Source organism: Pleurodeles waltl, chromosome 3_1 (assembly GCF_031143425.1).
Source record: "Pleurodeles waltl isolate 20211129_DDA chromosome 3_1, aPleWal1.hap1.20221129, whole genome shotgun sequence".
In the NCBI taxonomy this organism is placed as follows: domain Eukaryota; kingdom Metazoa; phylum Chordata; class Amphibia; order Caudata; family Salamandridae; genus Pleurodeles; species Pleurodeles waltl.
Window position 1 is genome coordinate 1076754234 of NC_090440.1, and position 72089 is coordinate 1076826322.

Genomic DNA, 72089 nt, shown 5'->3' on the forward strand with positions numbered 1-72089 from the left:
CAAAACTAGACACCTAGGGGAATCCAGGATGGTGCGACTTGTGGGGCTCTTACCAGGTTCTGTTACCCAGAATCATTTGGAAACCTCAAAATCTGGCAAAAAACACTTCTCCCTCACATTTTAGTGATAGAAAGTTCAGAAATCTGAGAGGAGCCACAAATTTCCTTCCACCCAGCGTTCCCCCAGGTCTCTCGATAAAAAATGTACCTCACTTGTGTGGGTAAACCTAGAGCCCGTGTTAGGAATCGCCCGGAAACACAACGTGGACTCATCAAAATGATCTATTACAAGGCTACCTGTTTCTGCGGGGGTGCACCTGCGTTTTTGGTCCAAGGTGTGGAGGTCATCTAGGGAGACCAATCAAACCCAGACATTTTTTAAAACTAGACACCCAGGAGTCTAGGGAGGTGTGGCTTGCGTGGATCCCCCTACATTTCTTACCCCGACTCCTCTGCAAACCTCCAATATAGCTAAAAAAATCTAATTTTCAATACATTTCTTTGTAGGATCACTGTGCCAGTACAAATTTCCTACCACCCAATATTCTCCTCGGTCTGCCGATAAAAATGATACATCACTTGTGTGGGTGGCCCAGGTGCCTGCAGCAGGAAAAGGCCAAAAACTTGTAGAAATTGAGGGAATAGCACAGCAAATTAATATGCACAATTGTTTTTATATACATTTTTAGGCTGACTCTGCTTTGGGGACCCACACAGTGAGGTTTATTTTACTTGGGAGACTCAGGGGAACGGTGGGTGGTAGGAAATGTGTGCCGGTGCAGTGACCCTACAAAGAAAAGTGAGGAAAATATGCTTTTTTAAGATATGCAGGGAGTCTGGGTAAGACGATTTGAGGAATCCACGCAATCCACACCTCCCTGGAGCAGTGTCTAGTTTTCAAAAATGTCTGGGTTTGGTAGGTTGCCATAGATGACCGCTGCACCCGGGACCAAACATGGAGGCCCTCCCTGGAAAAACAGGTAGTTTTGCAATGAATCATTTTAATGTGTCCTCGTCCTTCTGTGATGTTCCAAACACACAAAATGTGAACAGAAACCCACTTAGGTTATGTTAAAAAGACCCCTCACCCACCAACCAAGTTGGTGGCATGCTTCACCATCAAGGTCCCACCCGATAAAACCTAGCATGTCGCTGGTGTGCTTCAACGCCTGATTACAGTGGAGCAGTTTTTTTTCATTTTTACCACACATACTGGTTGGATTTGGCACGAAGGTGAGTGATGGTTCAGTAGATCAAATTTTATTAACAATAGATTTCACAAAAATGAAATGCACTGTTAATAACTGAAAGGCCAGAAAACTGAACCAATGACTCACAGCTTGTGAGCTGTAAAGCTGCAATAAGGCACCAACTGCTTCACATTCCATTCACACACCTTTCATACATGACATGTACAAGACCATTCATGCTGCCAGCTTTGGGCCCAGCAAATTACAACACTCGCATCAACAGGCAGCGCCATTCAAGGGCCCATCACTTTCATATGCCCACATGCCCGACACAGCAATCACACTAGCTGATGGGTGTAGGAAATTACCATCTTGCCTGGCATGTTACCCCCATTTTTACTTGTGTGTCAGTTTGTTTTTGACTGTCTTACTGGGATCCTGCTTGCTAGAACCCCAGTGCTCATAGTTTGTGGCCTAAATGTGTTCCCTGTGTGGTGCCTAAGTATGCCACTGAAGCTCTGCTATCCAGAACCTCAGTGCTTATGCTCTCTCTGCTTTTAAAATTGTCACTGCAGGCTAGTGACCATTTTTCACCAGTTCTGATTGGCACACTGGAACACCCTTATAATTCCCAGGTATATGGTACCTAGGTGCGCAGGGTATTGGGGTTCCAGAAGAACCCTATGGGCTGCAGCATTTCTTTTGCCACCCATAGGGAGCTCAGACAATCTTACACAGGACTGCCACTGCAGCCTGAGTTAAATAACGTCCATGTTATTTCCCAGCCATTTTACACTGCACTTAATGAACTTATAAGTCACCTATATGTCTAACCCTCACTAAGTGAAGGTTAGGTGCAAATTTACTAAGTGTGAGGGCATCCTGGCACTATCCTAGGTGCCCCCACATAGTTTAGGACAATTTCACCAGACTTTGTGAGTGCGGGGACACCATTACATGTGTGCACTACATATAGGTCAATACCTATATGTAGCTTCACAATGGTAACTCCGAATATGGCCATGTGACATGTCTAAGATCATGGAAATGTCCCCCCATGCCAAATCTGGTATTGGGGTGCCAATCCCATGCATCCCCGGGGCTCCAGCATGGACCCCGGGTACTGCCAAACTAGCTGTCTGGGGTTTTCATTGCAGCTACCACTGCTGCCAACCCACAGACAGGCTTCTGCCCTCCTGGGGTCTGGACAGCCCAGTCCCAGGAAGGCAGAACAAAGGATTTCCTCTGAGAGAGGGTGTTACACCCTCTCCCTTTGGAAATAGGTGTTAAGGGCCTGAGAGGAGTAGGCTCTCCTGGCCTCTGGGAATGCTTTGAAGGGCACAGATGGTGCCCTCCTTGCATAAACCAGTCTACACCGGTTCAGGGATCTCCAGCCCCTGCTCTGGTGTGAAACTGGACAAAGGAAAGGGGACTGACCACTCCCCTATCCATCACCACCCCAGGAGTGGTGCCCAGAGCTCCTCCAGTATGTCTCAGACCTCTGCCAGCTTGAATTTAGAGGTGTGAGGGCACAAAGGAGGCCTCTGAGTGGCCAGTGCCAGCAGGTGACGTCAGAGACCCCTCCTGATAGGTGCTTACCTGGTTAGGTGGCCAATCCTCCTGTGAGGGCTATTTAGGGTCTCTCCTGTGGGCTTCTCTTCAGATAACGAATGCAAGAGTTCACCAGAGTTCCTCTGCATCACCCTTGTCGACTTCTGCCAAGGATCGACCGCTGGCTGCTCCAGGACGCCTGCAAAACCACAACAAAGTAGCAAGAAGACTACCAGCAACATTGCAGCGCCAAATCCTGGCGGCTTTCTCAACTGTTTCCTGGTGGTGCATGCTCTGAGGGCTTTCTGCCTTCACCCTGCACTGGAAGCCAAGAAGGAATCTCCCATGGGTCGACGGAATCTTCCCCCTGCTAACGCAGGCACCAATCATCGGCATCACCCGTCCACTGGGTCCCCTCTCATCTCGAGGAGCGTGGTCCCTGCAACAAAGGAGCTGCATCCAAATGACCCCGACAGTTCAGTAGTTCTTCTGTCCAAATTTGGTGGAGGTACATCCTTGCCTCCGCACACCAGACAGTAATCCTGTGTACTGCATGAACTGCAGCTGCTAGGGCTTCTGTGCATGTTTGCAAGGAATCCTTTGTGCACAGCATAGCCCAAGTCCCCAGCACTCCGTCCTGCATTGCACAACTCGCTGAGTTGACCACCAGCTTCGTGGGACCCTTCTTTGTAGTGTTGAGAAGACCGCCGTGCTCAGATTTCTTGAACGCCTGTTCAAGTGCTTCTTTGGGCCTGGGCAGGACCCATTTTCTTCATCCGTGACCTTTGCAGCTAGGAAGGATTGTTTGTGGTCTTTTTGCGTGGAAACATCTCTGCATCCTCCAGCATGCCGTGAGACATCTTCTGTGAAAAGGAGAAGTTCCTGGCATCTTCCGTTGTTGCAGAATCTTCAGCTTCTTCCACCCGGAGGCAGCCATTTTGCACCTTCATCCGGAGTTTAGTGGGCTCCTGCCCCCCCTGGACACTTTCATGACTCTTGGACTTGGTCCCCTTCCTTTGCAGGTCCTCAGGTCCAGGAATCCGTCTTCAGTGCTTTGCAGTCAGTTGTTGTCTTTGCAGAATCTCCTATCACGACTTTAGTGTGTTTCTGGGGAAGTAGGGTAACTTTACTCCTACTTTTCAGGGTCTTGGGGTATCTTGGACACCCTTAGTGTTTTCTTACACTCCCAGCGACCCTCTACACACTACACTAGGCCTGGGGTCCCTAAGTGGTTTGCATTCCACTTTCTTAGTATATGGTTTGTGTTGCCCCTAGGCCTATTGCATCCTATTGTATTCTACAGTGTTTGCACTACTTTCCTAACTGTTTACTTTCCTGATTCTGGTTTGTATGTATATTTTGTGTATTTTACTTACCTCCTAAGGGAGTATATCCTCTGAGATATTTTTGGCACATTGTCACTAAAATTATGTACCTTTATGTTTAGTAACTCTGAGTATTGTGATTCTTATGATATAGTGCTATATGATATAAGTGATATAGTAGGAGCTTTGCATGTCTCCTAGTTCAGCCTAAGCTGCTCTGCTGTAGCTACCTCTATCAGCCTAAGCTGCTAGAACAATACTAATCTACTAATAATGGATAACTGGACCTGGCACAAGGTGTAAGTATCATCAGGTACCCACTATAAGCCAGGCCAGCCTCCTACAGTGGGAGTGTGTGGTGGCGTTCGGCTAGCAGTGTGTTTCAGTGGCCAACAGCAAGTCACTTTTTACACTGCCAGCCAAGCACCACTCCATGCACACTGCCAACCAAGCGCCACTCAACACACACTGCCCTCCAAGCGCCACTCCACGCACATCGCCAGCCAAGCGCCACTCCACGCATACTGCCAGCCAATCGCCACTCCATGCACACCGCCAACCAAGCGCCACTCCACATACGCTGCCAGCCAAGCGCCACTCCATGCACGCCTCCATCACTTTTTTTGTTTTTTAAACATGAAAAGAAAACACTAACTAATTATAAAGAAGCACAAAACTACAAAGACAATAGCTCTAACTAAATACATCACAATAATATCAACCGTGAAACTGAACATATGAAAATATAAAACAGGCAGTTTACGGTCAAAGTAGTTCCCAATAAATGTTTTGACTGTGGTAACTCCTGAAACAGCCACCCACACACAGCCCAGGCTTTGAAGGGCAATTGGGGCAGTACATGCGAGTCTCCCTACGGATACCTCTTGAGCACAGACTCTATGGCCCATATTTATACTTTTTTAGCGCAGCATTTGCGCCGCTTTTTTACCCAAATTCGGCGCAAACTTACAAAATACTATTGTATTTTGTAAGTTTGCGCCGAATTTGCCTCAAAAAGCAGCGCAAATGCGGTGCTATATTTCTTAGCGGGAAAGTATTTTTTGGGAGTGGGAGGAATGTGCTCAGCAAAGTGGCGATCTTTCAATCTAGCCACATCCTCTACCACTGCTTCTCTAGGAACACTTGCCTGCTCCACCACAACAAGGATTGCTACTACAGACTCCTGAAATTTCACAAATGCCATCCTTGACTCGGGAGAACTATTCTTGAACACAAAAAAAGAATTAAACGTTGCAAATAGGAAAGGTGAATTGCTAACTTTTTATACCAAACGTCTGACTTATGAACAGCAGTATAAGGTTCCAACCTCTGATCAACTCTATCTACACCTCCCATGTGCTTATTATAATCTAAAAAGCACACAGGTTTGCGAACTTCGGCAACCTAAACCCAAACAGTCTCCGGGGAAGTACTCTCATCATGGATAGTAATTAGCATGTAGACATCGCTCCTGTCTCTCAATTTCAGAGATAGCAGCTCATCATTCCTCAAGGCACTTCACTGTCTCCTCTCAAGTTTTTTTTACAGAAAAGCTCCCTTGGATAGCATTTCTGGTTAGAACAGATTATACCACAATCAACAGAGTCCACTCTAAACAATTCCTTGAACAACTGCACTCCAGTGTAGAAGTTATCTATGTATAAATGGTGACCTTTGTTAAACAGTCGTCTACCAAGTTCCCACACAATTTTGTCACTAACTCCAAAAGTGGGTGGACAACCAGGGGGGTCAATACTGGAATCCCTTCCAGTGTAAACCCAGAAATCATAAACATATCCTGTACTACTTTCAGACAGTATATACATTTTTAATCCATACAGTGCCCTCTTGCTAGGAATGTACTCTCTAAAAACCAAACAGCCCTTGAACAGGACCAAAGACTCTTCCACAGCTAATTCTTTGCCTGAAACATTGGCCTCTGAAAACCGATCTACAAAATGATCAAGGACAGGCCTAATATTAAAAAGGCGGTCTGAATCAGGATGATCTTGTGGCAAGGCTAAAGCATTGTCAACAAAATGCAGCATCCAAAGAAGAAGCAAATACTGATTACGACTAATTGTTGCAGGAAATATAGCCATTGCCATCAAGAGACTAGTAGACCAATAAGAAGCCAGCGGCTTCCTTATCAACCCCATCAAAAAAGTCAAACACAAGAACTTTTTAATTTCTTCCAAATTTGTGGGACTCCACTGGGTAGCACTAGAGTGTGGCATAAGTCTGGCAGTGTTGTCCCTTAAATACTGCTCTGCATACAAATTAGTCTGCTCAACAATCTCTTCCAATAATACATAGTCCATAAACAACTGAAAGAAATTGACAGGCAAAAAGTTTTCTGTATTCAGGCACTAATTTATACTTTTTGGTGCAAAACTACACTAATGTAGTTTTACACCAAAAAGTTTAGCACCGGCTTGCATCATATCTGTGCACCAGTCGGGCACCATATTTATGGAATGGTGCAAACCGGTGCAAAGGGTAGACTAGAGTAAAAAAAAAATGACGTTAGTTAGGTGGGCCTGGCGGTATGGAAAAAGGGGGTTTTGCACCAAAAAATGTTAGGCAGGTTAGAGTAAAAAAAAAATGTCTCTAGCCTGCCTAGAGTCATTTTCTGATGAACAACCATCCATACCACATGACTCCTGTCTTAGAAAAGGAGTCATGCCCACCACCCCAATGGGTCCCCCGGGCATGTCCATTGCACCCAGTGCCATGTAAGGGGGGGGATTTCATTGCCCCCGATAGCACTTAAAAAAAAAAAAAATACCGGTTCTTACCAATACTTACCTGGGATGGGGACCCACATCCTCCGCTATCCCTCCAGTGTGGGTGGGGGTGTCCCTGGGGACTGGGGAGGGCACCTGTGGGCTTATTCCATGGTGTTCCACCATGGAAATATGCCTACAGGTCCCCTAACGCCTGCCCTGACCCAGGCATTAAAAAGTAAGCTTTGCACCATTTTCTGACCCCTCCTCCCTTCCGTGCGTGATGTTAGAACAGGTGGATGAATATGGCGCTAAGGCCATAGAGTAATTTTTTGCATGGGAAGGCGTACTTTGCATCTCATTGACGCGAAATAGGTTTCTACGTCCAAAAAATGACTTCAACTCCATAAACATTGAGTTAGTTTTGCACTGAATTTGTGTAAAAAGAAATTACGCAAATTTGATGCAAAACAAGTATAAATATGCCCTTCAGTCTACACCCCAGGAGACCATTAGAGGCAGGCAACTTTGGCTGCTCCATGTTTGGGGCAACCCAGAGTTCAGGTCTTCCAATGGGAAACATTTCAGCCACAGGCTGCTGCACTATTGGAACATCAGTGTCCTCCTCTAAAACAGGCCCTTCATCTGCACTGAGAGTGGCTTCATCAATAGAAGAGTCCTCTCTGTCAGAAAATTCACTGCCAGAATCTCTCACTTCCTCCTCTGCCTCAGATGTAGAGTCAGTCTCATAATCATGATCATAAGACGACTTAAAAAGCATACTAACAACCTGCTGAGTGGTCATCGTGCAGCTAGCCATGATCCTTCCTACAAAAAGTAACTGGACCAAGGCACCATCAACAACCAGCACTGTGTAAGATAAATAATAAACAAAGGCCCTCATTACAACCCTAGCGGTTGGTGTATAAGTGGCGGTAATACCGCCAACAGGCCGCCAGAAATTACCGCCAAATTATGACCATGGACGTGTTATCTCTGATAGACAGCCAATGTACCACACCGACCGTCAGGGCGGAAAAAACAGTCACTACGGCGGTACCAGCCAGAAGGTAGTCAATGTTCCGCCTACCATATCATGACCTAGGAAACCGCCACCTTTTCCGGGGCCGTACCAACGACATGAAAACTTATGACAGAAACAGAGCACAGAAGTGAAAGGACTCACCATTGGAGACACAGGGAACAACCACGCCGCCATGGAGCCCGAGCTGTATGTCTTCCCCACGGTCTTCTAGGTGCTGCTCCACCACGAACACCAACGACGGCGAAGACGACAATGGTGAGTACAGCCGTCTCGCACACAAAGGAGGGAGGGTGGAAAACAACAGAGACACATACATGCACAACACACACACCCCCAACACCAACACACAATCAGCTGCATTACTAAAACATTTTTACCCCATACCTTGGATGAGTAATGCAAGGACAAATCGTTTTAGAAAAAGTGAATGAGCAACACATCAAGATAAATAAGTGAGGCAAGATAATAGATATATACATATGTACATAAAAAGGGACACAGCCCAGTCCACAATGTACGTTGTCCAAATGGCCACAGGCCAAATTCCAAGGCCACACATGGCACCTGCCTCAACATGGAGAGAGCACTGCAGGGGCATCAGTTTGGAAATAGGCATGCATCTCAGGGGGACAGGAGACGGGGGAGGGGCACCTCAGCCAGGCAATGGAACAAGACCACTGGCTCCTGAGGGGGCAACATGCCCTGTGCTTGGTCCTGGGGAGTGCAAGGCCACAGTCTCTCAAGTGGGTGACTTGCCCACATGCTCTGGAGGGGGCAACATGCGCTGTGCTTGGTCCTGGGGAGTGCAAGGCCACAGTCTTTCAAGTGGGTGACTTCCCCACATGCTCTGGAGGGGGCAACATGCCCTGTGCATGGTCCTGGGGAGTGCAAGGCCACAGTCTCTCAAGTGATTGTCTTACCCACTGGTTCTGGAGGGGGCATTGCACCCTCAGGACATGTGCCCTGGATCCATTTCCACCATGAGTGGGTGTGGTGAAGACTGGGCCCATGGACTGGGTGGCTAAGGTGCTTGGCTGGGTTCTTCCCACCCTGGCCAGATGTGCAGAATGGGGTGAGGGGTAGGGAAGAGGTCAATGGTGGATAGGAACAGTATTTTAGGGACACTGGGGCGGGAAGAGGGAGAAGGTTTAGGAGTGGAGGAAGAGGGAGTGGTTGTTGGAGGTGTCTGTCTGCTGAATTTGGGTGCAGGTGCATGGGCTGGATGCCGTTGTGAGGTGGATGGCTGTTGGGTGTCTGAGTGCTTGCATTTGGGTAACTTGGGGGGGGCAGACACAGTCGGAGCGGGCACAGGGGACGTGTGCATGGATGTTGTGGAGGTGTCTGTCAGTGATGAGTGTGTTCTGCTAGGTGTGATGGTGATGCTGGTAGTGGATGATGGTGTAGTGTATGCAGGTGTGCGTGTAGACAGAATTCGGAGGGAGGTGGAGGAGGAGGGGGGCAGTGGGAATTGTGGATGTAGGTGTGTCTGCATCTGGATGGTGTTTCTGTGAGTGCCTGTGGGATAAAGTGTGGTGCTTGTGTTTGCCTGTGCCATTCTTGTGTGTTGTCTTGTGTGCATGCTTGTCTGCCTGTGTGCTTGGGATAGTTTAGGGTTGAGGAGAATGGGATTGGGAAGAGGAAGTTGGAGGGGGGGGGTAGAAACAGGGACAATGACTGCCATCAGAGAGGAGACCAGAGCCTGGATCAATGTCTGTTGGGCCGCCAAGCTGGTGTGAATGCCCTCCAGGAATGCATTAGTCTGTTGCATCTGGGCTGCCAGCCCCTGGATGGCATTCACAATGGTTGACTGCCCTACAGAGATGGATCTCAGGAGGTCAATAGCCTCCTCACTCATGGCAACAGGGCTCACTGGGGCAGGGCCTGAGGTGCCTGGGGCGAAGGAGATGTCCACACTCCTGGGTGAGTGGGCACGGGCAACTCGCTGAGGGGCTGCTGGGAGGGCGGTGCTGGTACAGGGTGGTGGCTGTACCTGCAGCTGGGGTGGTCACAGAGGTGTCCGTCATCACCAGGGAGCTCCCATCAGAGGAGGTATCTGTGTCAGAACTGTCCCCTCCAGTCTCCACCATGGTGCTCCCCTCACCCTCTGTCCCACTGGTGCCCTCACCGTCGGTGGACTCTGCTTCCTGGGTCCTGTGGGATGTAGCTCCCTCCATCCCTGGTGCCTCTACTCCTCCGCCAGATGATGCTAATGCACATAATGGCAGGGACACACAACAAGAAGTGGGGGGGAGAGACAAAGGATACACTTGATCAATGGCTGCACCAACTCCACGGTTGGCGTACACAGTACCGTCACACACAGGGGACAACCCTTCACACTATGCATTTCACTACCAGTGATATTGCTAGCCACTAAGGCATGGGGAGGGGAACAGACCAGCAAATGAAGCACACCTGGGACCCACGCAGCCCTGACCAGTAGTTGATGTCTAAGAACTAGGTAGCAGGACTATCCTTTCAGAACCCTAGCCACCAGGGGACCTACGCTGCAATGTCAGGCCTGGCCTAGGGGCACCCACTGACACACATCCACCACCCGCATACCACCCCACCAGGCATTATTAGTAATGATGGGCACTGTACTCACCCCCTTGTGGCTGCTGTGATATCCTCAAGTGCCCATCTAGCTCTGGATAGGCCACCGCCAGTATGCAGGCCATCAGGGGGATCAGGGTTCGACAGGCACCCCTTCCTCTTTGGGAGGCCATCCCCAGCTGGGCCTCCGTGTCCCGGGTCCTGACACCATTTCTGGTGCTCTGCCTGCCGTAGACCCTCAGGGTCCGCACGTCCTTTGAGATGGCATGCCATATACCTTTCTTTTGATGGGCGCTGACCTGCAGAATAAATACAACCAGGAAAATAGTATTAGTCAGACAGTCCTGCCTGTTACATTTATGGCCCAATATACCCCTTCACATCACCATTTTCACACACATGGCCCAGCACACAACCAATACGCCACCCAGAGGACATCCACCCACCCCCTTACACGAGGCCTTCACACACACCACTCCATGCATTCATGCCACATGCATCGTGCCCACAGTGTACTCAACTATTGGTCTGGAGGCCCATACAGCAGTCCGTACTGGGGTAGGACCCCATCCACCAGTCTCTCCAACTCCGCCGAAGTGAAGGCAGGGGCCCTTTCCCCAGTCACACCTGCCATGGTAGGTTCCAGTAGCACATGCAGTGTAGGTCCTCTCCTGTTGAAGATCAGGTAGCAAATGAGGAATCTGATATAAAATGCAGTCACGTCTTCGGCGGTGCATACTGTCACCGCCGGCATAGATCACAATTCACCACTGTAACCCATAGGGCCCAATTATAACCAATCAGGAGTTACATGGCGTTTCCCGACCGCCTCCCTCAACGGCGCAGAACGTCAGCGGAATTACCTCACTTTCACCTGTCCCCCCACACAGGACAGGCAGACATCATTTTAGGGGTGAGGGCAAGCCCTGGATAATTGCTGCGTCATTGTTTAAATCTGGACATACTGGACAATTCACACTGACCCATTACAAGTTAACAGCATGCAATGTTCTGTTATAGCCCCATTGTTCAGTTTGTGACCAGGTCCTCACTCTTTTGCCCTATAAGTTGCTACTGCTGCAGATGAATAGAAGATGGAGACATACCCCCTTGTACAGACCCATAATACTCACCTATAGACTTGACAGGGCCACAATCACTGAGCTGTGTGCTCAATTGGAGCCTGACCTTATATCTACGATTCGTAACCCTACTGGGATCCCCCCTCTTGTACAAGTTCTATCTGTGCTCTGGTTCTTTCCAAGTGACAGTGGGCTTGGAATCAGGAATGTCACAGCTAATGTTCTCAATAGTGCTGATTAAACACATGTGCAGCTACATTGTATTTCCCCAGGTGGAAGATTTGGCCACAGTGAATGCCGAGTTCTATGAAATGGGACATATCCCCAACATAATAGGGGTGATTGATGGAACACATATTGCATTTGTCCCCCCCCCCTCAAAATGAACAGGTGTTCAGAAATTGGAAGAGTTTCCACTCTATGAATGTACAGATGGTGTGCCTTGCAGACGAGTACATCTCCCACGTCAATGCTAAGTATCCTGGATCAGTGCATGATGCCTTTGTCCTGAGGTATAGCAGCATCCCAAATGTGATGGCCCAACTACGGAGGCACAGGGCATGGCTAATAGGTGAGCCCTGGTCCTCACTCAGTATATGTTGGTGTATGGTGTGAGCCATATGGGATAGTGTGTGGCTAAATCTTGTCCCTCAATATTTGCAGGTGACTCTGTTTACCCCAACCTATTGTGGCTGCTGACCCCTGTGAGGAATACCAGGACAAGGGTAGAAGAGCACTACAATGAGGCACAAGTGTGAACCAGAAGGATTATAGAGCGGACCTTTGGCCTCTTGAAGGCCAGGTTCAGGTGCCTCCATCTAGTAGGTGGATTTCTGTGCTACTCACCAAAGAAGGTCTGCCAGATAATGATGGCATGCTGCATGTTGCACGACCTTGCCCTGAGAGGCCATGTGCTTTTTCTGCAGGAGGAGGAGGCTGGAGATGCCCATGTAGCAGCAGTGGACCCTGTGGATAGTGAGGATAGGAGACAGAGGATGAGGATGAGGACAACAGAACAGCAGTCATCAGACAATACTTCCAATGACACACAGGTAAGACAGTGTTACTTCACATTTCATTGTAATTATTTTTAATTTATGTGGCACTGGCATGCTGTTATTTCCCACTTCTATGCCCACTTACTGTACCCTTTGGCAATTCATTTTACAGATGTTGGTGCCTCACAATAGTTCCTGGTGTGATCACTGCAGACACTGCAGCCAGCTACAGGTCATTAACATATGCTTATTTACTGTACAGTTGGATTGCAATGTTTGAACCTGGTTAAATGAATACATATTTGAAAAACTTGGCATACACCATACGTCCATCTTACCAAGGGAGTTTATTGAAGTTCTAAGAAAATTAGGGGCAAGTGCAATGGGATGGGGTGATCATGGAGGAAAGTCCAGGGTATTGTCTCAGTCTATTTGTAGCACAGATGCATTGTCCAAGGGGACATGGGAAGGGGAGCAATGGCAGTTCAAGGTGGACAGGGTGACTGTGTGGGACACAAGGGTGACAATCAGGAAAGTCTCATTTCCTAGCGGGGGTCTTGGCAAGTGTCTATAGCTTCAGTCTGGATCGCAGGGAACGGTTGTGGGGTGGTTCTCCTTCTGCAGGGGAGGGGTGCTGGTGGCCTGTTGGTGCTGTGGCAGTGGTATGGTACGCTAGGTGGATGCTGTGGTGGTGTTTCCTGATGGGGGAGTCTCTGTGGTGGTGTGTGACTGCACCTGAGTAACCGGCTGTCCAGAGGTCCCTGATGGGCCAGGTTGGTCATCCAGATCCTGAAGACCAGAGTTAATGTCATCACTGTGGGCCTCTTCTGTGGGGGAACTCGATATTGCTGGTACCTCCTCTCTGCTGACATTGGCTGGGATACCTGTGGGGATGTAAATTATGTGTTATGGTTTCTGTGTCTGACACACTGTGCATCCGTAGCTTGCCCTCTTTGGTTGGATTTGCCCTGACAGCTTTCATATTTGTACGTTGGTATGTGGTGGGATAGCTGATTCTCTCTAGTGTGCATGCTTTAGTGATAGGTCCATGCAGGGCTGTAAGTGGTGTCCTTGCATTGGTATGGCATGCAGGGCTTGGCATTGGGATGAGTGAGATGTGATGATGGGGGGTGGGGGACTTTGTGATGTGCTGGGAGTGAGGGTGAGGTTATGTGATGGCATGCAGGTAGGAGGGTAGTAGTAGTATAGAGTTGACTTACTGACTTACCAGAGTCCAGTCCTCCTCCTACTCCAGCCAGGCCCTCAGGATGTGCGATTGCCAAGACTTGCTCCTCCCATGTTGTTAGTTGTGGGGGAGGACGTGGGGGTCCACCACTGTCCTCTGTACAGCGAGCTGCAATGGAACATACCTTTCCCCGTAGGTCGTTCCACCTCTTTCTGATATCATTCCTAGTTCTTGGGTGCTGTCCCACGGCGTTGACCCTGTCCACAATTCTTTGCCCTAGCTCCATCTTCCAAGCTATCGATATCTGCTGCACCTGTGCTCCAAATAGCTGTGGCTCTACCCTGATGATTTCCTCCACCATGACCCTTAGCTCCTCCTCTAAGTATTGTGGGTGTCTTTGTGGTGCCATGGGTGTTGTGTGAGGTATGTAGGTGAGGGTGTACAGGGTGATGTGTTGGCGTGTGTGATGTGGGGTGCGTGGGTGGTGTATAGGTGTAGGTAGTGTGTGGCTCTGGTTTTGTCTGTGTCTTGGTGTCTGTCTCATGTCAATGGTGTGTAGTTGTAAAGGGTTGTGGGTAATGTGGTTGTGTGTTTTATAGTGGTGTGGGTGTGGTGTGTGTATGGGTGTCAGGTGTGTGTTGTTTGAATTGTCCAATATGTTTTGTTTGAGTGTGTATATTTTGAGCGCAGCAGTATGTACCGCCAATGGTCTACTGCCATTTAATGTCCACTGTGGTGATTTGTGGGTCATAATGTGATGGGCGTTGTTCTGTTGGCGTAACGGTGTGGGTTTTGATACCACCACTTTATCACTGACCTTTGGTGTGGCGGTATTGTGTCTGTGGCTGAATTGTAATGCATTGGTGTGTGTTAGTCATATTATGGTGGACTGATATCCGCTGCGGCAATAATAAGCGTGACGGTAAGTGGGATTTACGGCCAATGTCATAAATGATGCCAAAGTGTGGCTTTATCACAAAGAGTTATGTACTCAAAAAGTATACCACTCACTTGCCTGAAAAATCTATGCTCACCAGCAACCACTCAGCACAGACACATTAATCACCAATGATATCCAACTAAAAAGAAAAAAGAAAAGAATATTAGGCATAAGACAACACAAACACCACCGTGCACAAATCTAAGGACAATTTCACACACAATCATGCATTTAGTACACCACTTACAAAAATGTTATTCCTGCATGGCAACAATACTCTTTTGGAGTAAATGTTTTTTCTTGCCTAAAACATGCAACTATGTAAACTGCAGATCAACCACTGCCAAAACTGCAAGGAGTCACAGCAAAGGAAGCAAAAGCTTTGAACTAGAACAAAAAGGAGAAATAAACCGTTATTATTACCAATGTAAATACTTTGCCAGTTGAAAAACACCATGCCACCAACCATTTAGAAATTTCCCCTGGTGTCTAGTGGTTTCTGCCCCTCCCCCCCGGGGCAGATGGGTCTAAATAACTAAGCCCATCTGCCTGTAAGGACGGCAGAAATGACCAACAGTCAAGTGCCCCCTTTGGGGAGCAACCCTTGCCCAAGGGACAGCCCCCCACAAAAAAAAAAAATCCCTGGTGTCTTTGTGGCTTCTGCCCACTTTGGGGACAGATGAGCCTAACAAAATAGGGGGGCAGGAATAGCCATTAGTACTGTGCCCTCATGGGGAGCGACCCTTGCCCAAGAGCCCGCCCCCTTCAAACAATAAACACACACACAGGCGATCCCTGGTGCCTAAGTGGCTTCAGCCCCCCCTGGGGGCAGACTGAGCTAAAAAAATAGCCCGATCTGCCCCCAAGGGGGCAGAAAAGGCCTACAGTTCTGTGCCCCCTTTGGGGGCAACCCTTGCCCAAGGGGTACCTTCCACACACAAAAAAATCAAAACTGAAACAAAAGTAAAACAAAACAAAACTAAAACAATACCTGGTGTCTTATTGGCTTCTGCCCCCGTTGAGGGCAGATGGGCCTAATAAAATAGGCTGATCTGCTCCCAAGGGGGGCAGAAATGGCCATTAGTATTGTGCCCCCATGAGGAGCAACCATTGGCTAAGGGGCCACTCCAAAGTACTAAAATAAACAAAAAAAGAAAATCCCTGGTGTCTAGTGGGCATTCCTGCTGCCCGATCATGGTGTGATCGGGCAGCAGGAATGCTGAAAGAGACATCGAGGGAAAGGAAAACCATTTCCTTTCACCCGATTCTTCTTTTTTTTAGGAGAACTCACCTGTTTCTCCAAGACGCGCTGGAAGCAAATGGCTTCCAGTGCGACCGGCACCCTCTGATGCAATCGCACCCTGACGTCATGAGATGGGGGGTCGGGGTGGAAGGGGAAGTGATTCCACTCCCATCCCTTCCATGGGCAGTGGGGGGGGGGCTTATAGGGGAAGCACCCATGCTCCAGTGCCAGGACGTAATGGCTATGTCCTCGTCACAGGAGCACTGTGCCGCAGGACGTAACCATTACGTCCGCGGCACACAAGCAGTTAAAGGACGCATTTTTTTCACTGAAGGGCAAAGCCTACCGGTGTCGTTAATGTCCTGCTCAACAGCTAAAAGAAATTAACAAACCTTATTCCTTTCCTAAAGCATCAATCAAGAGGTAATTCAACCATCTGTCCTAATAATATTAACATTTATCTATACTGCTCTTGAAACTTTACTCCTGCTGCCTCAAAGCACAGGATACAGCTGTGTTACTGGTACTCAATTTAACAAACTCGAAAAAAATGAAGGGTCAGTTGACTGTGACAGGTTTTAAACTCGCAGACTTCAAATCACTGCAGATGTCAACAACACGCGTTTAACTTACTGAATAATATAGCCTATTGCTTGAAGTTCCAAACTCAGAGTGTCCTGTAAATTACTAAGGGCCTGATTCACAAAGGTAAATTTAAACTTTTGTCTCAGTATATGTTTTGGTATTCACAAACTCTTATTTAATAGTGAATTTTGGGCAGAGAACATCGCGCATAAAAAGAGAGGCATGTTGTATCTTTTTATGTCTGAAGTTCTCTGCATCGACTCATAAACTTAATATTAAAGCAGAATTTGTGAATTCCAAAACTGTTTACGTTCGTGAATCAGGCCCTAAGCATTGTTATATATATAATATGCCCAAACTTACTTCAGGAAGTCCCACTTTGAGCTTCCAAAATTGCAGTCATGTTGAGTACATCTAGGGAACAGTATGTTTACTCAGATGTGGCAAGATGTATGCCCATAGTTTTTCTTCAGTGGCACCCAGCACCCACATAATTCTACCACACAGGAGCTGAATGTGACCTTCAAGCATTAGTATAAAGATATTCTTGTGTAGGGTAAGTAGGCTGAGCCAGCTCTGAAGAAAGAATTTCCAGACCGACCCAGCGCTAGGTATGGGCATCATGGAGCCAGGAATAGTGGATGTAAACTTGCTTTATTACTGTAATTACTTCACTGCTCTTGCGCTTTTTTCACCCAGCCTGTTGGAAAAGGGGTTTGGTTGGAAGTCAGGTTACCCCCTGTCCAAGCAAGGACCTTCTCTCTAGTCAGGGTAAAGGAGAATCACACTCATTTAACCCCTGCTCACCCCCATCGTAGCTTGGCATGAGCAGGCAGGCTTAACTTCAGAAGCAATGTGTAAAGTATTTGTACCAACACACATAGTAATACAGTGAAAACTCTACAAAATGACACAACACAGGTTTAGAAAAATAAATAAAACGTATCTACATAAACAATACCAAAACAACAAAAATCCCACAAGTCAAGAAATGAATTTTCAAAAGCATAAGAGTCTTAACCCTTAGAAAACAATGAAAATGCTGTTGCTACGCAAAGTACCTGGTTAGCATAAAAAATAAAGCCATACGGGCGAGCGTGTGTCGGAAAAGGGTAGTGATGCGTCGAATCCTTACTCGCAAGTGAGCCTGTGTGTCGTGTCCTTCTCTGGTCGGGTTGGTGCTGTGTTGTTTTTCTCACTCGCAAGAAAGCGATTCGTCCATTTCTGACGCGCAGAGTCAGGTTGACTTGGATGCCCAGGGACGATGCGTGGAAAATCCGGACGCACGGTGCTGGAAAACCACGCTGCATGGGGTTTGCATCGTTTTACGCCTCCGTAAGCGGATGTTGGTTGTTGTTTCTCCAGCTATGTGGGTCGATCTCGCAGCTGCGATGCAGGTGGAGCGTTGATTTCAGCTGCGAAGCAGGCGGCAAGTCGTTTATCAGCTGCATTGTGGAAGATGCCTCGTTCACTTCCCTGCACAGCGTTCTGTGGGTGGATTTTCAGTTCTTATCTGACAGCTTAACCTCTCAAGGGCCTAGGGATTGGATAGAGCACCACTTGACAGGGCAGGAGTCTCATCAGGGAGTCCAGGCGCTAGCAGGGGAAGTCATTGATGGCCCTGAGACTTCAACAACAGGAGGCAAGCTCAGTTCAAGTCCTTGGAGATGCTTCTCAAGCAGGAATGCACAACAAAGTCCAGTCTTTGTCCCCTTTCACAGGCAGAAGCAGCAGCACACAGTCTAAAAACAACCATTACGAAAAGATGTTTTTTTAAATTGTGAGTTCAGATACCCTGTAGTCCATATTGTTTTCCGCTCCTAAAGGGAATCTGTACAATAACATTTAAAGGCAGCCCCCCTGTTAACCTATGAGAGAGATAGGCCTTGCACAGTGAAAACCGAATTTGGCAGTTGTTAACCCTGACAGCCTTAGGGTGGTCACCTCTAACTTTTTGCCTGCCTCCCTTCATTTTTTTAGATACTGTTTTTGCTGGTTTTAAGACTCTGCAAACTTTACCACTGTTACCCAGTGCTAAAGTGCATATGCTCTCTCCCTTTAAACATGATAACATCGGATCATACCCAATTGGATTATTTAATTTACTTATAAGTCCCTAGTAAAGTGCACTATATGTGCCCAGGTCCTGTAGATTTAATGCCTGCAGCACTGATTGTGCCACCCACTTCAGTAGCTCCTTAACCTTGTCCCCTTTTTCTACATATACCTCACCCCTATGGTATGCCCTAGGTAACCCATAGGACATTTGCTGTGTAGGCAAAAGGCAGGACATATACCTGTGTAGTTTACATGTTCTGTTAGTGTAAAACTCCTAAATTCGTTTTTACACTGCTGTGAGGCCTTCATATGCTAACATTGGGGCTACCCTCATATACTGTTTGAGTGATAGCTGCTGATCTGAAAGGAGTAGGAAGGTTATATTTAGTATGGCCAGAATGGTGATACAAAATCCTTCTGACTGGTGAAGTTGGATTTAATATTACCATTTTAGAAATGTCACTTTTAGAAAGTGAGCGTTTGCAATCCACGTCTGGCGTGGGTTCAGTGGACAGCTCCCTTGTGCATTCACTCAGACACACCCCAAACACAGGATACTCAGCCTCACTTGCATATATCTGCATTTTGAATGGGTCTTCCTGGGCTGGGAGGGTGGATGGCCTGACACTTGCATGTGAAAGACAGTAGCCTGCCCTCACACAAGGGACTGCCAACCACCCTACTGGGACCCTGACAGACAGGATTGAACTGAAAGGGGACCTTGTGCACTTCTAAGCCACTCTCTGAAGTCTCCCCCACTTCAAAGGCACATTTGGGTATTTAAACAGGGCCTCTGCCCCTACCAACTCAGACACTTCAGAACTGCCTGGCTGCCCAAAGGACTCACCTGACTGCTTTCTGTGAAGAATTGCTGCCTTACTTTTGCCCTGCTGCCTTGCTGCTCTCTGGCTGTGGTGAGAAGTGCTCTCCAAGGGCTTGGAGAGAGTTTGCCTCCTGTTCGCTGAAGTCTCAGGACCAAAGAGACTTCATCTCTACAAGAAGGACTCCTTGAGCGGTGAAAATTGACCCACTGCCTGCCAGAAATGACGCACAGCCTACACGTGGTGAAAAATTCACCCCACGCCGGACAGGAGCGACGCAGCCCGACTTTGCAATGAGAAGATCGACGCAGCTCCAGCGTAGTGACTGGAAATTTGACACACAGCCCACTAGATCGACGCACAGCCAAGCCGGAACGACGTAGCCCAACTTCCAGAGAGGAATCAACGCAGCACCTGCCATGCAGTAGAAATTTTCACTCTAAGCCCACTAGATCAATGCAGCCCCTTTGAGTTCGTCTTGTCAGCGCTGGAAATCCACTCATTGTCCCCGGGGTGTCTGAAAAACCTGAGACCTGAAGAGGATCCACGACTGAGCGCCGGAAATCAATGTACAGACGTCCCTGCATGAAAACTATACGACGCATCGCCATGTGCGGCCCGAGAAATCGACGCACACCTCCCTGTTTTCCATGCATATCCTCCTCTGTGGTTCTTTGCAGGGATTTTGAACGCAAACCAGGTACTTTGTGCTCAGAAGAGACATTTATTGTTTTTAAAAGACTGAAGACACAACATATGCTTATTTCATTTTAATAGTTTTGACCTGCATCTTATCAGATAAATATTATATATTTTTCTAAACACTGTGTGGTGTATTTTTATGGCGTTCTACTGTGTTATTGCATGATTTATTGCACGTGTACTTTACACATTGTCTTCTACGTTAGGCCTGATTGCTCAGTGCCAAGCTACCAGAGGGTGGGCACAGGATAATTTGGATTGTGTGTGACTTATCCTGACTAGAGTGAGGGTCCTTACTTGGACAGGGGGTAACCTGACTGCCAATCAAAGACGCCATTTCTAACAGCAGTATTCCATTGTTAGGAAATAGAAAACACATTAGTATATGTCCTACATTAAACATACACTGCACCCTACACCTGGGGCTTCCTAGGGCCTACCTTAGGGGTGCCATACATGTATGAAAAGGGAAGGTTTAGGCCTGGCAAGTGGGTAATCTTGCCAAGTCAAATTGACAGTTTAAAACTGCACACACAGATACTGCAGTGGCAGGTCTGAGCCATGTTTACAAGGTTACTCATGTGGGTGGCACAACCAGTGCTGCAGGCACACTAGTAGAATATGATTTACAGGCCCTGGGCACCTCTAATGCACTGTACTAGAGACTCACTAGTAAATCAAATATGCCAATCATGGAAAGCCAATGACATATACATTTTACAGAGGAGCACTTGCACTTTAGCACTGGATAGCATTAGTAAAGTGCCCAGAATAAATAAAGCGGCAAAAACAGAGTCCAGCACACATCAACAACCTAGGAAACAGAGGCAAGAAGTTAGGAGAGACCACGCCAAGGATGTCAAGTCTAACACAGCCTATGTTACTCTTTTTGGCCACTATGTCAGCCCAACCATTCCGCTTCGGTAGAGAGAGGGGTGGCGAAATCTCTCTCTCCCCAGAGACTACATTATGGTTTTGTCCAAGCCAAGGCAATACTACATTCATCCCCAATGTAGGATAACAACAAAAACCCAAACAAACGTCTCCCAATTCAAACAAAATAGCAATTAACACGTTGATACACAAAGGAAAACCCAGAATAAGGCTGGGACGTTTCTGGATGGCACCAAGGAAGGAAAACTCCTGCTAGTTTGTCATGAAATCAGCTTCCCACTTGAAAAGGCCCGGATTGGACTTTAGATTTTATAGCCCTGTTCCAAATCTTACTGACAGTAGCTTTTGGATTCCACTTTACAAAGGCATCTCCTCTGCTGGATCCTGGGTCGTACCAGCTGTTAAAAGGGAAGGCCCAATTGGTGTTGGCTTTTCTGACACAACACCGCTCCCTTGTGAGTGCCCCGCTCACATAGGAGACTCAGGTGGAGGAGCAGCATCTTCTTCGTTGCTCAGAAATCCATTGCTCAGGGGGCTACCTACTCCATCATCAGAGGGTGAAAATGGGGAGAACTGCTTTGATTGGGACACATTCATTGTGACACTCTCACCACTCCTCTCAGCCGTCACCATGGTCCCTTTAAAAGCAGTCACTGTCCACAGTTCAGCCTCGAAAGGTAACCGGAACTCTCCCCCTGGGTGGCGGTCTTTAACATGTGCAGTGTCACCCACACAAATGGTGCTCTTTCGGGCCCTCCTTCTCCGGAAAGCATAACTGTTGTTGCGAGACCTTGATTGATTGGGAGGAATTGCCTGGGTGACCCACAGAGAGTGATGTGAGATGCCATCTCTTACTGCTCTCCCAAAACATAGTTGGCTCTGGGTGACCCCATTGGAGGCATGAGGTGTAAGCTGGTATTCGCTGAGAAAAGTGTACAGGGCACACTCTATGTTCTGTGCTTCAGCTGTGGTGGTGCAGATCATTTTTGACAATGTCTTTACAAACCTCTCCACTTCTCTATTCACCTGGGACCACCTGGGCATGACCCGCCAATGTTTAGTGTTCTGGGACTTCAGAAATTTGGACCACTCATGGCTATTAAATGGAGATCAGCTGTCTGTGCAGACCTCACTGAAAAGGCTGTGTGTGGCCATTATCTTCTCTACCTTTGGGATGACCACCAATGGTGACTTAGACAGTACAGTCTCCACTTCTAGATATTGGGAGTATTCGTCCAGTACTATTAACAAGTGAAATCCATCAGGAACACTCCCAAAGTCAGCACTGACTCTCTGCTAAGGAATTGTGGGGCCACCTTCAGTGCTGACCGGTGCTGGTGGGTCAAGCATTCCACATGCTTGACAGACAAGACACTCTTTAACCACGTTTTCTACTAGTTGGTCCAAACCTGGGAACCAGACCTTGCTCAGAAGCCTGTTCTTTAATTTCATGATTCCCTGGTGGGCCCTATGTGCCAACAAGACAGCCCGTTATCTCAGGCAGGTGGGCAGCACAAGACAGGGGCCTTGCAGCAGACAACCTTCTTCGCTCACAGAGAGCTTGTGGCATATGTTATAAAGGGCTTTCACCGTGGCTTTGACCTCTGAGGTATGGAAGGCCGTAGGGGGCTATAGAGTGCACCAGTTGTGGTATCTTCATGTACTGGGGATCTCATCTCTATCTGTAGAATGTTATTGTGCAAAGGAATGTTGGAATCTTGTGGGGATTCTGGAAGCGGGTCAGGACTGGAAGAGAGGAGGAAGAAAGAGGGAGGTGTTGTGAGCTGTTTATTGTGGATGAGATATTTACTTTGGACTGAATAAAATCCCATTAAAACTATCTTCTTTGGATGATATCTTCACATTGGCGACGAGGATGGGATACATTTGGTGAAATTATCTCAACACAGACACTGGAATTCCTATATTGAACACAGAACTGGAGCTACTATGTTGGATGATTTTATTTTGATCCTGTAGTGTGGTTAGTTTTACGTATTCATTGCGCTTTAGCTTCAGGCATTAGGCCTTTGTGCACTTTGCCCTGAATATATTTTATTCATTTGCTGACAGCTTAGAGCCTCTGTGCACTTTGCTCTACATGCTTTTTATTAGGCTTCGTACTGTTATTTTTCAAATAGCCAGTTCTACGGTGTTGTTTTTTATTCATATCACACTGTTTTGCCTACTTCAGCACTGGAGTTCTCCATAACATATTTACTCTGTGCTTCAGTCAAGGATACAGTCTGGTACATTGCCGATAGACATGGTAGGAGTTTAGACTTGGCATTCCTGCGTAGGGACATTTTGTGATCACGATGACATGTTAGTTATAAAATCACTTCCTTGTCCCAATACACGCAAGAGGGAGATTCCGACCAGGGAACCACAACTAGACGTTGACTGCCTCGTTGCAGATGCTGAACCAAGATCACAGGTCTTTGCTCAGGTATGAGGGCTGATGTCTCCACAGTGATTCTAATAGGCAAGCTAGAAGCTTAACATGCTGTGCTCTAAATAGAACAAGCAGAGGGAGAGTAGAAACTGTTAGACAATATGATAGCTTTGTTCTTATGTTTTACTCTCCTGGTGACTATTTCAATCCTACTGTGTTGTATCGTTCTGGTTATTGCGGCTCACGCCTTAATATCTAAAATACAGTCGTTTTATTAAAACATTATATACAACTTATACTGTCTTTGTCATTTGTATATGAGATCGTATTGTAAATGAGAGAGTTGGTTTGGATCTGAGTAACCACGACTTCCCTGAGAAGTTCCAAAGATGTCATGCGCTCGGCTGCCAAATCATTCCTTCCTCATGGGAAAAATGAGGCACTGCTCGTTAGCCAGAGCAAAAGCCGGATTTAGAGTGACAGAGTTCTTTACACGTGGGTCAGACTCAGTCCCCCACACCGTTATAGATCCTGCCGCCTAGAAATCCAGTAGTCTCATTTAGAATAATGAGAGCCCACGCGACATGGCGCCGCCAACGTTTGGTCTGGCTCTAATGATTAGGTCCGACTGACTCTCTTGGTCTCATATATAGTTTGACTCCTCGGTTCCGTATACGGAGACGTCCGTGGGGCTGAGGGTTTCCGCCGCCACGGCATAGGAGCTTCCTATTGCTTAGTGGTTGGTTGTTCAAGCTTGAACTCTGAAAGGAAAACCCCGATATTGGTGTGCCTTCTCTGACCTGGAGCTATTTTTTATAAATGACGAATCCTAATGTAGTGAATATAGCGATCAATATGCGTCACCCGCTCACAGGACATCTGTTAACACATGGACTGACAGTCCAGGGGGGTCCAGTCACTTTTGTGGTGGACGCCCATGCAGCCTATAGAACGGAACTTTTTTATTCTTGGGTCGGATTTCCAGCAGTGGATGGGGGAACAAATACTTTTCACGAATACACTGTTGCGAGTTTCCCTGGACAATACAGGGCTTACGCTTATTTAGAAATACCTCTATCTTATCAAGAACACCATAATTGGCTTGATGGCGCCCTCCCACACACAGTTGCACAAGTTAGGTTAGGTCCACTGAGTAATGATGGTCCTACCTGGCCTTTATTGGCTACGTATACACCTCATCCTGCGGTTGCTCAAATGGCAGTGGTTGAAGTTCGTCGTTTATATGCAGACTTAACGGCTACATATAGACGATTAGTTCAGTTTGTAATGCAGACACTAAATACAAACGCAGCGCGTGCTGCTCCAGCGCACCCACAGGCAGTAGTTCCGGGTATTAATCTGGCCACTGTACATTCAGTTATGGGTAAGGTACCAGCTAAACGAGAGGAGACTCCATTTTGGCTGGCGCAGAAAATTAATACGCTGGAAGCAGTATTTCCCCATACGGGACCTCAGGGTAAACATAGAATTTTGATGATGTGTTTGCCGTACAGGATGGTTCCTCCGCTGGACCTTTGTAATACCTGGGGCACGGTGTTGGCCGCGCTCTACACTACGGCACACGGTACACCGACATTAGCTAATTTACCGGACGTGCTTAAACAAATTCAAGATGAATATGGGGCTGCCCTGCTTTAGATTTGGGCATGCAGTTGCTGCGCAATTTTGCCACAGTTTCTTCTATTATTTTGAGTAATCTCAAAGGAGAGGCAGTAGCACTATCGGTGCGAATGCGTCTTCGGGATGTTCCGCTGCTTAATCAGGAGCGGGAACTTCCGAGAATAATAGCGGAAACATATTGGTCGAGATAGCCTAGGTGCTAGACCACAGAAACCCCAGTTACAGGGTAAAAATAATAAAGATAATGCTAAACAGCAACAACCTGAGGGTTCAAAAAAGCGCTGGGATAAGAAACAGCAAACACCTAAAAAAGATGGTGGGCAGTCTCCGCAACCAGAGACCCCACAGAATAAGTATAATCTCCGGAATAGGGATACTTTGAAGACACCTGATAGATATCAATATACTGATACACGCCAATCTCGTTCCTTTCAGGACTCCTCGGAAAAGAGAAGTGAGAGAGGTGGGCGGTCAGAGCGGAGGACAGAGTACGTGAAACCGAGACAGGATTCACAACGCTCGGCGGAGGTTTCTATTAAACAAGAAGAGAAACCGCTGCAACAAAAACAGCAATTTAAGAAAAAGAAAGTGGCAGCAGTCTCAGTTAGACATGTCGCTCAAGAAGAGAGTTCTCTTGACGAACAAGACATGGGCATTAGCACTGTTAGACAGCGCGGCAGAGGTCACAATACTTCGCCTGAGTCTTCTAGAGCATCTGGAGGTGAAAGCAACTGATGACTTCATACAAGTCGAGACGGCGAACATGCAAGTCTCTGATCCTGATAGAGTATATGAAGTGACTCTACAATTAGAAGGGGACATTGACCGTATTATAAACGCCATTTTTTGGGACCATGTGGTAAAATCATATGATGTTCTGTTGGCCGAACAGGATTGGCCACCTGACTTTGTTCGTGACTGTCCGGTTGGGGAGGAGGTTATTACACCTTACTTCTCACCACTTGTTCCGAGAGAACTAGCGGAATCCTATAGTAAATCATGGGCTCTAGCACAGGCTCCCGCCCTGTATAGAAATAACGTGGGGTGGGATAGACAATCACCTTATCATGTCATTCCGATAAAGGGCGAACCTCAGCCACAACCGCAGTATCCTATTAAATTTGAAGCAAGGGCATTGGTTAGGAAAATTCTTACACAATTGGAGTACCAGGGTGTAATTGAGCCCTGTGTCTCACCGATGAATAATCCCTTATTTCCGGTTGCTAAACCGGACCATTCATATAGGATAGTAGTGGATTATAGACATTTGAATAGTCATACACGCACATATGCAATACAGAATTCACATAGCGCAGCGCTTATGAATAATATAGTGCGTAAAAAATACAAAACTACATTATATATCTCAAATGGATTTTTCTGCCAGAATATAGCGCCCAAAAGTCGGGACTATACCAGTTTCAGTGCGTTTGGCTCTCAGAAAAAATTTTGTCGTTTGCCTCAGGGGTATAAGAATAGCCCGGGACTGTTTTCGGCTCGTGTAACTGAAATGCTGCACGAGTTCGACCCTGAAGCGTTATCATATGTTGATGACATATATCTGACAGACGACGAGATTCTGCAACATCTAAGGCTTGTATCGCGCATTGTTGTGGGGTTTGCTGATATAGGCTATAAGTTTAATTTTAAGAAATCAAAGATTGCCTTCCTCAGCATCATTTTCCTGGGATATGAGTTGTCGAATGAGGGCAAGAGCTTAGCGCCACATTTTTTGGAGAAATGTGCTTTATTGCAGCCTCCTAATACGGTTCGGAAGCTCCAGTCATTGTTGGGGTTTCTGAATTTTGGCAGAACTTACATTCCTGAATATGCTACGCGTATAAAACCCTTATACGAATTGATTCGCCCGAATTTTTCGAGTAAATTTTGGACGATTGAGCATACACACTTACTACGAGAGTTACAGACTGATCTCTTAGCAGTTAAACACTTACACACACGGGACAATAAGACACATTTAGTCATCAGGGTGATACCTGGGGCTGTTGGGTTTACGTATGTCACCTTTAATGAGGGTGAGACAGTCCCGATTGCATACAAGTCCCACTTGTATTCTGCTGCAGAACAACGATTTGCACAGACTGAGAAAATACTCACTGCAGTACAGATGGCTGTGATTAAAGAAAGACCCCTTGCCCAGGGCCAACGCATTATTGTCGTTTCCCCGATTCCGGCCTTAGAGGCTGTTACAAAAGCGAGTGTTCCTAATTCGAAAGCTTTACACCCGCGATGGATACAATGGGCTACGTCTTTGACAGCCACTGATGCAGATTATGTATTTGACCCTAACCTGCAGACTCAAGAATTTCTTCAATATGAGATGGAATACCCTGTTCCTGCTGGTACGTTGCCTATTGACCAATATCAAGTGGTCATGTATACCGATGGCTCTGCGCAACCAGCGGTTGGGACTAAACAACAGTATTCTGCTGCATGTGCGGTGGTGAGCGGCACTATGGAGGGGGAAGTGTTCTGCCCCCGACATACTTATACTAAAACCTTGGGAGATTGCACGGCACAGCTGGCTGAGCTCAAAGCTCTATTGTTAGCGTTGGAGCACGCGGATCCGGCGATTTTAACCTTGCTGGTCTGTGACTCCTACTACTGTGTACAGTCTTTCAATGAATATCTACACTATTGGAAGATGAATGGGTTCAGAGATTCTAAAGGCAATACCATTAAACATAAAATATTGTGGGGTAAGGTTGCGGATCTGAAGGAAACGCTTCCTAACGTGCATGTTGTGCATACACTTGGACACCAGCGCGTTGGAATACACGTTGCTGGGAATACTTTGGCTGATGTGGCCGCAGTGACTCGTTCAAGTTCCAAACCAGACACAGAAATTTCGGCTGCCATAAAGGCTACGGTTGATGGCATGCCCTTTCCTAAAGGATTTTCTTCAAAATATAGTTACTGCTTGAATGGTGCGCTGAATGCTCCTGTTACAATTCCAGGCATTGGTGTACGTGAAATTCCCAATAAAATTGAGAGACCTCGATTAATTTCTGCAGCACATGAGGGGGTGGCTTCTGCACATGCTGGTGTGGCTGCCACGATTTCACTTTAACAGGCTCGTTACTGGTGGCCTGGTCTCTATAAAGAGACGAAGCAATATGTCCTTTGTTGTGATGTTTGGCAACAAATTAAAGCATCGTCGGCAAAACGCCCGCAGCAGACGCCCCTTCTGATTTCAAATAAACCTTTACAGTGTGTGTACTTGGATCATTGTGGTCCGCTGACACCAGATAGTGCATACTAATATATATTGGTTGTTGTAGATTCGTGCTCCAGATTTGTGTGGGTATGGCCACAACGCTCGGCTGACGCTCGAACTGTTATTAAAGATTTGCGCATCTTTGTCGATACATTTGCAGTTGCGGCTTTTCATTTGGACCAGGGCCCTGCTTTTGCCTCTAAGGCATTCAGGGACACCATGGCTCCGTTGGGGGTCCAACTCCAATTCTCGTCTCCATTTCATCTAGAGGGAAATTCTGTTGTGGAGCGTTTAAATCGTGATTTAAAGCAATCCTTAACAGCCAGGGTTATAGGTACGGGTTGTGGTTGGCTAGCATACCTATATGGAGGACAGAGAGCACTTAATAACTTGCCTAGAAGGTCACTGGGGGGTCGTACTTCATATGAGTGCCTGTTTGGAACACAAATGTATGTTCCTGATCTCGATGGTCCTGGTGTGGAGGCGGCAGATACGCCCTTTGACATAAATGATCGTGTCACTGTTTTGCAGGATTTACAACAATTCTGTGAAGATAACTCTTCTGTCAGTGCTACCTCCTCAGGAATTAAGAATGAGCCAGTAACACCTACTGGTTGGACACCCAGGATTGGGGATCTAGTGCGTGAAAAGGTCGCAGTTAAAAAAGAATTTGGTCCTTCTTATCGAGCACCTGTCCCTGTGTTGGGGGTAAGCGGCACGAGAACTGTGATTTTACAGCTGCTGCGAGGGGCCAGAGGAAATCGCTTTGTTTCCATTGATAATATCAAGTTACAACATGTGGCCGATTCTGCACAGCAGACCAAGAGGGACACCCAGTAGTTCCGGAATCCCTCTCACTACTGGGGAAGAAGTCCCGCTGCAGGTGATTTTCACCGACACTGTTTCCTCTCCGAGCTTGGGGAGGGTGGATGATTATCTTGCGATTGTTCCACCGACGGCGATTAATATGGAATCTTTTGATCAAATTGCTGTACGTTCTTCTGATGTTTCTGAACATGTGGTTTATAGCGTACCACGGCGAGAGCCTCCATCTGCTTCTTTGTTCACAGTTGCACCTTTTGCTAGAACTGCTTCTGGCTGCTTCAACGATGCTGATAATGATGTGTCCGGCTCCTCGTCCTCGATGTCTTCTGTCCACGGTCCACGACGGCTGCTGGGTTGGCTTAAACGCACATATTTTGTTTTCCCTTGGAACTATTTTTGGCTGTTTTTGGCCGTGATGACTTTATTATTGTGGTTGGGATTTGTGGTTACTTTTTTTCTGATAATACATGGTCATTTTCTTCCTGATCGATCTGACATTGAGCACGTGGAGACTGTGTTAAAACCGCATTTTTCGTCTCATATGGTTTGAAGAGACTTGTCCACAGTAAACATTTCTGCTATACCAATTCCGGATGGGATTGTGTGGGATAAAGTAATGTTTGATATATATGGTCCCACTGAATTGATTCAAATACCGTATGTCCTCAAGTTATCAATGAATGATATTGTTATACCTGGCATTGTTTCTGATGATTGCGATTTTAGATATTGTTTATATTTGGGGCATCCTTTTATATTATTGGAACCACTTGCTACCGACCAGGGGAGGGTGTAGTGTGGTTAGTTTTACGTATTCATTGCGCTTTAGCTTCAGGCTTTAGGCCTTTGTGCACTTTGCCCTGAATATATTTTATTCATTTGCTGACAGCTTAGAGCCTCTATGCACTTTGCTCTACATGCTTTTTATTAGGCTTCGTACTGCTATTTTTCAAATAGCCAGTTCTACGGTGTTGGTTTTTATTCATATCACACTGTTTTGCCTACTTCAGCACTGGAGTTCTCCATAACATATTTACTCTGTGCTTCAGTCAAGGATACAGTCTGGTACATTGCCGATAGACTTGGTAGGAGTTTAGACTTGGCATTCCTGCGTAGGGACATTTTGTGATCATGATGACATGTTAGTTATAAAATCACTTCCTTGTCCCAATACACGCAAGAGGGAGATTCCGACCAGGGAACCACAACTAGACGCTGACTGCCTCGTTGCAGATGCTGAACCAAGATCACAGGTCTTTGCTCAGGTATGAGGGCTGATGTCTCCACAGTGATTCTAATAGGCAAGCTAGAAGCTTAACATGCTGTGCTCTAAATAGAACAAGCAGAGGGAGAGTAGAAACTGTTAGACAATATGATAGCTTTGTTCTTATGTTTTACTCTCTTGGTGACTATTTCAATCCTACTGTGTTGTATCGTTCTGGTTATTGCGGCTCACGCCTTAATATCTAAAATACAGTCGTTTTATTAAAACATTATATAAAACTTATACTGTCTTTGTCATTTGTATATGAGATCATATTGTAAATGAGAGAGTTGGTTTGGATCTGAGTAACCACGACTTCCCTGAGAAGTTCCAAAGATGTCATGCGCTCGGCTGCCAAATCATTCCTTCCTCATGGGAAAAATGAGGCACTGCTAGTTAGCCGGAGCAAAAGCCGGATTTAGGGTGACAGAGTTCCTTACACGTGGGTCAGATTCAGTCCCCCACACCGTTATAGATCCTGCCGCCTAGACATCCAGTAGTCTCATTTAGAATAATGAGAGCCCACGCGACAATCCAACAATCGAAATAACAAGGTATGTGGCAAAAATAGGAGGTCCTGCAAGGATATATATATATATATATATATATATATACTTCGATCTATGGATTGACTGCCTTAAGCCCTGTCTCTGTTTGTTTTAAAAAAATAAAAAAATAAAAAGAAAACGGGGAGTTAATAACAGAGTTGTACATTCTGAATCTATGGCTTAACTGACTATGGGTCATATTTTTTTTTTGTGGATTGCGTACAGTTTCATCTCGTCAGAAATATTTTAAGGATCTTGATTTACTGCTGAGAGTTGCCGTTTAACGCCGGTGTATTTTTGAATGTTCTACTCACCGCGTGAGCCCGGCACGCGTTGTTTTCAAGTGTCAGGTTTCGGTGTTTACACGCGAGCGCTCGCGCTTCCTCTGAAGCTTTGTTTTTCACCTTGAGCGCTCGCTGGTTCTTCAAAGTAAACAAACGCGGTAGTTCGTGTTTGTTTTGTAGACCTGGGAATATTCAGCTCACTGGATTCAGATCGCCTCCTGGATTTTCTGTGTGCTCGCTTTGTGAACGATCTTTAACATTATCTTAGACTGTGTAAACACAAAGATACTATTACGTGTATTGAATACATCTTCATGAAACAAGACGAACTCACCGTGGAAAATAGCCTTTTCGTTTTGTGTATCACAACGAGGACTCAAATGTACAAAATATCTGTTTGTATTTAAGGCTGAATTTGGTGTATGCCTATTTACAAGAAAGTGAAGGAATTGGACATTTAAAAAAATAAAAAAATAAAAAATATATATATATTTTTACATTTTTATCCAAACATGCAGAACATACCACCTCCTCCTTTTTTCTTAACTGTACCTGGAGACGCCCCTATAATTTGGTCGAAGTGGAAGAAATCATTTCTTCATTATACAAGAGTATGTGGTTCTACTTTATCTAATGAAAGGAAAGTCTCACTCCTCATGCTTTGTTTGGGATGTGAGGGCTTAGAAGTCTTTGAGACGTTACCTGAACCAGAGGATGAAGGGGCAGAATTAAATGAATTTGAACTTTGCATAAAGAAACTGGATCTTCATTATCTTCCCAAAATTAGTACAATTTTGGAACGTTACCATTTTGGAATGAGGGAACAAGGACAGAATGAATCTATAGAGGAATATATAACAGCCTTGAGGAAATTAGCTGCAACTTGCAAATTTGGAGTAACCCTTGAAGAACGCATAAGGGATCACTTCATGTTGAAGTGCTCCAGTGACAAAATTAGGCAAGAACTTTGGAGTAAAGATGATCCTACTCTTCATGAAGTGATAACGATTGCTAAAGGTGTTGAGCACACGTTGGCGTGTGTTGGTGAATTAGAGAAAAATAAGTATCCTTTTGTGAACAAAATTAGTCCGAAAAGTGATTCACAAAAGAACAATGTTTTAGAGTTTGATGGAAAGAAGGATGAACTAAAGTTATCACAAATTCAGAAATCTAAGTTTAAAGATACAAAGGCGGTCATTCCGACCCTGGCGGTCATGGACCGCCAGGGCCGGGGACCGCGGGAGCACCGCCAACAGGCTGGCGGTGCTCCCAAGGGCATTCTGACCGCGGCGGTACAGCCGCGGTCAGAAACAGAAAACCGGCGGTGTACCGCTGGTTTTCCGCTGCCCTGGGGAATCCTCGCGCCGCCATGGGGATTCCGACCCCCATACCGCCATCCTGTTCCTGGCGGTTTTGGCCGCCAGGAACAGGATGGCGGTATGGGGTGTTGTGGGGCCCCTGGGGGCCCCTGCAGTGCCCATGCCAATGGCATGGGCACTGCAGGGACCCCCGTAACAGGGCCCCACCATGATTTTCAGTGTCTGCCATGCAGACACTGAAAATCGCGACGGATGCAACTGCACCCGTCGCACCCCTTCCACTCCGCCGGCTCCATTCGGAGCCGGCATCCTTGTGGAAGGGTGTTTCCCGCTGGGCTGGCGGGCGGCCTTCGGGCGGTCGCCCGCCAGCCCAGCGGGAAACCCAGAATACCCGCGGCGGTCTTGTGACCGCGCAGCGGTATTCTTGCGGCTCCCGCCGGCCCTGCGGATACCGCGGCCGGCGGGAGTCAGAATGACCCCCAAAATGTTTTCGATGTGGAAACCTGGGTCATTTTGCTTCATATAAAAAATGTCCTGCAGTTGCTGCTGTGTGTAAATTGTGTGGAAAACGCGGACACTTTGCAAAATGCTGTAGATCGCAAAAGGAATTACCTTCCACATCTATTAAGGTGGTGCAAGACTGTATCTTGATGGTGGAGGATCGTGTCACAGAGAAGAAATATCCTAAGGACATTGTAAACCTGGGGGGTGTTATGTGTGAAGTCCTTTTTGATTCTGGAGCTTGGTTAACTCTTATGTCTAATGAGACATTTGATAAATATTTGATTCATTCTGTGAAACTAAAAAATCCCGATGTGGTTCCGGGGGGTTATGGTGGCCAAGCTATAGAGCTGAGGGGATACTTCGAATCCAAAATTGAGTTTAAATCTAATTCGATTATGGGTAAGATTTATGTACCAGTAAAAGGAGACAGCGTTATTAGCTGGCCACATCAGAAGGATCTTGAAGTCATTCTGGATCCTAATAATCCTACGCCTGTGATATTGAAAAAAGATTTTAGGAATGATGGTAGTAATATATGTAAGATATCTGATGTGGTTAGTGACAGTAATTTTCCAGATTTTGTGAATGAATTCAAAAATGTGTTCAGTGATACATTGGGATGTATTACTAAGTATGTACACCGTATAAAGCTCAAAGATAATGCAGTACCAATTGTGTGCAAAGTGCGACCCATACCAATTTCTGTTAGAGAGGATGTACAGAAAGAACTGCACAGGTTGTGTCAGAGTGGGATCATAGAACCTGTCGAAGCCTCGGAATGGGTTTCACCGGTAGTGGTGGCACGCAAACCCTCTGGTGAAATTCGTCTCTGTGTGGATTTGAGGAATCTCAACAAAGCTGTTGTTAGTGATTTATTTCCTCTTCCTAATATCTCCGAGATGGTAACTTTATTGCATGGAGCTAAATATTTTAGTGCATTAGATTTAGCTTCGGCATACCATCAGGTTATGCTCCATGTAGATTCTAGGGATCTCACGACCTTCATTACACCTTTTGGTACTTTCAGGTTTGTGAGGATGCCTTTTGGGCTGGTTTCGGCTTCCTCAGTCTTTCAACGTGTGATGCATGATTTGTTTGGTTCCGTAGAAGGAGTAAAATATTTTCAGGATGATATCCTAGTTTTTGGTCAGACGAAAGAGGAACATGAGATGAGGGTTAAGAAAGTTCTGAGAGTATTGGGTGATCATGGTCTTACGTTGAAACTGAACAAATGTAATTTCGCGAAAGAGGAGATAGAATATTTAGGACATAGAATTACTTCTTTGGGGTTGTATCCCAAATGAGAACTGGTAGAGAGTATTTTGAATCTGCGACCGCTTGAGAGTAAAGAAGAGCTTCAAGCTTTCTTTGGAATGGTTGAATTTCATGGGAAGTTTCTTCCAAATCTTGCTGCCAAACCGGAAAGTATGCGTAAATTGCTAAAGAAAGGAGTTGGTTTTATCTAGTGTGAAGGTTGTGAAAGGGAATTTAATGAGGTTAAGAATAACTTATCCAAGGTAGGGTGTTTGAGATCTTTCAATCCTAATGAACTTTGTGTTATAATAACTGATGCTAGTACTAGAGGTTTGGGTGCTGTGCTTCTACAAAAAGGAGATGAACATAATTTGAAACATGTAGTGTATTGTTCAAGGACTTTAAGAGGTTCGGAACAGAACTACTCAACTATTGAAAAGGAAGCTCTTGGTGTTGCTTGGGCTATTAGCAAATTGAAAAAATTTGTGTGGGGAAGATCCTTTTATGTGTACTCGGATCACAAACCATTAGTTGAGGTGTTCATGAAAAAAGGCCTTGATCAAATATCATCCAGGATTAGTAGATGGGTTGTTAATTTGCAAGATTTCGATTTCAAGGTATTTTATGTTCCAGGGGCATGCAATAACACGGCTGATTGCTTATCAAGACTTACTTTAGTTTCAGAGGAGGACAGTTGTGAGGAACAGGAGGACAAGTTTAGTGTGTGTAGTATTACGGAGGGAGTTATTAGTCATGATGAGTGGGTACGTGAGATTGCAAATGATCCTATTCTACAAAATGTATGTGATTTCATAAAGAGCGAATGGAATTTTGCAAGTTTAAGGAACTCTGAAAAATTAAAAGGGTTTTGGAAGATAAGAGATGAATTGTCAATTTCAGATGGAGTGTTACTTCGTGGTGAAAGACTAGTAGTTCCAGGTACTTTGGTGGATAGGATCATTCAACTTGGACATTCAGGTCATCAGGGAATAAGTAAAACCAAATCTAGAATATGCTTGAATTATTGGTGGCCAGGAATGGATGTGGGTATAGAAAGGGTGGTCAGGGATTGTCCTGACTGTTGTAATAGTGACAAGATCTATAGAATGAGAATACCCTCGATGTGTATCAGAAGTCCGTCTAAAAAAACGTGGGATATTGTGGGTATGGATATTGTGGGTCCTATTTATGGTAAAGGTGGGAATAGCTATATTTTGGTTTTGGTTGATCACTTCTCCAGGTGGGTGGAGATAGTCATTGTGCACAGCGTTGAAACTAAGAGGATTATAGTTCTTCTGGAGGAAGTGTTTGCTCGGGAAGGTTTTCCCAATGCTATTCTCACGGACAATGGACCACAATTTGTTTCCAAAGAAATGGAAGAGTATCTTAAGAAGTTGGGAATTAAACACAAGTTGTGTTCTCTGTATCATCCTGAAGGAAATGGAATTGTTGAAAGATTTAACAAATGTGTAAAAGAGTGTGTTCAGTTAGAGATGGCTGCAAGGAGATGTTGGAAGGAAGGATTGAAGAAATTTTTGATAGCTTATCGGTTTACTCCACATACATCCACAGGGGTTGTTCCATTTGAGTTGTTTAGAGGAAGGAAGGCTAATACTATTCTGGTTCCTGGTTGGGTTGGTGGAGACAAGAATGATGCCGTGTCTTGGTCTGGTAGAATACATGAGGAGAAAGCTGCGGATAAGAGGAAGGATTATTTTGATATGACGAATCGTACTTGTGATGTGAAAGTGGAAATTGGGGACAAGGTTCTGATTAAGAAACCAACCTTTGGTAAAAGTGGGAGTACGTTTTGGGGACCATTTACTGTTACTAAGTTGTTCAGAAACGCTGTAAAGGTGAATGATGGAAGAATTTGGAATTTTAATCGCATTGTTATCTCTAAGAAAAAATGTGTGTAAAGATTCCATGTAGTAATCTTATTCTTGTTTATTTTTCCACTTTTTTAGGTGTATTTCCTTTTTATCTTATTATTATAATATTGTACATAGTTTCTATTGTTATATGTTTTTTGTATATTCTGTTTGCTTTGGGGGGAAAGATGTGTGGTATCTTCATGTACTGGGGATCTCATCTCTATCTGTAGAATGTTATTGTGTAAAGGAATGTTGGAATCTTGTGGGGATTCTGGAAGCGGGTCAGGACTGGATGAGAGGAGGAAGAAAGAGGGAGGTGTTGTGAGCTGTTGGATTGTTTATTGTGGATGAGATATTTACTTTGGACTGAATAAAATCCCATTAAAACTATCTCCTTTGGATGATATCTTCACACCAGTCACAAGATCGGATGGCTTCTATGGCTATTTGTAAACAGTTGTCTTGATTCCTAGCCTCCACTACATTTGTGAGAGGTATGGGTAGCGGTCGTGCATGGTCCACCACCAGCCTCATGTATTGCTCTGTTTTGAGAGCTTCTTTAGCTTCCCGAGAGGTTGCCGGGCTTGCATGGTGAGATGAGAAGTCAGCAGGGTTTCTTGAGACTGGTTGGTACTCTATGTTAAAGTTAAATTCTTGCAATTGTAGTATCCACTTCTCAATCTTTGGCTGCAGCTTGGATGAAGACCCTTTGAAAAGAAGGAGGAGCAGCTTGTGATCAGGAACAACTATGAATGGCTTGCCGTAGGTGAAAGTGTCTATACCCCCAGTGGATGGATATTTTTCTCATTCTATCTAGGAGTACTACTGTTCAGTGGGTGTCAGTGTTCTGCTGGCATAAGCAATGGGTGTCCACTCCCCAAAGTCTTGCTTCTGGGCCAGTACCACACCCAAACCAGTGGGGCTTGCATCAACTGCTAGCTAAGACTCGCATTGAGGGTCAAAATATGCCAGGGTGATATTGGCGAAGAAGGTTCTTGAAAGCACACTCTTGATCCTTGCTCTATACCCATGGGTGGTTGGCTTTGGTCAAATCCAGCAATGGGCCAGTGATGTTGGATAAGTTCTTCATAAAACACCCAAAATACGTGACCATAACTAAAAAGCTTCTAGCCCCTGAAACAGAAGTCGGGTGAGGGCATTCTGAATGTCTTTCACTTTGACAGGGTCTGGGCCAATTTCCTGCTCTGAGAACTTGTACCCAAAAAAGCAAATGTCCCTCTTTAAAAACTCACATTGTTCACGGTGCATGGTTAAACCGCGCTCGCTAAGCCTCACGAGCCTGGTGAATCTCCAGTGTGGGGGCATGCACCAGAATGTCTGTCAGGACCTCTTGAATTGTGTGCTGAAACACCTCTGTGGCGTTGGAAATGCAGAAATTCAAACGGGTGTACCTCTATAGGCCTGTGTGAGTGGAGAAGGTTGTTATGGGCCGGGAGTTAGGGGGCAACATGATTTGGTGGTAGCCAGATCGGATGTCCATTTTTGAGAACCATTTGGAACCAGAAAGTTCCCAGATGATGTTGTCTATAGTCAGGGTCAGGTGTCTCTCTTGTTTGATGGCTTAGTTAGGTAGCTGCATTTCCGTGCACATGCCAACTGCATCAGACTGCTTTGGTGTCTTCATGATGACTATTGGGGACACCCAAGGAATGGGTCCAGAACCCTCTCTCTAGTTCTTGCTTGCTGTAGGAGCTGTAGCTCCTGTTCCACCTTTGGGCACAGATGGAAAACCACCCATTGGTGCCTGAGGGAAACTGGGGCTACAGATTGGGGAGTGGGCCTTTCAGGCATCCAATTTCATTGAAGAGTGTTTCGTACTCTGTGGTGAGGTCTTGGTCATGAAGTTTTTGTTTTCTTGTGCAATGTTGGCCGTGAAGACGCTGACTATCTGTAGTGGTTGGGTGCTTACGAAGACATATACCTATACTAGTGTGGATTTTAGAGGTGGAAGGTCAGGTAGGCTGCAGTATACCTCTGCGGCCCTAAGACTGATCAAGGCCCCTGTATCTATAAAAGCTGGAAGGGGGCGTCCCTGCACTACCACCTAACATGTGGGTAGACGCTGGCTGTTGGGCATCCCTCCAACTACCGCTCTCACTATATGAACCACCTCTTGGTCATCATCCATGTCACTGTCAGATGAGGTGGTGGGGAGTGCAGCTACTGTCGTGACTGCCTTCTTAGGCATGGTCGGCATTACCCAGGGTGTCGAGTGGCAGACTTTAGTAAAATGGTTTAGTTTGCCACATGCGCTACAGGTTTTCCCCCTGGCTGGGCAGCTGCCCGGTTATAGGAGGAGTCCTCCGCACCATCTCCAGAGTTTGACCTGGTGAGCTCTGTCTTGGCATTGGTGGTTTCTGTGAATATGGTGTTGACGGCTTCCGACTTGATTTGGACAGCTGGTGTCTGTTCTATGTACACCACCCATGCTTTAGACAGTTCCTTCGAGAGACCCAGGGTGAGGATGTCCCTCATGCTCATGTTGGGTACCTGCAGGATGCACTAATGGAGTTTTGAGGAGGCACGCCTATGGATGAAATGAGCTCTTACTTCATCCTCTTCATCTAGCAAGGTGCAGGTGCTGGCCAATTCTCTCAGGTGCATGTAGAAGACATCCACCAACTCATGAGGTGAGCACACCTGGTGCACCAGGAAGCACTCATAGTCTGAGTTGGCGTAAGGTTCAAAATGCACCATGATCACGTCTTTCAAACTGGCGTACATGTGGGGGGTTCACTTCCACCACTGACTTGGAAATTTTGTGAATGTCTCCCCCCCGGTGTTTGATAAGTGGTTGCTTCCTCTCATGATTTATTTCTAGGGCCTTAAAATTGGTTTTGAGGCCCTCAATCCATTGCTTGCAGCGGGCTGTCAGCATGGGTGGGGGCCCCGGTAATTGTGAAAGGATCGAGGACCGTAATGCTGGACATGGTGGTGTGGAAATGTGAGCCGTTGCTAATTTGGCAGTTGTGGGAAGCGTTGGGTGGCCAAAGTATCTACAAGTCCTGCCCACTAGGGGAGGTATGCAGTGTGAAAGGGCTTTTGCTTCCGCTGTCCTCAGCCCTGGCTGAATGCAGGCTGCTTGGTGGCTTTCTCCTTTCCTCCACCCCTGAAATGTGGGTCCTCTTGTGAGCACTGCAGTGACATCCTCCAATAGGCAGCTGGGGCAGGTGATGCTGGGAGTGAGTCACTAGGCATTCCAAAAATGAGCACAGTACCTTCCAGGGGTTGTGGACTGCTCATCAGGCAGGGCGGCAGGCATGCCGTATGCCTGGGCAATGGCGGGCTTGACAGGAGCAAATTCTCCAGGCTGACATGGTAGGGAGGGCATGAGGCGTGGTATGGGAGTGCTGTTGTGTGCTCACTGCTGCAGAGATGCATTGTCTTCTAGGTCCGACCGAGCCTCATAGCTGTGTACACAGCCCATGGTCAATAGCAGGAGGCAGGCTGTGCTGGCCAGATCTGTGCATGGGTGCAAATACTGCTGTCAGTAGTCTTGCTGCGGTTGGCACCACCCTGGAATTGCTCCTGTGAAGCAGCGTAGGGCAGTGAGGTAGAAGAGGATGGCGGTGTTGCCCCCCTTGTCACCAGTGTCGCGTAGGCCCAGGGATGATATGGGGGCAGGAACAGTGGGTGCAAACTTGCTTTATTACTGTAATCACTTCACTGCTTTCGTGCTGTTCTCATCCAGCCCACATATCCCTTTTTGGCCATTATGTCAACTCAACCGTGGGGGGTGGGCACATCTCCCCCTTCACAGAGACTACATTATGGGTTTGCCCAAGCCCAGACAAACACTACAGACAGCAGCCAAAGGCCCGCTCTCAGTATGAATACATGGGCTGACTCTTCTGTTCAAAACGCCAAATTGTTACAATCAGCCTACCTGCCCCTACTGTGCCCCGTCCCTCATTCAATATCATCAATAATGTATTTTGTAAGCAACCTGACACCTCGCTAGATGAAGGGAATGCAGACATTTCAGGTGATGAAGAGATGTGGGGAAAGGAAAGAGTGGGAGGGGTACATGGAACAGCTGCAGCCCAATACTTCTGTTGACTCACAAGGACAGTGGTAGAGCATCTGTTACAAAAAGCATCTTTGAAGCCTTATTATTTTATTTTTGTTTTATGTTTCCAGGTCCAGCCAGACATTATCAAGTGAGGAGAGGTGGGTTTTTGGAGGAAGTAGCAGCTACATCGAACTGGCATGGCAGAGCAGTATTTATTAGCACTGTCCTGGGCCTCCAAGATCTGGATAGGGCTTGAAGATTCAGGTGTGAGGCCCTGTTCATAGGCACTTATAGCATTTATAGTGCTTTGAGACTCAGGGCAGCCCCACCCCATTCTTGGCCTCACAGCACTGAATCAGACTGCAAGGTCGGAAGAAGGGGGAACCTCAAAGTGACCCCTCCCCTGATGTGTGGTTTAACCCTAACTGGAATTAAATTGTAACATAAATGGGCATGACTTTGGATTATTTTGTGCATGGATACTGATGGTGAGTTGAAAACCACCATCTACTTTTAGGAGGCTTCAATTCTATAAAGGAGAATGCACACCAATAACCTGCTGGGGTGAACCTGCAATAAGGTGTGAGTCTCCCTTCAGCCACCTGCAAAACTAAATTGTAAATGGCTGACTGGATTTTGATATTAATGTGTGGTGAGTATACCATGGCAAGTGCCCCCCTCTTAGGGCCTTACAGCAGTGGCTCAAGCTGTAAGACCCAGGTGTGGGCCCCCTCCCTTGGTCCTTGCAGACATTATCTAGTGCTGTGAGGTCCAGGCCAGTGTCCCCCCTCTCCTGGGCCTCCCAGTGGTACACCCAGGCTGTAAACCCCATAGGATAAAACTCCCTCCCCTCGGCCTAGCAGCACATGGACTAGATTATTGTAGCTGGGGAACTAGGTTAAAGGTTAGGCCTCGGCTAAACATCCTGTGATTCTGGGCAAATCACTAAATCACCCATGCATAAAAAGATAATCTGAGCTTTGTCATGTGACTGGTGGTTGTATATTGTGCTTCAATGCCCTTGGGCCCTGCTCATGTTATCTGAAACAGCAAAAAAAGAAAAGAATGCAACACCATGTCACAATCACCACACACCCTGGCACTGCCTCATGTGTGACTTTGCTTCCACGGTCCATGATGAGTGATAGCTGGGAAACGCAGTGAAGGCATGAATTTGTGCATTAATTTATTGTGTAGGCATTGCAGAGGTGTTCCCATAGCCATAAAAACTGGAAGCATAGGCAAGAGATATTGCTGTAGTACCCTCAAAATAATCTTACTGAAGTTCCAAAGGAGAATGAGGAATAAAGATGCCTTGACATTTTGCTTTTATCTTGTCACGTTTGCTGTGTGTTTAAAGGCAGAAGTAAATACAAAAAAGTTAGACTATGGGCCTCAGCATAACATTGGAGGCAAATGCCGTCTACTGCCATGGCGACGGCCGCCAACGTACCATCGCCGTGGCTACCTACCGTCCACCTAATTATGACTGTAGGCAGAATTCCACCAGAAGGCTGGCTGAATTCCATCTACGTTCATGGTGGCGGACGGCGGTAAGGTGGCGCTGCTGCCAGCAGCAGTGCCAAGCCAGCAGAACATCGCCTACTGTATCATGTTCTATGATGCGGCCTGGCGGTGTTTTGCTAGCAGACGCTGCTGCTGGCAGCAGCGTTGCATCGCATCTTCTGCCGGAGGACCCCCTGCAAGCAGGTAAGTCGGGTTCTTCGACAGGAGAAGGGTATGGGGGTGTTGTGTGCGTGTTTGGGTGTGTTTGACTGTGTTTGAATGCGTGCATGCATGTGTAATGCATGTGTGCATGAGTGTGTGTGTGTGCATGCATGTTGTGTCGTGTGATTGCGTGTGTGCCTGGATGTATGTTCGTGAGTGTTGCTGTGAGTGTGTATGAATGTATGCATGCGTGGGTGCATGTGTATATGTATGTGTGTATGAGTGTGTATGTATGTGCATGTATGTGTGTATATGTTAGGGGGACGGGAGGGGTGGAGAGGGTGAGGGAGGAGTCGGGGGAGGGGGGTGTGGGGGAGACCCCTATCAGTGCCAGGGAAGGAAACCATGGCGGTGGGCGGGGTCAAAATGCCATGGGCAGCCTAGTGACTGTCGCCGGGCTGGAGACTGTAGTCTCCAGCCCGGCAGTCGTTACCGCCATGGCGGTCGGTGTTTTAACTTGGCGGTTTGGCTTTGGCCAAAGCGCCAATGTCATAATATTGGAGGTATGTACCGCCAGCCTGTTGGCTGTAATACCTCCACTATTGCACCGGCCACCGTGGTCGCAATGACCCCCTATGTCTGCTGACAAATTGCTTCTTATTCTTTTACCGTTGAAATTGCTGTTTACCTTTCTTTCTCAGAGTGCAATGTGAGAGGAATTTGAAACTTGAAGTATATGATAGTCTGTCTGGTGTGACAGCAAAGGCTATAGGATGACATTGTATCTAACACACAGCAAATTTTTATTAAACAAAAATTGTCTCAATGGTGAGAAAAGCTAGCATGGTGATTGACTGATAGCACCCCTGTACAATTTCCTAGGTCCACACATGTTATGCTGCTCCAGCCAATGTTTTTTTTCTTTAAATTCTGAAACTTCAATTTATTCCATTATAAAACAGGACTACAAGCTTCCGAATTGAAAGAAAAAACATGGGCTGGAGCGATACAGCTTGTATGCTCCTCTGAAATTTGGTAAATATGAGGGCCTGGAAATGGTTTATGTGTGTTACTAGAGAACATCTTAAGAACTGTGGCAGCTCTAAAAAAGGAGTTGAGGGCCGAGCAGGGAATCCACACGACCATAGCCACAGACATATTAACACTAACTGAGACTAGGAAAAACTGTGTGGGTTGCCCACATTCTTAGTGCAGGGGTAGGCTTGCTGTTGGTCTAGGACTGCTTCACTGCAGGGGTTTTTATAATTCGTCTGTATTTACATCACTGCTTTGCCCTATAAGGACATTGATACAAAGAGATAGGGCCCCCTTTTAATTACTACCACATCTGAGATCCAGGGGGACCTGCCTGACTGAAATCCCTTGGTTTTTTCGTTTAATTTGCTTTGGTACAGCCCTTCAGTTAAATCAGTCAGCCTTAGGGTGGTTTCCCCCCATCTTTTTGCCTTCATCCTCCACTTTGCTTGACCTCATTTGGGTGGTATTAGGACTCTGCCCACATTCCCAATGCTAACAAGTGTTAAAGTGCTGGTTGTCTCTCCTCTAAACTTAGGAAATTGGCTTATACCCAATTAGCTTACGTATCTTACTTATAAGTCCCTAGTAAAGTGGCACTCCTGTACATTAAATACCACTAGTGTGTCTGCAGCACTGGTTGTGCTACCCACTTCAGTATCCCTATAAACATCTCAGCCCTGCCATTTCAGAGTCTGTGTGTGCAGTTTAAACTGCCATTTTAACCTGGCAAAAAAATAAAGTTTGCTAGGTCCTTCCTTTTTAATACATCTAAGCACCCTAATGTAAGCCCTAGGCAGCTGAGAGGCCAGGGTGAAATGTATTTATTAAACAGCAGGAGATATACTTTTAAGTTGTGCATGTCTCTGCAGTGAAAAACTCAAATCCATTTTTCACAACTACAAGGCAAATCTCTCCCACTGGATAAGATTAGAGTTGCCTTATTGCATTTGTTAACCAAAATGTCAATACAGGAAGAGATATTTCCTTCAATTTAGGTGTCTCTGGAATCACAATTAGAAACTTAACTTATAGTGAAGTCAGATTTTAAACTGCAATCCTGAAAATGCTACTTTTAGAAAGTTGGCATATTCTTGCCTTAGCCTATTTCATGTCTGCAGCCGGTTTTTGGCCACATGACTGGTTGAAGTTGACAGGTGGGCTTTGTGCATTCTCGTTAGACAGCCACACAATGGAAGCTTAGATGTGATGGGCCATCCTGGCAGTATGGGAGGAAGGAGCTGGGTATAGCCTCACCCCTGAATGGGTTGTGTCCTGTCAACACACAAAGGGCTGCATACACCCTGTAGTTATTCTGGAGCCAGGGCAGGGAGGGCAAGACACTTGTGCACTTCAAAGGCATGAGTTTGAAGTCTCCACATTTCAAAGTTACAACTGCACATAAGAACTGGACCTCAGACACCATCACTTCATTATACTTCTGGACCTGTGGATACTATGCCAGGAAGAAGGCCTGCTGTGCTGCTGAAGGACTGCCACTTTTCTAGACTCTAGTCTACTGGACTCCTGCTTTGCTATGCTGACCTGTTTGCTGCTGCCGTCTTGCCTGGGTGGAAAAGACTGGACCTGCATAACTTGATCCCAGAACCCAGAATGACTCCAAAGTCTAGTTGGCTGGCCTCCTGAAGTTTCAGGGACATATTAAACTTTTAACATCCCTGCTCCTCCACCTTGACTCTACCATCTGTGAGTCTACCTTGTCAAGTGTTGTCTACCACTCCTGAACCCCTCGGAAGTGGGCCTAAAGTGTTTGCCAGCGAAACCGAAATTTGCTGAACCGTACATCCGAAAGCAGAACTGAAGCATCTTCTCAGCTCGACGGTGAGCATAGCTGATGCATCACCGTTCCTGTGTGGACTGAAACAGTTGCAAAAGACTTGCATTGCCCCTACATCCCACATCTTGGGTTCCATACATCGCCTTTAGAACCGCCGCTGTAAAACTGCTCCCCAGAGCAGATTTTCACATCTCTCATCAACAGCAGCCTTGATGACAATGCTGAAAATCTGCATTGCAGCTACACCACTCATTGAAAGTGATGCATTACCTCGACTTTGCAGTGGATCCCCCACACAGACTTTCGCATAGCAAGCCCCATCAACGGGATCCTTGACCTTGATGCAACAGGACCATGCACTACAGCCTTGTTGCATCTCAGAACTGATCCATTGCCTCAGCTACTCAAGGCATCTTCGACAAGGATCCATGCAATGCTAGGCAACCAGGATTTAAGGCACTTTGTTCAGCGGGCCTACCTGGGTCCCTGTAGCCGGCCTGTGCTCCATGGTGGTCAGACTGAACTTGTGACTTTGTCCTAGTCTGGCATGACCAGATATCCCCATTAGCACATTTTGCTTCTCAACACTATTTTTACCTAAAACTTTACAATTCAATATCTCTGAATCTACTAATTGGATTTTTGACATTCTGGCCTTGTTGCATTTATTAAAATTAACTCTATTGTTCTAACTCTCTTGTGGACTCACATTAGGGTATGTTCTCACTGAGTTACTGTTTAAGGATCTGCACAAATACATTACACATTGCCTCTAAGTTAAGCCTGACTACCATGTGCCAAGCTTCAAGGTATTTGAGCAAAGGTTATTTTGGAGTCTGCTTGTGTCTTAACCTGACCCAGCCAACCAGTAACAAAATGCCTTACACCTACCATGTAATGAATGTTTTCTCTGCCTGGGCCTTGCAGCCATAATGTACTGCTATGAAGCCGAGGTGACAGTCCTCTATCATGGGTCTGGTAGCCCCAATTAATGGATACCAATCCCAGGAGAGGAGGCCCCACTAAACTATGGGGGTCATTACAACATTGGCGGTAAAAGCCGCTTACCGCCATGCAAAAGACCGCCAACACACCGCCGCAAAAATCTGCCACAGCTATTATGACCCACAGCACGGAATCCGCCAAAATTCTGACACCCACACAAGTCAGCCACACCAAAGGTCAGTGATAAACTGGTGATAACAAAACCTCGACCGTCATGCCAACATAAATACGCCCACACTATCACGACACAAGAATCCACGCGGCGGTCTTTCAACCACGGTATTCCATTGGCGGTACATACCGCCGCGCTCAAAATACACACACATATCCAAAACACAGCCACATTGGACAATTCAAAATACACACACCTGATACACATACGCACACACCACTCCCACACACCCAATACAATATAAAACACACACCCACATCACCCACAAACCCCTACAACAAAAATACCGAAAGAAGGCCAGAGAGAGACGCTACAAACTACTACCAAGCATCCACAGGCACACAATACCATCACCCACAGAACTTCCACGCACCTCACACAACACACCACTACATATCAGCACACTTATCACCACGCACACCACCCCACACATCACCCACACCATGGCACGGCAAAGACACCCCAGGTTCTTTGAGGAGGAGCTCAGGGTCATGGTGGAGGAAATCGTCCGGGTAGAGCCACAGCTATTCGGATCACAGGTGCAGCACATCTCCATAGCTAGGAAGATGGAGCTATGGCGCAGAATAGTGGACAGGGTCAACGCAGTGGGACAGCACCCAAGAAATCGGGATGACATCAGGAAGAGGTGGAATGACCTACGGGGGAAGGTGCATTCCGTGGTCTCAAGACACCACCTTGTGGTTCAGTGGAGGAGCAGGTCTTGGCAATTCTGCATCCTGAAGGCCTCACAGGAGTAGATGGAGGAATGGACTCTGGTAAGTTAAATCTTTACTATTACATCTCCCACCCTATCTGCATGCCATTACATACCCCCACCCTCACCCCCATCACTCCAACTCCTCACAAATGTCCCAATATCACAAACCACACATCCCAACACCAAGCCCTGCATGCAACACCAAAGCATGGACACCCATCACCAAAGCATGACCACTGTACATACCCAAACACCCCCCTAAACCATCATCACACAAGGTCCCACACAGGAATGCAAGCACTGGGGTACATGGTCACCCACCCATTGCACACCATGCCACACAGAGATGAAATAAAGATCCTTTTATACCCCTGCAGGACGCCTACCCAACGTCACCGGACAGGAGGGTCCACAAATGTCCACACCACCAACAGAAGAGGCCCACAGTGATGACAGCACCTCTGTCCAACTGGATCTAGATGACCACCCCGGCCCATCAGGGACCTCTGGACAGTCAGTTTCCCTTGCACAGTCACAGGCCACTACAGAGCTTCCTCTCTCTGGAAACACCAGCACAGCACCCACCCAGCGGGCCCATACCTCTGTCCCCAGGACACGTCAAGCAGCAGTGTGTCTACCACTACAGGGAACCCAGGTGTAGGAGGCTGGACTGGCTTGTAGTGAGTACCACGGGGTACTTGCACCTTGCACCAGGCCCAGTTATCCCTTATTAGTGTATAGGGTGTCTAGCAGCTTAGGCTGATAGATAATGGTAGCTTAGCAGAGCAGCTCAGGCTGAACTAGGAGACGTGTGAAGCTACTACAGTACCACTTAGTGTCATATGCACAATATCACAAGAAAACACAATACACAGTTATACTAAAAATAAAGGTACTTTATTTTTATGACAATATGCCAAAGTATCTTAGAGTGTACCCTCAGTGAGAGGATAGGAAATATACATAAGATATATATACACAATAGCAAAAATATGCAGTATAGTCTTAGAAAACAGTGCAAACAATGTATAGTTACAATAGGATGCTATGGGGAAACATAGGGATAGGGGCAACACAAACCATATACTCCAAAAGTGGAATGCGAACCACGAATGGACCCCAAACCTATGTGACCTTGTAGAGGGTCGCTGGGACTATTAGAAAATAGTGAGAGTTAGAAAAATAACCCTCCCCAAGACCCTGAAAAGTGAGTGCAAAGTGCACCAAAGTTCCCCTAAGGACAAAATAGTCGTGTTAGAGGGAAAATGCAAGGAAAACACAAATCAGCAATGCAACAACGATGTATTCCTGACTGAGGGTACCTGTGGAACAAGGGGACCAAGTCCAAAAGTCACAAGCAACTCGGAGATGGGCAGATGCCCAAGAAATGCCAGCGGTTGGTGCAAAGAAGCTCTTACTAGGCTGAAGAACTGTGAATACTGCAGGAACGACAAGGGCTAGAGACTTCCCCTTTGGAGGATGGATCCCCCACGCCTTGGAGAGTCGTGCAGAAGTGTTTTCCCGCCGGATGGACGCCAACAAGCCTTGCTACATGCAAATTGTGCGTTTGGCGTTTTTGGATGCTGCTGGGGCCCAGGAGGGACCAGGAGGTCGCAAATTGGACCTGCAGAGAGAGGGGACGTCGAGCAAGACAAAGAGCCCTCACTGAAGCAGGTAGCACCCGGAGAAGTGCCAGAAACAGGCACTACAAGGATGCATGAAACGGTGCTCGCCGAAGTTGCACAAAGGAGTCCCACGTCGCCGGAGACCAACTTAGAAAGTCGTGCAATGCAGGTTAGAGTGCCGTGGACCCAGGCTTGGCTGTGCACGAAGGATTTCCGCCAGAAGTGCACAGGGGCCGGAGTAGCTTGCAAAGTCGCGGTTCCCAGCAATGCAGCCCAGCGAGGTGAGGCAAGGACTTACCTCCACCAAACTTGGGCTGAAGAGTCACTGGACTGTGGGGGTCACTTGGACGGTGTCGCTGGATTCGAGGGACCTCGCTCGTCGTGCTGAGAGGAGACCCAAGGGACCGGTAATGCAGCTTTTTGGTGCCTGCGGTTGCAGGGGGAAGATTCCGTCGACCCACGGGAGATTTCTTCGGAGCTTCTGGTGCAGAGAGGAGGCAGACTACCCCCACAGCATGCACAAGCAGGAAAACAGTCGAGAAGGCGGCAGGATCAGCGTTACAGAGTTGCAGTAGTCGTCTTTGCTACTATGTTGCAGGTTTGCAGGCTTCCAGCGCGGTCAGCGGTCGATTCCTTATCAGAAGGTGAAGAGGGAGATGCAGAGGAACTCGGCTGAGCTCATGCATTCGTTATCTAAAGTTTCCCCAGAGACAGAGACCCTAAATAGCCAGAAAAGAGGGTTTGGCTACCTAGGAGAGAGGAGAGGCTACTAACACCTGAAGGAGCCTATCACAAGGAGTCTCTGACGTCACCTGTTGGCACTGGCCACTCAGAGCAGTCCAGTGTGCCAGCAGCACCTCTGTTTCCAAGATGGCAGAGGTCTGGAGCACACTGGAGGAGCTCTGGACACCTCCCAGGGGAGGTGCAGGTCAGGGGAGTGGTCACTCCCCTTTCCTTTGTCCAGTTTCGCGCCAGAGCAGGGGCTAAGGGGTCCCTGAACCGGTGTAGACTGGCTTATGCAGAATTGGGCACATCTGTGCCCAACAAAGCATTTCCAGAGGCTGGGGGAGGCTACTCCTCCCCTGCCTTCACACCATTTTCCAAAGGGAGAGGGTGTTACACCCTCTCTCAGAGGAAGTTCTTTGTTCTGCCATCCTGGGCCAGGCCTGGCTGGACCCCAGGAGGGCAGATGCCTGTCTGAGGGGTTGGCAGCAGCAGCAGCTGCAGTGAAACCCCAGGAAGGGCAGTTTGGCAGTACCAGGGTCTGTGCTACAGACCACTGGGATCATGGAATTGTACCAACAATGCCAGGATGGCATAGAGGGGGCAATTCCATGATCATAGACATGTTACATGGCCATATTCGGAGTTACCATGGTGAAGCTACATATAGGTAGTGACCTATATGTAGTGCACGCGTGTAATGGTGTCCCCGCACTCACAAAGTTCAGTGAATTGGCTCTGAACAATGTGGGGGCACCTTGGCTAGTGCCAGGGTGCCCTCACACTAAGTAACTTTGCACCTAACCTTTACCAGGTAAAGGTTAGACATATAGGTGACTTATAAGTTACTTAAGTGCAGTGTAAAATGGCTGTGAAATAACGTGGACGTTATTTCACTCAGGCTGCAGTGGCAGGCCTGTGTAAGAATTGTCAGAGCTCCCTATGGGTGGCAAAAGAAATGCTGCAGCCCATAGGGATCTCCTGGAACCCCAATACCCTGGGTACCTCAGTACCATATACTAGGGAATTATAAGGGTGTTTCAGTAAGCCAATGTAAATTGGTAAAAATGGTCACTAGCCTGTCAGTGACAATTTGAAAGTAATGAGAGAGCATAACCACTGAGGTTCTGGTTAGCAGAGCCTCAGTGAGACAGTTAGGCACCACACAGGGAACATATACATGCACACCTATGAGCACTGGGGCCCTGTGTGACAGGGTCCCAGTGACACATACATATAGGCCACAAACCAATGAGCACTGGGGTCCTGACCAGCAGGATCCCAGTGACACATAACAAACATACTGAAAACATAGTGTTTTCACTATGAGCACTGAGGCCTGGCTATCAGGATCCCAGTGAGACAGTGAAAACAGTGACAAACACCCTGACATACACTCACAAACAGGCCAAAAGTGGGGGTAACAAGGCTAGAAAGAGGCTACCTTCTCACACAACCCCCCCCCCAAACGAAGGACAATAAGGCTAACCTTGGCCAGTTGAGACTTTATTGTCTAAGTGGTGATAAGTAGAGAGTAGCTCTGCAATAGACTGGTTACTCCCTTTATCATCCACTATATGGTTACTTCCCTGTGGGGATGTAAACCACCCTGTTTGAAGTTTTTTAGCTAACCAACAATGTGAAGATGTATTTTCAGAGTTTCTATCAGTAAGTTTTAGTTTAGAGCAGTGGGAATTATCCACTGAACCTATTTGTAATGATGGAAATGCCAGACAGGGATGCTGTCTCAGTAAAGCCATAGCTGGACAAAAACTTTGTCCATTTGGCTGGAAGAGAGAACAGGGATGCTGTTTCTCTTGAGTTGGAGCAGGGCAGGGATGCTGTCCTATGAGCTCCACACTAGGGCAGGGATGCTGTCCTAAGTGTTGTGAGGCAGTACAGGGTTTCTGCACTAAAGTTTCTCTGGGAGGGTTGGAGGGATGCTCCATGTTAACTAAAATGGTGCTCTTTTTGTCACCAATGTTAGTTATCCCACAGAGAGGTACTTCCACCTCAGGGAGTTCAGCTTTGCCAGCTGATGATTCCCTTGGAACAGGTGCCACCCCAGGAGAGGTTTCTCCCACCACAGGAATAGTATCCTGAATGGTAGGGTGGTTAGGGGATACTGTGATACCCTTTTTACCTGTTGATGGAGAGGGATCCTGAGTTTTCAGGCCTTCTCTCCTTTGCTTTTTCATTTCACTTGAAATGAGAGGGAACAATTCCTCAGGGATGCCCAGCATGGCTGCATGGGCATAAAACTCTACATCAGCCCAACCTGAGGCCTCTAGGTCATTACCTAAGAGACAGTCTACAGGTAAGCTAGGTGATACCACCACCTGCTTAGGGCCAGTAACTCCACCCCAACTAAACTGAATTATAGCTAAGGGAAGAAACTTGGTGGAGTTATGGACATCAATAATCTTATACTGTTGTCCAATGATGTGTTGTTCAGGAGGCACTAGGTTTTCAGTCACCAAAGTGAAACTGGCACCTGTGTCCCTGTAGGCCAAGGCCTCAACACCATTTATTGAAACTGTCTGCCTGTACTTATCCATTGTAAGGGGACAAGCAGCCAGTGTGGCAAGGCCAATGCCACTAGGTGTGACAGAAACTGTCTTGGGACTGATTACATCAGTTTCCACTATGGACCCATAAGTGAACCCAACTACACCCTTTGCTTGACTGTTGCCAGCAGTCCCACCACTAGTACCACTACTGCTAGGGGCACTAGAGCTTGATGTATTAGTGGTGGTAGGCTCAGGGGGTTTACCTGGACAGGACTTATCCCCTGGCCTATGGCCTCTGTTTTTACACACAAAGCACCAAGGCTTTTTAATGTGTGCAGGTTGGGAAGAAGAGGAAGAATTTGTTTTATCCCCACCCTCTGAAGAGTGTTTAAGATTTGAAGTGGGATCTTTGGTTTTACCCTTATCCTCATGCTTATCTTGAGATTTTTCACCATCTTTCTTCTTATTGCCATCTTTGTCACCCCCTGTATGAACTTTTCTGTTCACCCTTGTTCTGACCCATTTGTCTGCCTTCTTTCCCAATTCTTGGGGAGAGGTCAGATCAGAGTCTACCAGGTACTGGTGCAACAAATCAGACACACAATTATTAAGTATATGCTCTCTCAGGATTGTGTTATACAGTCTTTCATAATCAGTAACTTTACTGCCATGTAACCACCCCTCCAAGGCCTTCACTGAATGGTCAATGAAATCAACCCAGTCTTGTGAAGACTCCTTTTTGGTCTCTCTGAACTTTATCCTGTACTGTTCAGTGGTTAAGCCATAACCATCCAGGAGTGCATTCTTAAGAACTTGGAAATTGTTAGCATCATTTTCTTTTACAGTAAGGAGCCTATCCCTACCTTTTCCAGTAAATGATAGCCATAGGATAGCAGCCCACTGCTTTTGAGGGACATCCTGTACAGCACAGGCCCTCTCAAGTGCAGCAAACCACTTGTTAATGTCATCCCCCTCCTTGTAAGGGGGAACTATCTTATGCAGATTCCTGGAATCATGCTCTTTTGCAGGATGACTATGGGGAATACTGCTGCTGCCACCATGGGTATCTAAACCCATCTTCTGTCTTTCCCTCTCTATTTCTAAAGACTGTCTATCCAAATCCAGCTGTTGCTTCTTGAGCTTCAGTCTGGTTTGTTCCACTCTCAATCTATTGAGCTCCCTTTCCAACAATCTGTCATCAGGGTGGGTGGGTGGGACATTTCTAGATACAGAGGTATGATGGGAATGAACAGAAGGAGACCTGTCCCTTACAAGGGGCACCCTAGCAGCTTGGCTACCAGCATAATGTGAGAGCACATCATCAGTATGATGTGATTCAACCTCTGTACCAACTATGCTAGACTGTCTAGTAATGGGCAGGCTGAGAAGTTTCTTTCCTGAACCTTTTCCTGGGGGAGTCCCTGGATCAGATTGAGAACCATTAGCTACTTTTTCTACAGATTGGGCACTTATGGCCTTATCCTGTACTCTAAGCATATTAATTAACAGTTCTAAGGAAGAATTCTTCCCTACACTCAAACCTCTCTCTATGCAGAGACTCCTTGCTCCTTTCCAGCTAAGGTGATCATATGCAAGTTTGGACAGTTCAACTTTTTGGCCTGTGCCAGACATTTTTAGAGAGAGTTAAAGTGATAGACAAAGAGAAAAAAGTTTTCAGAACTTTTTGGAAAGACAGAAAAAACTTTTTAAACTTTTAAGAACTTTTTGAAAGTTTAGAAGTACTTTTCAGCACTTAGAAGAGTGAAAAGAGGAAATGCAAAACTTTTTGGCTATGTGTATATACACTGACCTTGTTTTGTATATTTTTCTCTTATGAAAAGTACAATGACAAGAGTGGTAAGTAGTCTCAAAGCACTTATCCCACTGCTGCACAACCAATGTAGGAGGCTGGACTGGCTTGTAGTGAGTACCACGGGGTACTTGCACCTTGCACCAGGCCCAGTTATCCCTTATTAGTGTATAGGGTGTCTAGCAGCTTAGGCTGATAGATAATGGTAGCTTAGCAGAGCAGCTCAGGCTGAACTAGGAGACGTGTGAAGCTACTACAGTACCACTTAGTGTCATATGCACAATATCACAAGAAAACACAATACACAGTTATACTAAAAATAAAGGTACTTTATTTTTATGACAATATGCCAAAGTATCTTAGAGTGTACCCTCAGTGAGAGGATAGGAAATATACACAAGATATATATACACAATAGCAAAAATATGCAGTATAGTCTTAGAAAACAGTGCAAACAATGTATAGTTACAATAGGATGCAATGGGGAAACATAGGGATAGGGGCAACACAAACCATATACTCCAAAAGTGGAATGCGAACCACGAATGGACCCCAAACCTATGTGACCTTTTAGAGGGTCGCTGGGACTATTAGAAAATAGTGAGAGTTAGAAAAATAACCCTCCCCAAGACCCTGAAAAGTGAGTGCAAAGTGCACCAAAGTTCCCCTAAGGACAAAATAGTCGTGTTAGAGGGAAAATGCAAGGAAAACACAAATCAGCAATGCAACAACGATGTATTCCTGACTGAGGGTACCTGTGGAACAAGGGGACCAAGTCCAAAAGTCACAAGCAACTCGGAGATGGGCAGATGCCCAAGAAATGCCAGCGGTTGGTGCAAAGAAGCTCTTACTAGGCTGAAGAACTGTGAATACTGCAGGAACGACAAGGGCTAGAGACTTCCCCTTTGGAGGATGGATCCCCCACGCCTTGTAGAGTCGTGCAGAAGTGTTTTCCCGCCGGATGGACGCCAACAAGCCTTGCTACACGCAAATCGTGCGTTTGTGGATGCTGCTGGGGCCCAGGAGGGACCAGGAGGTCGCAAATTGGACCTGCAGAGAGAGGGGACGTCGAGCAAGACAAAGAGCCCTCACTGAAGCAGGTAGCACCCGGAGAAGTGCCAGAAACAGGCACTACAAGGATGCGTGAAACGGTGCTCGCCGAAGTTGCACAAAGGAGTCCCACGTCGCCGGAGACCAACTTAGAAAGTCGTGCAATGCAGGTTAGAGTGCCGTGGACCCAGGCTTGGATGTGCACGAAGGATTTCCGCCGGAAGCGCACAGGGGCCGGAGTAGCTTGCAAAGTCGCGGTTCCCAGCAATGCAGCCCAGCGAGGTGAGGCAAGGACTTACCTCCACCAAACTTGGGCTGAAGAGTCACTGGACTGTGGGGGTCACTTGGACGGTGTCGCTGGATTCGAGGGACCTCGCTCGTCGTGCTGAGAGGAGACCCAAGGGACTGGTAATGCAGCTTTTTGGTGCCTGCGGTTGCAGGGGGAAGATTCCGTCGACCCACGGGAGATTTCTTCGGAGCTTCTGGTGCAGAGAGGAGGCAGACTACCCCCACAGCATGCACAAGCAGGAAAACAGTCGAGAAGGCGGCAGGATCAGCGTTACAGAGTTGCAGTAGTCGTCTTTGCTACTATGTTGCAGGTTTGCAGGCTTCCAGCGCGGTCAGCGGTCGATTCCTTATCAGAAGGTGAAGAGGGAGATGCAGAGGAACTCGGCTGAGCTCATGCATTCGTTATCTAAAGTTTCCCCAGAGACAGAGACCCTAAATAGCCAGAAAAGAGGGTTTGGCTACCTAGGAGAGAGGAGAGGCTACTAACACCTGAAGGAGCCTATCACAAGGAGTCTCTGACGTCACCTGGTGGCACTGGCCACTCAGAGCAGTCCAGTGTGCCAGCAGCACCTCTGTTTCCAAGATGGCAGAGGTCTGGAGCACACTGGAGGAGCTCTGGACACCTCCCAGGGGAGGTGCAGGTCAGGGGAGTGGTCACTCCCCTTTCCTTTGTCCAGTTTCGCGCCAGAGCAGGGGCTAAGGGGTCCCTGAACCGGTGTAGACTGGCTTATGCAGAATTGGGCACATCTGTGCCCAACAAAGCATTTCCAGAGGCTGGGGGAGGCTACTCCTCCCCTGCCTTCACACCATTTTCCAAAGGGAGAGGGTGTTACACCCTCTCTCAGAGGAAGTTCTTTGTTCTGCCATCCTGGGCCAGGCCTGGCTGGACCCCAGGAGGGCAGATGCCTGTCTGAGGGGTTGGCAGCAGCAGCAGCTGCAGTGAAACCCCAGGAAGGGCAGTTTGGCAGTACCAGGGTCTGTGCTACAGACCACTGGGATCATGGAATTGTACCAACAATGCCAGGATGGCATAGAGGGGGCAATTCCATGATCATAGACATGTTACATGGCCATATTCGGAGTTACCATGGTGAAGCTACATATAGGTAGTGACCTATATGTAGTGCACGCGTGTAATGGTGTCCCCGCACTCACAAAGTTCAGTGAATTGGCTCTGAACAATGTGGGGGCACCTTGGCTAGTGCCAGGGTGCCCTCACACTAAGTAACTTTGCACCTAACCTTTACCAGGTAAAGGTTAGACATATAGGTGACTTATAAGTTACTTAAGTGCAGTGTAAAATGGCTGTGAAATAACGTGGACGTTATTTCACTCAGGCTGCAGTGGCAGGCCTGTGTAAGAATTGTCAGAGCTCCCTATGGGTGGCAAAAGAAATGCTGCAGCCCATAGGGATCTCCTGGAACCCCAATACCCTGGGTACCTCAGTACCATATACTAGGGAATTATAAGGGTGTTTCAGTAAGCCAATGTAAATTGGTAAAAATGGTCACTAGCCTGTCAGTGACAATTTGAAAGTAATGAGAGAGCATAACCACTGAGGTTCTGGTTAGCAGAGCCTCAGTGAGACAGTTAGGCACCACACAGGGAACATATACATGCACACCTATGAGCACTGGGGCCCTGTGTGACAGGGTCCCAGTGACACATACATATAGGCCACAAACCTATGAGCACTGGGGTCCTGACCAGCAGGATCCCAGTGACACATAACAAACATACTGAAAACATAGGCCCATATTTATACTTTTTGACGCTAAACTGCGCTAACGCAGTTTAGCGTCAAAAAGTTTTGCGCCGGCTAACGCCATTCTGCAGCGCCATGCGGGCGCCGTATTTATTGAATGGCGTTAGCCGGCGCAAGCAGACCGGCGCTGCCTGGTGTGCGCGAGAAAAACCACGTACACCAGGCAGCGCCGGCGTAGGGGGAAAATGGCGCATGGGCGTCTTAAAATGGGGCAAGTCAGGTTACGTCGAAAAAATCGTCGCAACCCGACTTGCGCCATTTATTTTCGACGCCCATCCCCCATCAACATGACTCCTATCATTGTAAAGATAGGAGTCATGCCCCCTTGCCCAATGGCCATGCCCAGGGGACTTCTGTCCCCTGGGCATGGTCATTGGGCATAGTGGCATGTAGGGGGGCACAAATCAGGCCCCCCTATGCCACAAAATTTATTAAATGCATGTGCCAAATGGCAAGGGTAGGGAGGGGTGTCAATAACTGTGACGGTGCAGTTGGTAATAAAATGTATCTTCCCCCTGTACAATTCATGTAGGTCAGCGCCCACCAGAAAAAAGATATTTGGCGTGCCATCGGCAAGGACTTCCAGACCCTGGCGGTCTACCACAGACAGAGCACCCACTGCCGGAAAAGATGGGAGGACATTCGCCTCTGGAGCAAGAAGACGGCGGAGGCTCAGCTGGGGATGGCTTCTCAACGTGGGAGGGGTGCCCGTCGCACCATGACCCCCCTGATGTTCAGGATCCTGGCGGTGGAGTACCCGGAGCTGAATGGGCGCTTGAGGGCATCACAGCAGCCACAAGGGGGTGAGTACACTCTCATCCTGCTGATTTTGCTCGCAGTGGAGGTGTCTGGGTGGGGGAGGTGGGCTGTGGGTTTCACTAGGCCAGGGCGATTTTAGTAGGCAAGGTCCCTTCGTAAGGCAGGCCATGTGGCACCACACCCCACCTCTGTAGAGTGCCAAGTACACCTAGTCATGCCCCTGTGTCATCCATGTGTGCAGATGTCATCCATAGCCTTGTAGGCCATGTCCCAGGGATTGAACAGTGGAGCCCAAGAGCGCGGCGTAGTGCAGGGGGCTTCTGTGTCCGTCGTGTCCGCCAACGGTAGCGGTAATGCATGCACTCAACATGTCTTTCTTCTGTCATCCCCCCCCTTTTTGTGGTCTCCCTGTTCTTGTGTGCATTAGCATCATCAGGCGGAGGAGCAGTGGCACCGGAGCAGAAGGGAGCTGCATCCCGTATGGCCCTGGAGGGCGACACTACGGACTCGGAATTCACCAGTGGGATGGAGGGCGAGGGGAGCTCCACGGCGGGGACAGAAGCTGACACCAGTGACACGGACATGTCCTCTGATGGGAGCGCCTTTGTGGTGGCGGCAACATCTGTGCCCCCCGCACCTACAGGTACAGCCGCCACCCCCACTACCAGCACCACCCTCCCAGCAGCCCCTCAGCCTTTGCCCGTGCCCGCTCACCCAGGAGGGTGGGCATCACCTTCGCCCCAGGCACCTCAGGCCCTGCCCCAGTCACCCCTGCTGCCCTAAGTGAGGAGGCCATTGACCTCCTCAGGTCCCTCACTGCTGGCCAGTCTACCATTTTGAATGCCATCCAGGCTGTAGAAAGGCAGTTGCAACAAACACATGCATTCCTGGAGGGCATTCATTCTGGTCAGACGGCCCTTCAGCGAGCTTTTCAGACTCTGGCCTCCAACTTCCTCCACCCAGACCCAATCCCCTGTACCCCAGCCTATCCCAAGCACACCTTCAGACCAGCATGCACACACCTCAACACACAAGGGAAGCTCAGTAAAACATAAGCACTACACATCCCACAGGCACTCACGCAAGCATCACACACATGCAGACACACCAACATCTGCTGCCTCCACTGTGTCCCCCTCCTCCTCATCTCCCTCCTCCCTCCCAGTCTCGTCTACACTCACACCTGCATGCACCACATCTACAGCCACTACTGCTATCACCAGCACACACACCACGACACCCCACTCACGTGCAGTCACCACCCCACTACCATTCACACGTCCCCTGTGTCTTCTCCCAGTGTGTCTGTGACGCCACATCCCAAGATACACAAACGCACGCACACACCCACCCAACAGCCATCCACTTCACGACAGCCTCCAGCGCATGGACCTTCACCCAAAGTCACCAAACGAACACCTCCTACAACCACAACCTCTTCCTCCACTCACAAACCCCCTCCAGCTACCCGTCCCAGTGTCTCCCAAAAACTTTTCCTGTCCAAACTTGACCTCATTCCCACACCTCCCCCACCCCGTCCGTCTCCTAGGGCCCGACTCTCCAGGTCCCAACCTAGCACCTCAGCCACAACATCTCAGGGACCAGTGGTGCCTGTAGTCACCGGAATCTGGAGTGCACCGGCCACCAGGGCAGCCAGTGTGGCTCGGAGCCACAGCACGGACAGTCCCCCACCTGCCAAGCATCAAAAGTTGGCCAGTGCCCGGCGGGAGAGGGGGAAGACTCCAGCCACCAAAGCTGCTCCCAGGGGTCCCAGTGGGAGTGTGGAGTCAGCTGCGACACCTTCCAAGGTGGAGAAGGGCCACAATAAACCCGGCAAGTCTGGGAAGAGCAGCACAGCAGAGAAGACCGCCATCATCCCCGCTGCCCAGGAGGCTACCGCCAGCACTTGCCCTGCTGCCCAAGAGGCCACCGGCATCATCCCCCCTGCCCAGGAGGCCACTGCCATCATCCCCGCTGCCCAGGAGGCCACCGCCAGCACAAGCCCCGCTGGGCTAGAGAGGACCCCCAGCACAAGCCCCGCTGGGCTAGAGAGGACCGCCAGGACAAGCCCCGCTGGGCTAGAGAGGACTTCCAGCACAAGCCCCGCTGGGCTAGAGAGGACCCCCAGCACAAGCCCCGCTGGGCTAGAGAGGACCGCCAGCACAAGCCCCGCTGGGCTAGGGAGGACCGCCAGCACAAGCCCCGCTGAGCTAGAGAGGAATGCCAGCAGCTGAGTCACTGCAAAGTAGCCCGCCGCCACAAGCACCGTTGAACAGGGCAACCCCGCCTCAAGCACCGCTGAACAGAGCACCACCGCCTCAAGCACTGCTGAACAGGGCACCGCCGCTACAAGCACCACTGATCAGGGCACCGCCGCTACAAGCACCGCTGAACAGGGCACCGCAGCTACAAGCACCGCTGAACAGGGCACCGCCGCCTCAAGCACCGCAGAACAGGGCACCGCCGCTACAAGCACCGCTGAACAAGGCACCGCCGCTACATGCACGGCTGATCAGGGCACCGCCGCCTCAAGCACCGCTGAACAGGGCACCGCCGCTACAAGTGCCGCTGAACAGGGCACCACCGCCACAAGTACCGCTGGCCCATGAGCGCCAAGGGCACTGATGCTACTGAGTCCGTCAGGAGCAGGATGAAGCACTCTGGGCACAGAGCCCCCTCCAGAACCAGTTGTGACTGTCATCCACTACCTCTGTCCTTAGCAGGATGAAGCACTCTGGGCACCATGCCCCCTCCAGAACCGGTGGAGACTGTCATCCACTACCTCTGTCCTTAGCAGGATGAATCACTCTGGGCACCATGCCTCCTCCAGAACCAGTGGAGACTGTCATCCACTACCTCTGTCCTCTTAGCAGGATGAAGCACTCTGGGCAGAAGGCCCCCTCCAGAGCCAGTGGAGACTGTCATCCACTACCTCTGTCCTTAGCAGGATGAAGCCCTCTGGGCACATGCCTCCTCCAGAACCACTGGAGACTGTTATCCACTTGAGATACTGTGGCTTTGCACTCCCCAGGATGGAACAGTGGGCAACCCACCCACTGTAGAGACTTGAGAGACTGTGGCTTTGCACTCCCCAGGATGGAACAGTGGGCAACCCACCCACTGGAGAGACTTGAGAGACTGTGGCTTTGCACTCCCCAGGATGGAACAGTGGGCAACCCACCCACTGGAGAGACTTGAGAGACTGTGGCTTTGCACTCAACAGGTTGAGGTGCCCCTCCTTTCCCTCCCCCTGAGGTGCCTATTTTATTACTCTATGATGCCCCTGCGGTGTTCTCTCCGTCAAGGTCGGGGATCTTGTTTGGGCCTCGCCTATACCGTGTGGGCCCAGTTTTCCACTGACTTCAATGGAGCACTACCTGGACTACTAAGCTTGGTATATATTTTGTTTATAGTGTATATATATATTTTTGCGTACTTGATTATAATATATTACAATGGTTACACCCATTTCCTTTTGTCTTTGCATTCTTCCGGGGGGGTTGGGGGGTGTAACTATCATGTATCATGCTGTATTGGTGTGTGTGTTGTAGTGGGTGAGGGTGGGGGTGTTGCGTGTTGCGTGTGTGTGTGTCCCTGTTTTTTCCCTCCCCCCTCCCCTGTGTCGTAGGTGCAGTACTCACCGTTGTCTTCGCCGCCGGCGTTCGTGCTCCTGGTAGAGGAGCAAGAAGATAAGGGCTGGCAGGATCTGCAGCTCTGGTTCCATGGCGTCCGGATTCCTCGTGGGGTGTGTAGAAGTGAGTGTTTTCCCTTCAAAGTCCTGTTTCTGCCGTGTTTTTGTCCGCGGGAATCCATCAAGGAAAAGGTGGCGGATTGGTAGGTTGTGATACTGTGGGAGGTACTTTATCTTCCACCTGTCTTTTGGTGGTGACCGCTGCGCTGTTTGTTTTTACCGCTGTGGTGGTTGGAGTGTTAAAGTGGCTGTCTTTGGTGGCGGTTTCTTCCACGGTCGTAATTCCAATTTTTTTACCGCCGGCCTGTTGGCGGTCTTACCGCCCCTTTAACACCGTCCGCCAGGGTTGTAATGACCACCTCTGTCTTTTCGCAGCCATGATCTCTCATGGGCCTCATAGCACTATATTATGTCTGCAAGGCCCAGAGCACGAAAATGCATTTATTAAAAGGCTGGGTTTAACCAAAGCAAGATGATCAGCAGAAACCCAGTGTCATACATCATATGCACCCCAGTCCATCGTGCCCGACAGGCCTAAGTCATTGACTTGCCCTGGAAGCAATTTTCGCACTTCATTAAGGTCTAGCACTAGTAAGGGCAGCTACTGGCAAGCTAATGTAAATGAACGTTGTAGAAAAGTATCCCATTTTCTGCCTGATGTCAGTGTGCTTAGCTGTGTTAACTGGGATCCTGCTAACCAGGACCCCAGTGATTATGTGCTCTCTCCTCTAAATGTTGTTGTTGCATACTGTTAACTCAGTATTTCACCCAAAACTGGCATACTGGTGCCCCCTTATAAGTCCCTAGTATATGGTACCTAGGTACCCAGGGCATTGGGGTTTTAGGGGATCCCTATGGGCTGCAGTATATCTTTTTCCACCCATATGGAGCCCATGCAAAGGGTTCTATAGGACTGCAATTGCAGTCTGTGTTAAAAGGTGCATGCACCCTTTCACTGCCATTACACTGCACCATGTCACTTATAAGTCACCCCTATAACATGCCCTCCAGCCCTGAGGGCAGGTGCAGAGTACCTGTGTGTGAGGGCACCCTTGCACTAGCAGGGGTGGCCCCACAACCTCCAGGATCATTTTCCTGGACTTCGTGAGTGTGGGGATGCCATTTTAAGCATGTTCTGGGCATAGGTCACTACCTTTGGCCAGCTACGTCATGGTAACTCTGTACATAGGCATGTTTGGTATCAAACATGTTGGAATCATACCCCAAGGCTTTTGCAAGCATTGGTTGTATGATTCCAGGCACTCTGGGGGCTCCTTAGAGGGCCTCTAGTATTGCCATTCCAGGCTTCTGAGGTTTTCCAGGTAGCCACTGCTGCTGCCACCTCTCAGACAGGTTTTTGCCCTCCTGTTGCTTGAGCAGCTCAAGCCCAGGAAGACAGAACAAAGGATTTCCTTTGGGAAAGTGGTGTTACACCCTCTCCCTTTGGAAATAGGTGTTACAGGCTTGGGATGGGTAGCCTCCCCAAGCCACTGGACATGCTTTGAAGGGCACATTTGGTGCCCTCCTTGCATAATCCTGTCTACACCAGTTCAGGGACCTCCAGTCCCTGCTCTGGAGCTAAACTGGACAAAGGAAAGAGGAGTGACCACTCCCTTGTCCATCACCACCCCACGGGTGGTGCTCAGAGCTCCTCCAGAGGGTCCCTGGGTTTTGCCATCATGGATTCCAAGTTGGCAGGGAACTCTAGGAGCATCTGAGTGGCCAGTGCCAGCAAGTGACGTCAGAGCCCTTTCCTGATATGTACTTACTAGTGTAGCTGACCAATCCCCCTTTAAGGGCTATTTAGGGTCTCTCACATGGGTGGTTCTTGAAATTCAGATTGCAAGACTCCAAGTGGCCTCCTCTGCATCCTTTACTTCACCTTCTCACAAAGAAACATCATCTGGACCCCCCGGGAAGTCTACAAACTGCAAGTATGACTTCTGCAAATTTATTGGCATGCTTCCATTAAGTTCTTCATGCACTGTGCAGCTCCAACTGCTATCACTCTTTCCTGTGACACACAGCTTTCTGAGTGGTTCCCCGCCAGCGTGGGATCCTTTGCTGTAGTGCTGCATGGGCCTCCTTTTGCACCTTCTATTCCCCCATGCTGAGGGACTCCTGTGTGCACTGCCTGGCCTTCTGAGGGCTCTCTGCATTGCTGAGAGCCCCCTCTGACTCACGCTCCTAGGTAGAGCCCACCAGGTCCCTCCTGGTCCCAGGCAGCGCCATTTTCTGAACATCAACTGCGCCAACCAGGAACCCAAATCCATCTTCTAGGGAGCAGAACTGAGTGTTGTTCTTCACGGTTGGTTTGTCTTTTGCACCTTCATCTGGGTTAGCAGGGGTTCCTGTTCTACCTGGACTTTCTGTGCTTCTTGGACTTGGTCCCTTTCTTTAACATGTCTTCAGGTCCAGGAATCCACTGTTAGTGTCTTGCAGTCTCTTTTGGTTCTTGCATTATCTTCTTTCTCGTGTTCTTGTGTGTTCTAGGAAAGTTACTGTGATTTACTTCTGCTTTTCTGGGCTCTGGGGTGGGTTCTATTACTTACCTATGGTGTTTTCTTATACTCCCAGCGCCCCTCTACACAGTACACTTACCTAGGTGGGAAACCAACATTCACATTCCACTTTCTTAGTACATGGCTTGTGTTCCCCTTAGGCCCATTTCTAACTATTGTGATTTTCACTATTTGCCCTGTTTCCTAACTGTTTTCGTACCCGATTTTGCAAACTAGTGTATATATTTTGTGTATTACTTAACTCCTAAGGGAGTATAGTCTCTATGGTATTTTGGGCATTTGTGTCACCAAAACAAAGTGCCTTTATTTTTGTAACACTGAGGCCCATATTAATACTTTTTTAGCGCCGCATTTGTGTCACTTTTTGACACAAAAGCGGTGCTAATTTACAAAATCCAATTATATTTTGTAAGTTTGCGCCGCTTTTGCGTCAAAAAAATGATTCAAATGCGGCACAAAAAAAGTATAAATATGGGCCTGAGTATTTTCTTTCATGTGTGTGAGTACTGTGTGACTACAGTGGCATTGCATGAGCTTTGCATGTCTCCTAGATAAGCCTCGGCTGCTCAGCTATGGCTACCCCTAGAGAGCCTGGCTTCTAGACACTGCCCTCATTTCACTAATAAGGGGTAAGTGGACCTGGTATAAGATGTAAGTATCTTAGGTACCCACTAAAAACCAGGCCAGCCTCCTACAAACGTCCAGGAGCTTCAAGCAGAGAAAAGGTGACATTAAAAAATTACTTTTCCTAAATATTTAATAAAATATCCAACTTTAATATTAAACTGGATTAAATTAGAATAAATATTAAAAATGATCAATTGTAATGACTGTTCCAAACCGAAGATAGCAACATTATTAGATGAATATGCACTCTGAATTTCCTCAGAAGGTAGCCAGAATCTTCTACAGTGAAATTAGCTTAAGGGGGTTTGTCATTGTTGGTAATATGCAAACATTAAGGGCTTCATTATGACTTTGGCAGTCTTTTTGGAAGGCACCCATGGTAGCGGCTGCCAAAAGATCACTATGTTGGTGGTAAAAAAGACTGGGGGATTATGACTCACACTGTGAAGACCGCCCAAAAACATCCACAAATCTGACACCAACAGGAGACAGGAGGGCAGGAAAGAGGCGATTCCACCATTAGCACTGCCAACCCGACACAATTTCACCCACCATATTATGAGCCACAATCATCGCAGTGCTTCTTTCACAGCGGAAAACCATTGGCGGTACGAACCGCCGTGCTCAGAAACTACTACTGTCAGATTACTACACCACACTGGACAGTTTGAATATCCCACACCTGACACACACACACATATACACACACCAGACACACCGACTCACTGCACTATATAACACACCCCCACACAACCCAAAATCCTTTGCAACTAAATTGATTTACACATACACAGAGAGCAGGCAAATACACTCATATAGCACCATTACAAAATGTACACAGATACATATCTCACCCAGCAAACACAACACAACTGCACTATCAACACAAAACACACATAACAACCGCACACACACACCACAAGCCCAATACGCACCACCCACACCCCATCAATCACCCAACACTGCACTCTTACACACACAACACCCTCCCCCACCCACAACACAACCTTATTCCCAAAAAAGCACCCACAGTTTACAGACAATGAATTGAGGGTCATGGTGGATGAAATCGTCTGGGTAGAGCCACAACTGTTTGGAGTATAGGTCCAGCGAACCTCGATAGCCAGAAAAATGTAGTTGTGGCACAGAAGAATCGACAGGGTCAACTCAATAGGCAGCCATCCACGCACAAGGGAGGATATCAGGAAGAGGTGGAACGACCTTAGGGGGAAGGTGCGTTCCATGACATCATAACACCAGATCACCATGCACAAGACTGGCGGTGGGCTCGCACCTCCCCCCCCCACAGTTCACAACTTTGGAGGACAAGGTCTTGGACATACTGCCTCCTAAGGGCCTGACTGGAATACCTGACAGACTGGACTCTGGTGAGAACACAACAACCATGTCACACAATTGTCATGTACTGCATGCTTTCTCACCACTCAAAAACTCCCGAATGTACTGCATGACTCACTACACATCCCACCCATCCACCTATTGCCCCTCTCCTGCATGCCACACCTCGACCCAGTCCAACTGCCCACACATCCTTTGGTAAAGGCACGGATAGCACTAGACCTTCTATGTGAATACCTGGGATGGGCGCATCACATCACTTCTCATGCATGTATGACTATTGGACTAGCTATAGCAACTAGATACTATGACTGAGGACCACTACATGGCAATGACAGAAAGTGCAATGGTACAGCACAATGGCAAACAAGGTTAAACACTGCTACAGCTCTATGACTAATCCAATTGGCCACTAATCAGGATCCACAACCCAGAAAGTCACCCACCATGGTACAGAATGTAAGATGGTAGACTCAATGCACACACATAACATACACAGACAGGACATTAACCTTGCATACTCCCATACCCTCCTCCCACTGGGACACCATGCTGCTATGTTCAGCCATTTTCCACTCACGACTACCAAGCCTGAACAGTCCCTAGTTGACAGTGCAGAACAGTCATGTAAACTATCAGTCAGTACCAGTACCCATACACACACCCAGAGTAACTAAACCTGAATGACACCAACCTACATGTAGTATGGTACACATGTCACAGACTACTATCTACCACCAAAGTTATGATGTGCAGCATCTGCCATTGTCATTGCTGGGAATCATGTCAAGCCACTGCATGCATATGATAGAGATAACAAAACACACCTTAAATATGTGACTCCCTCTCTCACTCCATCCACAGGTACCCCTTCCAGTGCCACCATGGAGAGACTGCCAGTCCACTCAGGATGAAGGCCCCATGGGAGGACAACACTCCTGGATGTCTGGACACTGATGACCTGTCTGGCCCATCTGTGACACCTGGTCAGTCTACGACTCCCTGCCTCACCCTGCCCACATCAGTCCTCCCCAACCTGTGGCTTCTACATCACCGCCAACCCTTCCTCCCCAAACCTGTGTCCCAAGGACAGATCAAACTATTGTGTGCCCCGCAGTACAGGGACCTGAATCGACCCTTCACACCCCAGACAAAGAAGGTCCTGCAAGTACTGGGAGTGGGCATACCATGCCAGGGGCACAGGCACATAGGGGCAGGGGGCATGGGAAGGGAGCTGTGGGCAACAGGATGGGGCCCCCAAGGGATTCCACTGACCAGGAAACATCTCTCAAGTCCTGGGAGCATACCAAAAATCCCAGGACACGATGTTTCAGATTATCATCATGTTGCAGGAAAACCAAAGGCTGCACAGGGAATGCAATTAGGAGATTATGCAGCAGTAGCAGGCCCACAATGCCACCATGGCCACCATTGCAGCGGAGCTGAGGGATGTCAACACCATCCTGCTTGCTTCCTCCACTCACCAGCAGGCCCCTTCAGCTAGAAACATAACATCTGAGCCATCCACATCAGTGGAAGCTAGTATGGATAGAATGGAGACCCTGCCAGGGGAGCCACAGCCCTCAGACACCCCTCCCTCTGTAGCTGAAGAACTCCCCCACAAACCTGGACGTCCCTCCAGACATCCTGCTGGAGCAGATGCTAATACCACACTCACTGCCAGGAAGTGACCCTCACCTGATTTCTCTTCCTTGTGCGCCACAGAGACACCCTGTTGACTGTTCAATGGCATAACTCCATCTTCCCATTGACATTTGAACACTAGACCTGTGCATCCAACAGCTGTACCACCTACTCTGATGATTCCATTTACCATGACCTCATTCATCACCTCTTGGACCATGTATGAATCATATAGTTTTGTCACAAATTCATTATATGCACAATAACCTCCAATGGAACACAGCTACTCTATATGTGTCTTCATTACAACATCAACAAAAGTCATGATTGCTAAATGTGATATGGTTATGCACCCCTACATCCAACAGGCAGTGTGATGGACAGCAGAGGGAGGTGTCCTCAGCAGGAGACACAGTACAACAGATCTGTCCCAGGACACATGTCAGACAGTCCAAACTCCTGGCCCACACAAGAGTATAGTCAGTATTCCAACCTGGAACAAAGACAATGACAAAGAGTACCATCAGGATGGACGGCATGGAGCCACATAAAGCACATATGTAGCACATAGATGTCATGCCCAGTGTAGAATACCTCGTAACCTGTAGCTGTCATCCGTCATTTACAACCCTCAATTCTCAAATCATTCAGCAATGGCTAATGACTATGAATGCCTCAAGCCACAGGAAGCAGAGGCACATATTTCTTAACCTCAGTCAGTGGGTGTAATGACATGAGAACAGGAGAATACAGCAAACATAGCTCAATTCTGGTCTTTACATTGGAGATGTGAATCTAGGAAACTACAGTAAGTACAATTATCATATTTGAGACACTTTTACTGTGCACCTTACATTCAATCAGTCTGCTCCCCCTACACACACACATAGGAATATGATCACATTACACCCCCACTGAGTCAACTCAGGAGGTTTATTGTCAGCAAATCATGTGGACATACAACACTTGTTAACCCACACTCACCATACTTGTATGTCACTGGAAGTACTGATTGATGAGTTCAGTCCTAAAGTCAACGGCACCTTCTTCCTTTGCCTCCTCATCACTTGTCATGTCAGCATTACCAGCCACTGGTCCAGCTGCCTCACCCTCATCAGCTAGCAATGGTATCTGACATCTCAGGGCTAGATTGTGGAGCCTGCAGCAGGCTACGATTATCTGGCATCCCTTTTGGGGATAAGTAAAGAAGGTCACATCCAGATAAATCCAGGCACCTGAATCAGGCCTTCAGGAGACCAAATGTTCTTTCAATTAGGCACCTCGTTCTCCTGTGGGTCTCATTGAAATGGACTTCTCATCCGTGGCAGTGTACCTCATTGGTGTCAACAGCCAGGGAAGATTAGGATAGCCAGAATCACCTGTGTTGAAATGATGTAGGATCCAGTGAAATAATAGGTACAGAGACAGGGTAGAATGTGATGGCAGGTGCCATAACAGTGAAAAACCTTCAAATTCATACATGCCAAGAAACTAGTCTCTCTCTTTGTGTAGTCGTGCCATCACATGTGGGAAATTGCTGTTCCTCAAAATGAAGGAATCATGGACTGATCAGGGAAACTTGGCTGTGATTCGTGAGATGTACTGGTCTGCTAGACATACCATCTGAACATTAATGGAGTGGTAGTTTTTCCTGTTCCTATACACCTGTTCATTGGCACTGGGAGGGACCAGGGCTATATAGGTGTCATCAATGGCCCCTATCACATGAGAGATGTGTCCCATATCATAAACGTCTGCCCCACACATTGGGGGAACCTGATGTAGCTGGCCAGGTGTTTCAACAATGCACACAGTACATCCTTCAACACAAGACTGAACATGGGCTGTGACATCCCTGCAGTCAAGCCCACTTTATTCTGAAAAGAGCCTGTTTCAAGAAAGTGTAGCACTGACAGGACTTGTGCTGTGGGAGGGATGGCATAGGGGTAGCGTATTGCTGGTAAGTGATCAGGCTACAACTGTGTGCATAGACCCATAATAGTCTGATGATTCTGACAATAGGTCTGGATGATATGTCAGTCCTCCATGGTTGCAAGGTCCTCTAGTGGATGGTACACTGGTGGTTGTCCCAGTTGGAAGTGACCAAAGTCCACCAGCGTATGTCGTCATGGTGGAAGGCGGTCGCAACCGGCGTGCAACTTGTCATTGGTTAACATTGCTGTCTATGGGGTACTAGGGCCAATGGCGGGGAACGCTGGTGTTGACGTTCCTGTATGTGGCGGCCATGACTGCCATTTTCTGCAGCCTTGTTCACTTGACTCATGAAACTTTTGCTAGTGAGACCTGAACTGCTGTGTATTGTTTTGGGGAGCAATCATGCCATGTCCAGGTGATAGGGCTCTAGCCTTCACCAGAGAAGAGCTGGAGAAGCTTGTGGAATGGGTCTTACCCCTGCATCCACAGCTATATGGGGCACCAGAGAAGCAGGTGAGCCCAATGTCATAGTCATGTGTGATACAGGTGCTTGTGAGTGTGAATGGAATAAATGTACCAGTGAGGGTGTATATGCATGCAAAGGGCATAAAGTGAAGTCATGTGGGCAGAGAGGATGGGTATGTGTAGGCACTTAGTAAGTCAGGTGTGTATAGGCCACTCCTCTTGATATGGTGCCAGTGTATATGACTTTCTTGTTTTGTTTGTCTCATCCATGCAGGTGAATGTCCATCAGAAGAAAGGGATCTGGCCTGCCATCGCCAACGAAGTGCAGACCTTGGGGGTCCACAGCTGGCGTAGCACCTATCGTTGCAAACAGTATGAGGACCTGAGAAGATGGTGGGATGTCATCCCAACAAGGAAGGGGTGCCCGTCACACCCTGACACCCCTAATGGCACACATTTTGGTGGTGGCCTACCATGAGGTGGATGGGTATAAGAGGACAGCACAGCAACCACAAGGGGGTTAGTACTGACTGTATCCTGGGACTTGGCTCGGGTTCTATAGGATTAGCTGTGTCACTGTAGCTTATGTGACAATGCAGTCAATTCAACATGTATGTAGACTTGGGGGGGATGGGTAGTAACCACCCGGCCTGAGTATTAGTTGTAGATGTGTTTTGATGGTTTGCTGTCAGTGGATGTACATCTCCCATATCTAGACATCTCCATGTCTGCATTGTGGAGATGGTCTAATCACATTGGCACAAGTGTGACTCCATCCTGCCTTTACTATGGATGTGAGCTTGTGTATCACCCTACCCATCAAGTATGATCTGCTCCATCCATCTGCATTTGGGCATTTGTGGCTCTTAGGTGTCAGTCCATTCCGATCTGTATTGCACACCTGTAAATGCAACTGTGTGACTCACCTTTTATCACTGTGACTATATGCGTCAGGTACTGGTTATGGTATTTACTCCATGTGAGGCAGCCATTACATTTCCACCACAGATATGGCCTTTATAGGACAGGACTAATGGCTTGATAGTTGTATGCCCATATATTGGTAATTCGCTCTCTATTGGGTATGTGAAGGTTGCTAAAGTAGGGTCATTTGAATTGCACCTTTGATTTGGTCTGATTGCATTCATATTGTATTTCTAAGTGCTAGACTTGTGGGGATGAATCCTTGAACCCAATGGGATAGCGCAAGAGGTGGTAAGTGCCATTCAGACTTCGTAATTGTCAATATATAATGTAACTGCCAAGTATGCCAGTGCCCTAGCAATTACAGTACAACATAGCTTATATACTGCTACATCATATCTCAATGATTACTTGGGGGCACATGGGAGGAAGTGGGACAATGTCTGCTACCCTAGGCCTGGTTGAAGTGTGTGATTAGGACAGGATTGGGCATTGTATGACATATGAGATGTTGAAGTGAAATGAATGTTGTATTTACTCTCCTGAGGCTGCCCTATGTAGTAGTGAAATGCAAAGGCACTGGTGTTGGTCCATGTATGCATAATGCTTACATGTATTTAATGCCCGAGATGTGTGTTGTCCGGACTTAGGTACAGATATTCACAAATATTGGCATTACTGTACAGAGTGTCATGTCAGCATGTAATGTGACAGGCAGATGCTGTGTGAGTGGAGTAGTATTCACTGTCATGGATATTTTTTAACAAAGGACATGGACTCATCAGCTGTTGTAACTGTAGAGGCCTGATGTGTTTTGTTCGGTCAGCTGTACTTACAATGGGTGATAGGAGTAAAAAGAGGTATGATGTGAGATCACGGAGACATTTGTACTTCATCCATCGCATGATGTCCATGTGGACATTGCTATGGTGGAGATAATGTGGATAACTCCAGTCATGCTGACTTTCTTGGATGTCAATTTAGGTGTGAGGGCTGGAATAGAGGAGTGGATAATGGTGACATGTTGTGTCATTATGTAGGAAATGTGTATTGACACCTGATATAGCCTAGATGGGATATGAATTCTCGCAGATGTGCATGTTTACTTGTTTACAACCTCATATGTGAGGTTTATGTTAACCCTCTCTCTCCCTCTCTCCCTCTGTCCCTCCCTCCTTCCTTCTCTCTCTCTATTAGTGTGCATCAGCATTGGCAGGTGAAGGAGAAGGGGAATAGCGATTGGGGATGCTGCAGGCCACGGGAGCCGGAGTGCTGCTACATGCAACAGTGAGGGACCCAGTGGCATGGAGGGCGAGTGGAGTGCCACAGGGGAGACCGGATCATCCACGTCATCTTCAGAATCCTTCTCCAGTGGGCACTCCTCGATGGTAGCGGACCCTTCTGGAACCACCCCAGCACCATCATTGTCCACCACCCCCCTTACTACCACCACCCATCCTGTAGCTCCCCACCCAGTTGCTCATTGCTACTCACCCAGGACGATGGGTGTCTCCTCCACCGCAGGCACCCCGTCCCTGCCACTGTCAGTCCTGCTGCCCTCAGTATGGAGGCTATTGACCTCCTGAGGATGATTTCTGTGGTTCAGTTGACCATTGTGAATGCCATTCAGGGACTGGCAGCTCAAGTCCAGCAGAGCAATCTGTTCCTGGAGTGCACTGGCTGGCCTAGAGAGATCCTTTCAGGTTCTGGCCTCCACACTGACGGCAGCCAGTCACCCTTTGTCTATCGACCCCCTCTACCCACCTCTTCCCAATCTCAAACCCCTCTTCCCAAACCCAGTCAAAGCACACAGACCACAAGCATGCATCCAACTCAACAGCCAAGGGTACCACTGGAAAAAACAAGCACCAGAAGACCCACTACTGGTATGCACACAAACAACAACCACCTGCAGA